At 32.6% G+C, this 72089-nt stretch overlaps 4 protein-coding genes across 12 annotated transcripts; 3 read left to right on the top strand and 1 right to left on the bottom strand.

The window, feature by feature from the left end:
• The first annotated feature begins 13437 nt into the window (after positions 1-13437).
• On the top strand, positions 13438-14340 carry LOC137817898 (uncharacterized). Its single transcript, XM_068621123.1, has one exon. It carries the CDS (start codon positions 13438-13440, stop codon positions 14338-14340), a length of 903 nt encoding a protein of 300 aa, XP_068477224.1.
• Positions 14341-16805: 2465 nt separating this feature from the next.
• Positions 16806-17156, top strand: LOC137817897 (uncharacterized). Its single transcript, XM_068621122.1, has one exon. The coding sequence runs from the start codon at positions 16806-16808 to the stop codon at positions 17154-17156; it is 351 nt and encodes a 116-aa protein (XP_068477223.1).
• A 22421-nt stretch (positions 17157-39577) lies between these two features.
• LOC137818533 (B3 domain-containing transcription repressor VAL2) lies at positions 39578-47704 on the top strand. 4 transcript variants are annotated; one of them, XM_068622017.1, is made up of 13 exons: positions 39578-39952; positions 40058-40193; positions 41206-41287; positions 41424-41525; positions 41916-42553; positions 42690-42786; positions 42908-43082; positions 43748-43824; positions 44005-44322; positions 45140-45189; positions 45381-45494; positions 45588-45655; positions 46677-47704. In XM_068622017.1, exons 2-13 carry the CDS (start codon positions 40081-40083, stop codon positions 47453-47455), a joined length of 2613 nt encoding a protein of 870 aa, XP_068478118.1. In that variant the 5' UTR covers positions 39578-39952; positions 40058-40080; the 3' UTR covers positions 47456-47704. The 4 variants fall into 4 exon arrangements, with proteins under 4 accessions (XP_068478118.1, XP_068478116.1, XP_068478117.1 ...); XM_068622015.1 differs by having other exon boundaries at positions 43897-44322; XM_068622016.1 differs by having other exon boundaries at positions 39585-39947; positions 43897-44322.
• Positions 47705-49474: 1770 nt separating this feature from the next.
• Positions 49475-53375, bottom strand: LOC137819029 (probable serine/threonine-protein kinase PBL11). 6 transcript variants are annotated; one of them, XM_068622736.1, is made up of 5 exons: positions 53130-53375; positions 51407-52292; positions 50648-50905; positions 50434-50553; positions 49475-50289 (listed from the first exon to the last, which is right to left on the bottom strand). In XM_068622736.1, the coding sequence occupies exons 2-5, from the start codon at positions 52235-52237 to the stop codon at positions 49666-49668; spliced, it is 1833 nt and encodes a 610-aa protein (XP_068478837.1). In that variant the 5' UTR covers positions 52238-52292; positions 53130-53375; the 3' UTR covers positions 49475-49665. The 6 variants fall into 6 exon arrangements, with proteins under 6 accessions (XP_068478837.1, XP_068478836.1, XP_068478831.1 ...); XM_068622735.1 differs by having other exon boundaries at positions 51407-52277; positions 53130-53345; XM_068622730.1 differs by having other exon boundaries at positions 50648-50908; positions 51407-52277; positions 53057-53337.
• Positions 53376-72089: the final 18714 nt, after the last annotated feature.

The following is a 72089-nucleotide window of genomic DNA, read 5'->3' as shown; positions in this document are numbered from 1 at the left end:
ATCTTGGATATAGAAAACTTGGGAAGCTTGATGTGCCATTATGAATGGTTCATCAACTTTGACACCAATCTTATTGTCAACCCACTTGCATTTGAAAATAGGTACAGTAAACTTGGTATAATTAACTTCCCAAATCTCTACTATGACACCATAATAAGGCATTAATCCCACAATAGGATTTTGATCCTTTGCAGTTGAAAACTGCATAGACTCTGCCTCCAAGGTGACTCCGCTATTTTGCACTGTACTCCTATCATCTCGAGACTTTGTGTAAAACAAACAACCATTTACTTCATAGCCAGAACAACATAAAACATCAAATTTGAGACTGTTTGCAAGCCATGTTAATGTTTCAGATGCTGATGGATCATTCATTATTTGTTGCTTAAACCATGACATGAAAGTTTTGTTATGCTCAATTAACACCCATTTTTCTTACTGTCTTGGATTTTTATATTTGACAATGTCTTTATGTGTATCTAAGTATGGTAACACCTCATCAGTGTTATTCAAGATATACAAGTGTGCTTGCAAAACCTCTTCTCTATATTTGCTTATGACATGTACACCTTTTGAAGATTTACTTATGAATCTACGAGAGTGCCAACCTTTTTCAGGAACTCGTATACATTTGGCTTTTGACATGTATTCAGAACAAAACTCAATAGATTCTTTTGAAATGTATCTTTCAATAATGGAAGCTTCTGGATAACATTGATTCTTCACATATCCCTTCAAAATATTCATGTATCGTTCAACTGGATACATCCATCGCATATAAACTGGCCCACACAATCTGATTTCTCTTACAAGATGAACAACCAAGTGTACCATAATATCAAAAAAAGATGGAGGAAAAAACATCTCGAGTTGACACAAGATAACAATTATTTCTTCTTCAAGTTCATCCAACTTCTGAGAGTCAATTTCTTTACTAAATATGAAATTGAAAAATGAACATAGCCGAGTGATTGTATGCCTAACATTTTTTGGAAGATTCCACAAATAGCCACCGGTAGTAATTGTTGCATTAGAACGTGACAATCATGTGACTTTAAGCCAATTAGTTTCAAATCATTCATAGATACAAGACTCTTCACATTTGAAAAGTAGCCTTGTGGTACCTTAACACCTTTAAGACATTCACAAAAACTTGTTTTCTCTTTCTTTGACAAACTGTAACACGCTGCAGGCAAGTATGTACGTTTACCAACTTCTTTCGGTGCCAATTCCTCTTGTATATTCACTCAATCAAATCCAGACGTGCATTCACACCATCCTTTGTTTTGCCTTTAATGTTCAGAAGTGTTCCTATTAGACTGGCACACACATTCTTTTCTACGTGCATTAGATCTAGATAGTGTCTGACATCTAACTTACACCAATACGGAAGATAAAAAAAGATTGATCTCTTCTTCCATATTTCACTCACAGTTTTCTTTTTCTTCATTTTTCCAAAAGTCACATTAACATTTTTTAGTTTTTCATAAATTTCAACACCACTTAAGGGAGTGAGACAAATGTCATGTTCTTGGTATCTGTTAAAAGGTTTTTTCAATCTATGATACGAATGATATTTCTTTAGAAATCTACGATGCCCAAGATACACGGTTTTTCTTCCATGTTTCAATTGCTCATAAGATGTCTTGTCTTGACATATTGGACATGCTCTATGGCCTTTCACACTATAACCTGACTAGTTCCCATATGCAGGGAAGTCATTGATAGTACAAAACAACATCGCATGCAATCGAAAAGATTCATTCTTAAACGCGTCAAACACATCAACCCTTTCATTCCACAATAACTTCAAATATTCAATCAATGGATTAAGATAAACATATATGTCATTTCCAGGTTGTTTTGGACAAGAGATCATCATAGATAACATCATGTATTTGTGCTTCATACACAAAGCAGGAGGTAAGTTGTAAATCACTAACAAAACGGGCCATGAACTATGATTACTACTTAAATTTCCAAAGGGATTCATTCCATCAGTTGCCAATCCAAGTCTTAAGTTTCTTGATTCTTTTCCAAATTCAGGAAATTCTTTATCAATATTCTTCCACTGCAAAGAATCAGCAGGATGACGAAGTAGTTCATCACATTTTCTATTATCTGCATGCCACCTAAGGTTTTTAGCATCATCTGCATTTGCAAACAAACGCTTAAGCCTTGGAATTATTGGAAGATACCAAACAACCTTAGTAGGAGGACCTTCCTTTGTGAATTCATCAATTTCATCATTCTGACCAACTTTAACCTTATAACGTGACAAACCACACCTGGGACATCTTCTTAAACCTTCATACTCATTTTTGTATAAAATACAATCGTTAGGACATGAATGTATTTTTCTATACTCCATACCCATTGGACAAAGTATTTTTTTTGCCTCATAATTTCGGTTGGGCAAGGCATGTCCTTAAGCAATTGAAGCAATTATGTAAAACTTTTGTCGGTCCATCCATTCATTACCTTCAAATTCATCAACCTTATCACTTCTGATAATCCTGTGAAGTTAGTTGAACCAGGATACAAAAGAGTCTCTGCATCATTAGACATATTTTTGAAGACTGCATTAGCAAAAGATTCTGCTCCCACATCACGAATCATGTCTTCTAATCTGTCATCCATTGAGAAATGAACTTCCTCCGAAGCTCCGTGCACACTTGGCAAGTTTAACAATTCACAATGTCACGTCCATGTTGTATAACTCTTCAAAAATCAATCGCACAAAAGATGTTCTCTAATTTCGGAAACACTCAATATACTTCCATTTAAACAATTGACACAAGGACACCTTATCCTTACTCCATTATTACAACTAACGACATTATGTTTTGGGAATTGTATGAATTCTTCCACCCCTTTTTTGTAAGTATCATTTATTCGTGGTGTATTAATCCAACTCCGAATCATAGAACTGCTAAACTAAGAACCAGTGGGGACTCATAACCAATGCGTTCAATATGTAATCATTAAAAAATAAATCAAAATTGTCGAAGGTCGGACACCTCCGGACTTAGAACCAGTGTGTTCAATATATCAAAACAATATATAATCATTGAAAATTAAATCAAAACTGCCAAAGGTCGGACACCTCCGGACTCAAAATCAGTTCGTTCAATATATAAAATCAATATCTAACTCAAAACAAACACTTTCAAAATATAGTTAATAATAAATAAAAATATATTAACCTCAAAAGGGGCGACGGTCGCGGTCGGAGGGCACAGTGGCGTGGCTCGAAGGACACGATGGCACGGCCCGGAGGGCACAGTGGCACGGCTCAGAGGTCACGGGTCGCAACTCACAAGTCGTCGAGAGCGGGATGACGGTCGCGGGGCGTGGGTACGCGGGTCGTGGTCGCGAGGCAAGCGGTCGCAGGTGTGGATACGAGGTTTGTAGAGGGTCGCGCGGGTCGGCGGGTCGGGCGACGACGGTCACGCGGGTCGGGCGACGGTGGTCACGCGGGCTCGTGGAGGCACGGTCGGGGGGGATGCTGGCAACGGAGCGGACGGTGCTGGAATGAGAAAGGGAGGCAAAGTGTGAGAATGAAGATGGGAGTGTGAGAAAGAAGTGGGATCCGTGTGAAAATGAGAAAGGGAGGCAAAGGGCGCGCTTAAAATATTTATTTTTAACGACAATTCTCTAAGAACTGTCATGGAATGTTTAGTTTTACCGACGGTTCTGGGCACGAACCGTTGTTGTATCCTCAACACCCATTTTTAACGACGATTCTGGGACGAACCGTCGTTAAAAGTGCAAAAAAAAAAAAAAAATTACAGAATTGCCACCGTCTTGTTTTTTACGATGGATGTCTCCAAACCGTCTTTGAAGGGTGTCGTTAATAAAGTATTTTGTACTAGTGCATCCACCTTATATTAGTAATGTTAGAATATATGGCCTTAAACAAGAGGGGGGTGAATTATTTAAGAGGGATTTTCGCAAACTTTGAAGGTATAATGAAAATCAATGCTGAATTACAGAGAAAAGAATCAAGGAAATAAATACCCAAAACTGTTTTAAGATGATATCAGAAAAACAATCGGTTGGTTTGTCGAAACAATCGGTTGTTTTTATCAGCAGTTTATAAAAACAACTTAAAACAGATATATGTGAGATCAGGGAAAGATAGAATCACACAAACAGATTTATACTGGTTCACTCTTACAGTCCCCAGAAACCACTAGGTAATCCACTATGCAATCAAAACCAAATTACAAACATCACACACCAAAGTAGTGACCTTGAACCACTCAAGAAACACACTACCTTTGGCAAACCACACCAAGAAACTTTATCTTGAACACCTCAAGAACACACAACATTCCTTGGCAACACAACTACATAAATACAATAATCAAGGAAAAAGGGAATAGAATACACCTGGGTATTACAAAGCTTAAAGTTCATAATTACAACCCAATCCTATTCCACACACTTAACAATGATCAAAAGCTCTTTCAAATCTTGGAAAAACTGTTTTGATAAACTCTTTCTCTTACTCAAAGATTAGGAGCGTAAAACCAAGTGGTCACCAAGTGGTCAAAAGCATTTAATAAAGGAACCAAGTTAGTTAGGATCATTTAAAACATATATATATATATATATATATATAATTCTTTTATAAAATAAAAATGTGAATATATGTATTTCCGCTAGTTGGTAGAATAGAATATGCTTTCATAAAAGACATTAGAGCGACGCTAGTTGGTTATTTTTCTAATTTTACTTTGCTTTGTATCCCAACTAACACAACTATTTACGGGAGTTTTAAACTGGACATACACTGCAAAAAAAACTAAGTATTATCTACAAATTTTTATCCACTGATCTGAGTCCGTAGGTAAATTCAGCATTACCTACGGATATTACCTACGAACAATATTACCTACGGACATTACTCACAGATTCTGAATCCGTAGGTAAATTCAGCATTACTTACCAACTATTAAACACGGATCTTATTACCTACCAACTTTTACCTACGGATCTTTATTACCTACCAACTATTACTCACGAATCTCTATTACCTACGAACTATCACCCACAGATTTCTATTTCCTACCAACTATTATCATAATACTTATATACATAATATTAAAAATAATAATATAATATGAAGAATTATAAAATCATAATTCACATTCATAAATAATAATAATCATAACTAATTTCTACATATTATTAATATTATAATATTAATATAATAATTTAAATAATATAATTAATATTATATTAATAATATTAATGATATTAGTAATATAAAAAAATTAATAATATCAGTAATAATAACATTAATAATATAAATACTATTAATAAAAATATATATACAACTAAGATTATTTATAATGTTTAATAATACTAACACTATTTATAATATTTATAATATTAATAATATTTAATAATATTAATAAATATTTAATAATATTAATAATATTTAATAATATTAAAAATATTTATAATATTAAAAATATTTATAATATTTATAATATTTATAATATTAATAATATTAATATTATTTGATAATATTAATAATATTTATTAATATTAAATAATATTAACAATATTTAATAATACTAATAATATTAAAAATATTTAATAATATTAATAATGTACCTGAGTGGGGAGATGGGGCCCAGGCACGGTCGGTTGATATAGTGTAGTTGCTGACGTGTCGGTCTTCTTCTCTTTCGGTCGGTCGCTCCTTCTTGGTGTCTCCTTCGGTCGGGCGGGGGAGGGTACCTGCGAAGGCACTCCAACGCTCAAGTAAGTGTGAGATTCTAAGTGGGGCTTGAGCACATATTTATAGGATTGCCTAATGGGCTTTCTATTCCTTGGGCTCAGGGTGGTTGTGGATAGGTGCTGTCAATCGTGCTCCGAAATGCCCGGGGAACATATCTTCTTTTAAACGCGCATTCCTTATTCTTCGGAGGTGTATCTTAACCACTTTTAGTTGTCATACATGCCTCACATTTATTGTGGCTTAGGTCGGTCGGCAAGGTTCGTCCGGTGCCTCACATTTATTGAGGATTTGATCGGTCGGCCAGGTTCGTCCGGTGCCTACCGATACAAATAATATTTAATAATATTTAATAATATTTAATAATATTTAATAATATTTAATAATATTTAATAATATTTAATAATTTTAATAATATTAATAATATTTAATAATATTAATAATATTAATAATATTAATAATATTAATAATATTTAATAATATTAATAATATTTAATAATCTTAATAATATTTAATAATCTTAATAATATTTAATAATCTTAATAATATTTAATAATCTTAATAATAATTAATAATATTCATAATAATTAATAATATTAATAATAATTAATAATCTTAATAATATTATTAATTATTTAATAATATTAGTAATTATTTAATAATATTAGTAATTATTTAATAATATTAGTAATTATTTAATAATATTAGTAATTATTTAATAATATTAGTAATTATTTAATAATATTAGTAATATTAGTAATATTAATAATATTATACCTATATATAAAGAGGATTCCCCTCTTAAGTGCTCTTAATTTTTTTTCCTATTTTATCCTTATATTAGTATTTAATTTTATTATTGTATTATGGTCATTGTGTCATTTCTTATTCTCCTCTTAACTGCTCTTAATTTTTTTTTCCATTTTATCTTTACTTAATAATTTATTGTATTAATTTATTTTGGTTATTTGGACATTTTATAATTTCAAAAATTAATAAAATAATTTTTTAATTTTAAAATTTCTTTTATTTGTTATTATTTAACTGGAGAGTGGAGAGATTGATTAGTTACTTTTCTGTTTTAAAGATCTTCTTCTCTATTAAATAAAAAATTAAAGATATTTGTAATATTTTGTGGACCACTTTAGCAGGAGAGTGGAGATTTGGTACGTTACTTTTCTGATTTAAACTGATATTCTTTTTTATTAAAATTGTAGAATTTTAAAATTGATTTAAGAAACAGATTTTATGATTCTCCACTACACATAACCCACGTATCCTACTTCCCACTTTCTCTCTCCTATATAGGTACCTACTTCCCACTTTCTCTCTCCTATATAGGTACCTACTTCCTTTCTCTCTCCACTACACATAACACATTCTTTTTTTACCATACTTCTCACTTTCTTTTCTCTTTCCTTTTCACTTTCATGTAAAATCATTCTTTCATTTCTTTGATTAATCTTTCTGAAACCCTAATTTGACATTTGTTTCATGAAATTGTAATTGAAGTTTGTGACTAGAGGGAACGAAAAGTAATTCTCTTTATATGCATTTCAATTTGTAAAACACTAATTTGTCTTCTGAAATTGTGATTGAAACATGTGACTAGAGGGATAAGAAGGACTCAACAAGAGGAGACAGAGGTACATGATGAAAGTCATCATAAGACCCTTTTTGGTAACAATTTTATGGATTTAAATGAAATCATATAGAGCATTAACTAAACTATATTCTCATTTTCTCATATTTTACGAAAAAGTTACTTCCAATTTGATTTTTAAGTTTTCTGTCATCACCATTTCTTTATCTTTGCTCTTCCTCTATATTTTCTTCTTTTAGGTTTTGATTTTTGAAATCATCTTAACTTTTCATAAAGTTATGATTTTAGAGACCACCTTCAAAATAGGTTCTCTCACCAAAGAGCATTATGTAGAGAAGGTATGTCATCGTGTTCTTAAATCTATGTTTTACATGTTATACTAATATTTTGTTTGTTTTTTATTTGTTAATTGTAGAGAGTTAATATTCATAGCAAAATAGAGGAATCAAAGAAGGAAAAACTGAGTTTCGTTGTCGCGCTCACTCCCCCAATCGTAAGGTTCTAACACGAAGGAACATTAGATTTGGGTGCGAAAGATGAGAACAATTTAAATGAGTCTCTATACAGGTCCAAGGGTCCAAGGTGAAGAAAAGAGAAGCAGATTTCATTGCATTTTCTTCTTTTGTATATAATATTTTTCAAACAAGGATGAATTTTTGGTTTATTGTTTAATGGTGTCATATGTATTGTAATGATTGTCATATATTATTGGTTGTTTATAAACCTAATGAAAAATATTGGTTTAATTCCTATAATTGATCAAATATTAAAAATTATTAAAAAAAATATGAAACTCAAATTCTATTTAATTATTTTTTCGGTTGAGTTTGTAGTTTTAAATAAATTTTAACTATTACCAAATACATATATTTTTACCCATAATTAATAAAATATTAAAAATTATAAAAAAAAATATGAAACTCAAATTCTATTTAATTATTTTCTATCTTAAGAGACGGTTTTGAATTCAAAATAGTAATTTTGAATTTTAAATTTTGAAAATTCATTCATTCTCTTTACCATATGTAACTTTTAATTACCGCTCTCCACTATTTTATTAACCTACTCTTTAATTGTATACTCTTTAACTTCTCATTTTAATGTTATTAAGAGAAATTGTTTTTGAAGAATAAAAAAATACTAAAGAAAGAGAAATAAAAAATGCGGATACACACTACTCTTTTAACTGTATACTCTTTAACTTCTCATTTTAATAATATTTTATAATATTAATAATATTTAATATTTTTAAGAATATTTATTAATATTTAATAATATTAAAAATATTTAATAATATTAAGAATATTTAACAATATTAAGAATATTTAACAATATTAACAATATTAATAATATTTAACAATATTAATAATAATGATGATATTAAATATATGAAGAATGTTATTAATTTTATTATTAATTATATTAATATTGATAGTCATACTCATAAGTATAATAATAATCATAACATGCTAACAAAACTTGACTGATGTAATGGTTAAAACTTTTATGGACATTTCTCAAGGGACTTGGCTTCGAGTCCCACCTGCTGCAATTTAGTTCTAACATTAATTAATAATTGAATAAAAAATTTCAAATAATCATTAAAATGTTAAAAATAAAGTATATTAACATTACCTACGGACTTGGAGTCATTGGTTAACTGTTGTTTTACCTACGGATTACAACGTAATTTAGAACTTGGGAGTTGAGTAAAAAATAGTCACTGATTACAACATTTTTTTCTTTTGGAAAATACATGTAAGATGAAATAAAATATAACGGGAGTGGTTAAAAGTTATACATATCCATAGTTAAGAGTAAACTTACTCAACCGGGTGCTGCTCAACGTAAGGATTTTAATCAGTTTGTTCTTTTGGTCTGAATGTAGATGAAGTGTTTGTAGGATCCACCCAGTTTCAACGCCTTCCAATGTGAGTAAACTGGTTCCTCAATGAATCGACTTATGATGGCAACACTTAATGAAAGATCTGGCCTCATGCATGTGAGATAACAAAGGCTTCCTACCAAACTTCGGTATCTACTTGCATCGACACGTTCTCCTCCATCGAAGTTTGAGAGTTTTGCACCTGGTTCCAATGGTATTGATACTGGGTTGCAATTTTCCATCTTGTACTTCTTCAAAATCTCCTTTGCATATGTCTCCCGTGATACAAAAAATACTCGTCTCTTTTTGTCTAACCTCCAAACCAAGAAAAAACTTCATCAATCCCAAATTTTTCATCTCAAATTCTCGTCTCATTGTGCCCTTAAACTGTTCTATCATCTCATTATTGTTACCCTTAAAAATGAGATTATCAACATAAAGAGCAACAAATATCATGTTACCTCCATTATTCTTTGTGTAAAGAGCATGCTCGTAAGGACATTGCTTGAACCCGTTCTCCCTGAAGTATGTATCGATACGAGTATTCCATGCCCGCGATGCTTGCTTCAACCCGTAAAGTGCCTTCTTCAATTTTAGCACCTTCTTCTCCTCTCCGATTTTCATGTACCCGGATGGTTGTTCGATGTAGACTTCTTCTTCAAGCACACCATTCAAGAATGCCGACTCGACATCCATTTGAAATATCGGCCATTTAAATTGAGCCGCTTGGGAAATGAGCAATTGAATTGCCTCCATTCTTACAACGGGAACAAACACCTCATTCTAGTCAATTCGCTCCTTTTGTTTGTATCCCTTCGTAACGAGTCGCGCCTTGTACCTCTCTATCTCGCCTTGAGCATTCATCTTTTTCTTGAATACCCATTTCACACCAATGGGCTGACTTCCCTCTGGCAATTCTGTTAGCTCTCATGTGTTGTTGCGGTTAATCGCTTTAATCTCCTCATCCATGGTAGTTTGCCACTTCTTGTCTCGCACCACCTCTTCAAAGCTGATATTTTCTGCATATGCCAAAAGACATACAAGGTGTACCTCATTTGTCGAATCATACAAATCATGCAAACTTTGAATTTTAGGTTGTCGTGGTTCATCTTCATCATTGGTTGTTTCGGAATTTATACTTGTCAGTGCAACAACTGATGATTCTCCAACTTCAATCATAACCTCTGAAGAATTGTTCCAATCCCACTCGCTTGTTTCATTTATTCGCACATCGCGACTCACCATTACCTTCTTGCTTATCGGGTCAAAGAGTTTGTATCCTTTTGTCTTCTCGTCAGACCCAATAAAAACATACCTTTTGCTTTTGTCTTCAAGCTTCGTTCTTCGTTGATCTGGTACGTGTGCATAAGCCACACTACCAAACACTTTGAGATGAGAAACTGTTGGCTTTTATCCACTTCGTGCCTCTTGTGGTGTTTGATCATCTAACTTCACATATGGACATCGATTTTGCATATAGATGGCGCATTGCACAGCTTCCACCCAAAATTCCTTTGGCATCTTTTTGCTCGTAAGCATTGATCGAACCATGTGGAGAATGGTCCGGTTCTTCCTCTTGGCCACACCATTTTGTTAAGGAGTGTATGGTGCAGTTAGAAATTGCCTTATGCCTTGCTCCTCGCAATACTTCATGAAAGTCGTTGAAGTATACTCGCCACCTCTATCAGATCGTACAACTCTGATCTGTCTATCAGTTGCCCTCTCCACCATCACCTTGAACTTTTTGAACACCTCAAATGCCTCGGATTTTTCCTTCAGAAAATAAACCCAAGTCTTTCGTGAGAAATCATTGATAAAGGTAATGAAATACCTTTTACCGCTGAAGGATTCTGGAGTAATTGGCCCACATATGTCTGTATGAATCAATTCGAGAAGTTGCTTAGCCCAATATTCAACCTTCTTTGGAAACGAGGTTCTCACATGCTTGCTGAGCACATAAAAAACATGAACTAAAACCCAACTCCCACTATTTAAAAAAAAGTTGAATTACCTTTTTCATCCCTACATTAGAGCCAATAGTCAATTTAGTACAGCGGTTTATAATAAAAATTAATTTGATCCCTAAATTGTTTTAAATATATTCGAAATGAACTTTTCTGTTAAATCGTAACTTACCGCATCAAATGCTACTTATGTGGCAAAGTGATGGATTGATAAATGTGACGTGGCGCTGACGTGGCAGTTTTATTAAAAATTCTCTCTTCACCATTCTCTCTGTTCCCCTTTTCTCTCATTTCTTCACCAATTCACTTTCTAGCATTGGCAAGTTATTTCCTGCAACCCGATAGAAAATCTTCTCCCAACCACTTTCCCACCCTTTGTGAGTGTCGTAGAGCTCAAGTGTACCGTTCTCCCACTCTGTCCAACACCACTCCCTCTCCATTGACTCCATCACGGTCTCCACGCACAAACCCTCGCACACGGCCGTGCACGGCCTGCACTTCGCGTCGCGGAGCGGTTCTGGGCTCGACAACGCCGCCACCTGCACGTTGAACAGCCCTGGAGGAAATTTGTAAACTCAATCATAATTAGCATTTAGTTTCTACGTTACCGTCACACTTTAACTCCACGCAACTCTGGTTGGTGTACCTTTTCTAAACGATGATGAATCATTGAGATGGGTATGGCCAGAGAGGAACTTCCCTCGCACTACCCTTTTCACCCTATCAAAATTACACCAACCTTCCAAAGTTTCCACTTTTCATCAAAATTTGTGCTACCAGATGGCTGGAAGGTCGACTTGCCAATAAGTATCACAGTTAAACAACGTGATTATACATGAATAAACCAACTTAAGCGCAAAGCATAGTTAAGGTGTAATTGGGCCTCCAACTGAACCTAAAAGCAGACCCATAACAGCAGAGCCCATCCATAACAGTATAAATAGAGGAAGAGGCACAACACTCGAGGTAACTATTCACTCCCTACTCCTCTGGTACCTAACTCTCGAACTGACTTGATCGTCAGAGTGTCTTCATAGGCACACCCCCCATCGTGTTCAGATCAAGGGAGATCCAACCAAGAAAAGCCCAATCGAGAGACCGGAAAGATGAGAAGATTGTAACAAGAAGAAGTGTTCTGCAGGGTTCTAGCTTTGTAGGAACATTTTGACGCCCACCGTGGGGCCGAGAAGGAAACCCCACGAAATATCCACATGGTAACTACGAGGAACATTACAGGCAACGACTGAAATGCGCAGCAAGAAACCAGTCACCCGGATCCTCTGAATTAATCTTGAAAATACAAAAGGAGATAGAGATGTTGAAAAAGAAAAGCGAGGAAGAGATAAGAGGGATAAAGCGCAGGGGGGAGGAGGAGATGGAAGCATTGAGAAAGGAGAATGCCCAAATGAAACAAAGGCTCGCTGAGAGATCCGACATCCCGGAAGCAGTGGCTGACATCCCCCTGGACAAGAACACGGATACGGATGTACATTAAGTCGGGAGTTCATATCAAGAAAATACCAGGCCAGCCTCAGCTAATGCTTTAGGCACAGCTCCTCGAAGAACCCCCTTTGTTGAAACCATCCTGGAGGTGCCTCTACCGGGAACTTGGAATAATCCAACGTTGGATAAGTATGATGGAACCACAGACCTGGATGAACATGTGAACGCTTTTTTTGACGCAAGTTAGCCTGCACACAGCAGAAGACGCACTATGGTGTCGAATATTTCCCACCTCTCTTAAAGGAGCAGGTTTACCTGACTACCGACTCAGTCCATAGACTGTTTTGACACGCTCACAATGAGATTCGGAGCTCAATTCACTACCAGCCGGCCACACCACCTCACTTTGATCGCCCTAGTGAATATTTATCAGGAAAAAGTTGAGTCCTTGAGAGCCTTCATGGACAGATTCGGCAAGACAACTTTGAACATATGAAACCTAAGTCGCAAAGTGGCAATGCACCATATGGTGACCGCACTAAAGTCGGGACCGTTTTCAGATAGCTTGTGCATGCAGCCGGCCACAACATTGGATGAGTTGCGCCAAAGAGCCACCAAATACATGCAGCTGGAGGAATTGAAAGAATTCTGAAACAAGGCTCGGACACCTGATGAACCCGAAAGGAGGGGTGACAGGAGAACACCAACACAATTCGGGAAGCCTAGAGACTTTCCCAAAGGGTCGCGTTTCACCCGTTACACCCCCATGACGCCCGAAAGGTCGAGAGTCATGGAAGAAGCCCTCAATGTCGATCTTCTTAAAGCACCAAGCATAACTCCCACTCCGCAGAGTGCGGATCAGACCAAGCATTGTCGGTACCACCGTAATTTTGGGCATACAACGGAAGACTGTTGGGCCCTAAAAGACAAGATTGAAGAACTCATACAAGTAGGACATTTGCGATGTTGCGTCCAAACAAGCCAAGATGGGAAAATCGAAGCAAATGCCGGAAAGAAGCAAGAGGTACGTAGGAACACCTCAAAGAGCGAGCGACGAGGCCGAGAAGGAAGAGACCGCCAACGAACCATGCTTGTACGAGGGGTGATAAACACGATTGCCAGAGGTTTCGTAGGAGGAAGTACAACATTATCCTCCTGGAAAAGGCACCTCCGAGCAGTCAGCTCTGTCTACTCCATTAGCAGGGGCAACAAGAGAGACCTGCCTCCTATGTTTTTCACAAACGCATACTTCAAAAACATAAACCCAAGACACGACGATCCCATGGTGGTCACTATTGAAGTAGCCAACTTTGTAATCATGAAAACATTGATAGACCAAGGAAGTTCAGTGGATATCTTGTATTGGAAAACCTTAAGGAAGATGGGGATATCAGACGACGACATCGTTCGTTATGATGAGGAAATCATTGGCTTCGCGGGACAGAGGGTCAACACCAAGGGGTACATTGACTTAGAAACTAAGTTCGGAGAAGGAAACCGGGACTGTAGAATAATCAAGATCTGGTACCTGCTAGTCGACGCTGAATCGTCCTACAATATCTTGATCGGACGGTCCTCTCTCAATAAATTGGGGGCTATAGTCTCAACTCCTCACCTGGCCATGAAGTTCCCGGCCGACAACCCAAGTCGGCCGATCAAAAAACTGCAAGAGAATGTTACGCAGCAAGCCTGAAAGTTCTCCCGCCTCCACCACCACCTAGCCGAAGGGCCAAGGTCCATCATATATCCCTAAATGATGACTTAGATCCCAGACCAAACGACGAACATCAGGTAGAGCCAAAGAAAGACATAATGCTATGTTAAATGGGTTGGGAAGATAGAATACACGACTGAGGTCAACCAAGGGAGTTGAAGAAAAGAGCATCGTCACAACTAGGTGGCTGGCAAATATAGTCTTGGTACAAAAGAGTAACGGAAAATGGCGAATGTGCACCGATTATACTCATCTTAACAAAGCCTGCCCTAAGGATTTGTACCCACTACCAATCATTGATCGACTGGTAGATGGGGCAGCCAGCCATAAAGTGTTGAGCTTTCTCAACGCATACTCTGGATACAACCAAATACGCATGAATTCGGCCGGGTCGACTTCTGCTATGAAGTCATGCCTTTCGGTCTAAAAAATGTTGGTGCAACCTATCAAAGGTTGATGGACCGAATGTTCCGAGAACAGATTGGGAAAACTATGGAGGTGTATGTTGATGACATAATCGTAAAGTCCGATAGCATTGAGCAACATGTGAATGACCTAGCTGAGATCTTCCAGCAGATAAGGAAGTATAATATGTGTCTCAACCCGGAGAAATGCGTGTTTGGAGTGGAAGGGGGCAAGTTCCTAGGCTTTATGTTGACAAGTCGGGGAATCGAGGCGAACCCTGACAAGTGTCGAGCCCTGAAAACTATGAGAAGTCCAGACAACCTGAAAGAGGTCCAACAGCTGGTAGGGAAATTAATATCGTTTTCCAGGTTTATGCCCAGATTAGCGGATAAAATCAGACCAATTTTGAAACTCATGAAGAAAGCAGAGAGGTTCTCGTGGAACGAGAATTGCGAAGAGGCTTTCCAAACCGTAAAGCGGATACTAGCGCAACCACCCATTCTAAGCAAACCTGTCCAGGGGACGCCTTTGCTGGTCTACCTAGTCGTTTCGCTAGAAGTCGTAAGTGTCGCCATTGTACAAGGCAAAACAGAGCATAAACCAATCTATTTCGTAAGCCGAGTACTACAAGATGTCGAGACCAGATATCAAGTAATTGAGAAGGTGGCTCTGGCCCTTGTTCACGCTTCCAGAAGACTTCGACTGTATTTTCAAAGCCACAAGATCGTTGTGCGAACTGACTTCCCAATCAATAAAATTTTGCAGAAGCCCGAGTTAGCCGGAAGGATGATAAGCTGGTCAGTCAAATTATCTGAGTTTAGCATCAGGTATGAACCACGAGGACCTATCAAATCCCAATGCTTAGCAGAATTTACATCAGAGTTGCAGCAATGCCGACAACCCGAAAGCACATAGACACTGCATGTCGACGGCTCTTCAAGTAAGAGAATAGGAGGAGCCGGAATTGTTCTAGAGGGACCGGAGAAGATACAAATTGAGCAGTCTTTACGCTTCGAATTCAAAACATCCAACAACCAAGCAGAATACGAAGCACTCATAGCCGAATTGCTATTGGCTAAAGACATGGGAGCCTGAAAGGTGGAATGTAAGACAAATTCACAACTTATGGTCGGACATATTAATGGGGACTACCAGATCAAAGATCCCCTGCTCTTAAAGTACTATCATAAAGTTGTTAACATTATCAGCCAGTTTCAAAGTTGTTAACATTCGGAGCAAGGAGAGGAAGACTGGGTGTCCGACATGAAAAAAGTAGTTAAAGACCGGGAAGAAGGGAAAGAAATTCGTGACTTGTCTCTCACAAAAAAAAACTTCCTTTTTTGTCATAATAGGGGAAGATTTATATAAAAGGGGGTTCTCTACCCCACTACTCAAGTGTGTTTCGAAAGCAAAGAAAGAATACGTTTTGCAAGAATTGCACCAAGGAGCATGCGGCTTACATTCCGGAGCACGAATGATGGAAACTAAAGTTCTAAGGGTCGGATACTACTGGGCGACACTAAGAACTGATTGCGCTGATTTTTGTGAAGAAATGCGTAAGTTGCCAAGAGCACGATCCACTAATCCACCTTCACCCCCACAATCTCCAAAAACATTAACTCTCCCTGGTCGTTTACTCTATGGGGAATGGATATAGTAGGCCCCTTCCCGCCAGCAACTGGACAAAGAAAGTTCTTGTTGGTAGCTGTCGATTATTTTACAAAGTGGATAGAAGCAGAACCCCTTGCAAGCATCACGGCTCAAGAAGTTCAGAGTTTTGTATGGAAAGACATCGTTTGCAGGTTTGGAATCCCATATACCATCATCACGAATAACGAAAGACAGTTCACGAATCGGAAGTTGGTCGAATTCTATGAAAGCTTGGGCATCAAGCACAAGACAAGCTCTGTGGAACAACCGCAAACTAACAGCCAAGCCGAATCCGCCAACAAAGTCATCTTGAATGAACTAAAGAAAAGACTCGGCAGTTCAAAAGGTAAGTGGGTAGAAGAACTCGTGGAAGTTCTATGGGCCTATCGATGTACCCCCATTTGGCAACTGGGGAAACCCCGTACAACCTCACTTACGGCACAGATGTCATGCAGCTAGTGGAAGTCGAAGAGTCGACAATCCGAAGAGGACTCCATGATCTGAAGATAAATGAAGAATGTCTAAGAACGGAGTTGGACTTACTCCAGGGGTCACGTGACAAGGCCAAGATAAGAGAAGAAGCTTGCAAACGGATAATCGCAAGAAGATACAATTCAAAGACTAAACCTAGAGTGTTCCAAGAGGGAGATCTGGTTTGGAGGATGAAGGGAAAAGCTCACAAGGTCCCGGCAGAAGGAAAGTTCAATGCAAATTGGGAAGGCCCCTTCAAAGTCAGATAAAATCTTCAAAACGCGTACCGCCTAGAACAATTGAATGGTCGGGAAGTTCCCAGGACTTGGAACGCCAGTCATTTTAAAATGTATTTTTGCTGATATGTATCATGGGTATACTCTTTCCTACCTTCAATCTTTTTTCCCAAGAGTTTTTTATTGAAGAAAGTTTTAACGAGGCACCACATTTAATGAAATCAGACTTACCAGCTATATATGAATTCCTACGAAAGAAAACCTCTCGGCCAAGGAAGAATTCACCAAAGTGAATCCCTGCCAAGAGTAAGAAAGAAAACCTCTTAGCCAAGGAAGAATTCACCAAAGTGAATCCCTTCCGAGAGTATGAAACAAAACCTCTCGACCAAGGAAGAATTCACCAAAGTGAATCCCTGCCGAGAGTACGAAACAAAACCTCTCGGCCAAGGAAGAATTCACCAAAGTGAATCCCTGCCAAGAGTAAGAAAGAAAACCTCTTAGCCAAGGAAGAATTCACCAAAGTGAATCCCTTCCGAGAGTATGAAACAAAACCTCTCGACCAAGGAAGAATTCACCAAAGTGAATCCCTGCCGAGAGTACGAAACAAAACCTCTCGGCCAAGGAAGAACTCACCAAAGTGAATCCCTGCCGAGAGTAAGAAAGAAAACCACTCCGCCAAGGAAGAATTGACCAAAGTGAATCCTTGTCGAGAGTAAGAAATAAAACCTCTTCGCCAAGAAAGAATTCACCAAAGTGAATCCCTGCCGAGAGTACGAAAGAAAACCTCTCGGCCAAGGAAGAATTCACCAAAGTGAATCCCCGCTGAGAGTAAGAAAGAAAACCTCTCGGCCAAGGAAGAATTCACCAAAGTGAATACCTGTCGAGAGTACGAAAGAAAACCTCTCGGCCAAGGAAGAATTCATCAAAGTGAATCCCTGCCGAGAGTAAGAAAGAAAAGCTCTCGGTCAGGGAAGAATTCACCAAAGTGAATCCTTGTCGAGAGTACAAAAGGAAACCTCTCGGCTGAGGAAGAATTCACCAAAGTGAATCCCTGCCGAGAGTACGAAAGAAAACCTCTCGGCTGAGGAAGAATTCAACAAAGTGAATCCCTGCCGAGAGTGCGAAAGAAAACCTCTCGGCCAAGGAAGGACTCACCAGAGTAAATTCATGCCGAGAGTACGAAACAAAACCTCTCGGCCCAAACACTACTGATAAAGCAATTAGGAAAATGTAAACATGCATATGCCACCGAGAGAGTAGGAGAAAGAAAGGACAAAAATGATATTGAAAAGAGAAATAACTTGTCATTTAATCATAGTCAAAAGAACCGGGAAGTCGTTATGTCTACACAAAAGGGGGTCAAATGTTTACAAAACAATCACATATAACCCATACATAGAGAACAAACCTAGCTATCAGACTCAATGTGCTCGACCTCAAAATCTTTCGGGGGAGCTGAGGCCACTACTTGAGTAAAACTTAGAATCTAGTCTATCGGCATGAGCTAACCCTCATAAAAGTCCTTATCAACATCAAATTTCCCTTCGTCTAGAGGAGCATTGTAGAAGAAAGCCGCTTGTTGGAGAGCCTTCTTGAAGCCAAGCTCGTGTTCTTCCATAACGCTATCTTCAGTCACTTCTAGCTCTTTCAACAGCTTCTCTGTCTTTTCTTCAGACCTATGATTGGTCAAGGCCATGTCCGAGAGACTCCCCTTCAGACCTCGGATCTCTTCATCTGCCTTTTCGGCAACCTCTCTCCCTGTCTTCTCAACCAACTCACACATTTCCTTCCACTTCTTCATCTCGACCTCCAGGCTTTGATTCCGAGCTGAAAGATTGGCATTCTCAGCCGACGCTGATTGCAACTTGGCAGCCAATTCGTCCAACTTGACGCGAAGACCTTCCACTTTGGCAGCATGCTTTTCCCTTTTCATTAAGTCTGAAGCCATACGCTTACTGAGGACTAGAGTCCTGGAGCACAACTCCATAAATGCATCGTGCATTTGGGAAGGACGCACCGAGAGGAATGCATCTTGCTGATAGGGGTTCAGCTTGACGTTGACCTTCTCGGCCACATTGAGCTCATTACCAAGGAAGTCGGGGTCACTTGAACTCGACCCTCCAGCCACTCGGCCTATTTTGGGAGACTTCCCCGAGGAAGAGCACTCTCCGTGACGCTGAGAAGACTTGCCACGGTCCTTCCCATGCTCCTCCTTCCTCTTCTTTGGATTAGAAGGAGGACGATTGACCTCAGTGGCAGGCACCGTAGTGAGGGGAATGGCCACTTCCGCAATCGGCGTAAATGAACCTCCCGGCACCTCTCCCCCCTCGGCCTGTCGTGCTTGCCTTTTCAAACGCAGCTCTTGAAAGTAATCTTTCTTCCCACTTGGCAGAACCAGACTTGCCATTATTCATAGTCGGATAAGCGCTAGGACGAGCAGAGTCACATACCGTCAATATCTACACATCTATGAGACGATAAGTAAGCACAGACGAGAGACCGGGTTGCAATCTTGCATGGAAGTTGGTCCAATACCGATAACACTTGTAGGTCATCATCGATCATCAAGGACCTCGGCCACACATTGAAGCGCGTTGGATCCTTCGTCCAATAGAAAGGGAACCTAGGAGTTTGGCCGTCAAAGAAAAACGACTGACCTTCCTCCTCAACGACAACCTTAAAGAAACCACCTTTAATGTTCTTATAAGAAGTCGTGTAAGGAGAAAATAAGCTATTTTTTGCTTGACCAACCAAAGACACCCAACCTATACGGTCACTCAGCCTCGTACCAAAGAAGTGTAAAAAAGACTTGGCGGTTGCCTTAACGCATAGCACCTCACACAACACCCGGAAAGCCTGGAGTGAAGCCCAACTATTCGGATGCAGTTGCATAGGTGCTACGTTTAAGATACGCAACACTTCCATGGTAAAATTATCAAAGGGAAAGTGGACATGAATATCCGAAATCAAACAAAAATAAAAGTAAAAGAAATCTTTTCGCTCTTTCCCTCTCCCCATTTGTGCATAGAATTTATTATCTGTTAGAAGGGAGTAACATGTGAGAATTTGGGTAATGTGTTTAACCATTGTAAGTCCTTCATTACCGGGAAGTATCCCTTGTGAGATTTCATTTTCTCTCTGAACAAGATTTTTTCTCATTGTATTCAGAAGTCTTGATCTTAGGAGAAGATTAGGACAATCGCTATAAGAAAATCTAGATTTACAGAGAGATTATTACATACGGATAAAAATTCGTATGTAAAGTCAATGTTACATACAAATATTTACATACGGATTCTAATACGTATGTAAAATTTAATTCAAAAAACAAAAGTTATTATATATAGATATAATCCGTATGTAATTTATTTTAAATCTAATTAAAATAATAATAAAAAGTGTTACATGCAGATTATATTCGTATGTAATGTATTAAAAATTTAATTAAAAAATATTGTTACATACGGATTTAATACGTATGTAACGTAAATTAAAAAAAAAAACTGTTACATACGAATTTATATGTATGTAATATTTTTTAATTAAATTTAAAATAATTTACATACAAATTTTATTAATATTTATAATATTAATAATATTTATAAAATTAATAATTTATAACATCAATAATATTTATAATATTTATAATATTAAAATAGTAAAAATATTAATATTTATAATATTTATAATTATATTATTATTAATATTTATAATAATAATAATAATTATATAGATATAGAATCTATATATAACTTATTTTAAATTTAATTAAAAATATTACATACGAATCAAATTGGTATATAATTTATTTCAAATTTAATTAAAAAATAACTAAACATATTATTAATATTTATCATATTAATAATACTTATAATATTTATAACAATTGTAATATTTATAATACTTATAATATTAATAATTTATATAATATTCATAATATTAATAATATTATAATGTTAATAATATTAAGAATATTTAATAATATTAACAATATTTAATAATATTTATAATATTAATAATATTTAATAATATTAGTAATATTTAATAATATTAACAATATTTAATGATATTATTAATATTTATTATATTTATAATATTAATATTAATAATATTTATAATATTAATAATGTTAATGATATTTATAATATTAAGAATATTTAATAATATTAACAATATTTAATAATATTAATAATAATTAATAATATTATAAATATTAATAATATTATAATGTTGAGGGGTGAACCAATACAAATTTAGTGGGCTCTATTATTTTTGGATTATGTTTGTTGTTTTTCATGTTAGCGATTAGAGCTTGGGCTCCATTAAACCCTCGTCCCTTGATGTGAGTTGAATTTAGGATTGTTCATTTTAAGGTGACACTTTTTAGATTTATGATTGAGATTTTTAGGCAATTAAGAGTGAAAACGTAAGGAAAATCCCCACTGCACATTAACTTAACCAAGTGGTTAAGTAGATGTGAAGACTCATTTCACAAAAGCAAAAGGAAAACACAATTATAAGGTGCAAATGATGACAAGATATGGTATTACAGCTCTGATTAGAGCTCTGGTTGCTACATTTATCTATGGGTGAAATTGTTGATCCCTCACAAGATCTTTGTTCACCTTACCATGTTAGTTCATCAGATAATTCATGTTTGAATAGAGTTTACTCTCTCATTACATAACAAGAGAGGCAAGTTTTTGGTGATCAATTCAAGGCAATGATTGCTACTAGTAAAGGAGGTTATAATAACAATGCTACGACTTATGGCATGGGTGGTGGATATGGAAGAGGAAGCTATGGAGGAGGATATACTTCAAAAATTTGCAGTTATTGCGGAAAGACAGGGCATACCATTGATACATGCTATAAAAAGCGTGGTTTTCCACCTCATTTCAAATTTAAAAATCAGAACCATCATCAGAGTCATGCAACCTTTCACAATACAAATTTTAACAATAATGAGCAGAATCATGAAGGTTCAAAGTCAGAAGTGGAGTCTCAACAAATTGGTTTTACTCATGAGCAGTATCAAACATTGTTAGCTCTTTTACAACAGGTCAAATCCAGTGACAATGTTTCTAGTCAAGTATTTGTTATTCCTTCCAACATGACAACACAAACTGGTAATAACTTTATTTCTTCTTTTAGTTCTTGGATTATTGATAGTGGTGCTACTAATCACATTTGTTCATTCTTAACTTACTTTACTTCGTATCATCAAATTGATCCTATTTATGTCAAATTACCAAATGGAAATCAAGTCATTGCCAATTATTCTGGAAGTGTTTTTCTCAATCAAAATCATGTCATAAACAATGTTTTGTATATTCTTTGCTTCGCTTTTAATCTTCTTTCAGTAGCAAAATTGATTGATAGTCTATCTTGTGTTCTTACCTTTGATTCTAATGGTTGTCACATTCAAGACAAAAACTCCTTGAAAATAATTGGTTCTGCTAAGATGCTAGATAGACTTTATATATCCCATCTTACCAGAAATTTCAAATTAAACCCCTTGAATCTACACACATCATCAATACTATTAATGTCAGTGCTAGTGATCTAGAAACCCTTTGGCATTTTCGATTAGGACATATTTCAAATAAATGTATTGATGTTATCAAGAATAAATTTCCTTATGTTAAATATAACAAATCTTTTGTTTGTGATGTTTGTCATTTTGCAAAGAAAAAAAGACTTTCTTTTCCTATTAGTACATCTAAATCAAAAAAATAATGTTTTGATTTGATTCATGTAGATATTTTGGGACCATACTCAATACCATCAATTCATGGTCATAAATATTTCTTGACCATAGTTGATGACTATTCGAGGTACAAATGGATTTTTCTTTTGAAACAAAAATCTGAAGTTGTTAAGGTTTTGGAACATTTTGTTATTTTTGTTCAAACACGGTTTGAGACAACAATAAAAATAATAAGAAGTGATAATGGAACTGAGTTTGTCATGACTAATTTTTTTGTTAGTAAAGGAATAATACATTAAACATCATGTGTCAATACTCCACAACAAAATAGTATAGTTGAAAGGAAACATGGTCATTTATTAGATGTAGCAAGAGCTCTTATGATACAATCTCATTTACCCAAAATTTATTGGTCATATTCTGTGATACATGTTGCGCATATTATAAACATGCTTCCCACACCTGTTTTAAACTATTCTTTTCCTCATGAAATGCTTTTCAAAACTGATGCAGATTTTAATGGATTAAAGGTGTTTGGTTCTTTATGTTGCTAGCACTTTGTCAACAAATAGAAGAAAATTTGATCCAAGAGCATCAAAATGTGTTTTTATTGGTTTTCAAAGGGGGACAAAAGGATATATTTTGTTGAATATTCAATCAAGAGAAATTTTTGTGTCTAGGGATGTTGTCTTTTATGAACATGTTTTTTCATACCAAAGGGTTCAAGATAATAGCAATGAAACTAACAGTTCTGACATTAATGATCAAATTTTGTTTGTTGAAGATCAATCTGTCTTAAGTCGGCCATCACAAGCCATTCTTGTACCTTGTGATAATACACCTTGTGATAATGTTGAAAATAATAGTGATAATAACTGTGAGTCAGAAATTGAGGTTTTAGAAGAAGATTGTTCCCATATAGATCAAAACTTCAATGAAAATCATGATATAGAACAAAGTTCTGAATCAGATCCATCTGTCCGAATGAGCACAAGAATAAAAAGACCATCTGAGTATTTAAAGGATTATCATTGTAATCTTAATGTTTCCAGTGTATCTTCAAGAGTTAAATACCTTTTTAATTTTGTTTTGTCTTATAACAATTTATCACCTTCTTACAAATCTTTTGTTATGTCTCTTTCTTCACATGTTAAGCCAAACACTTATTCTGAAGTTGTAAAACATGACTGTTGGAGAAAAGCTATACAATGTGAGATATCTGCTTTAGAGTCAAATCAAACTTGGGAGACTGCTCTTCTACCTAAGAACAAAGCTGCCATAGGTTGCAAATGGGTATTCAAAATAAAATATAAGGTTGATGGGACAATTGAAAGGTATAAAGCAAGGTTAGTGGCAAAGGGATATACACAAACAGAAGGTTTGACTACCTTGATACTTTCTCTCCAGTAGCAAAGATGACCACCATAAGGTTGCTTCTTTTTTTAGCTTCTATTTATAATTGGGAATTGAAACAATTAGACATAAACAATACCTTTTTACATGGAGATTTGAAAGAAGATGTATACATGGTTGCTCCTCCTGGATTGACTTCTATTCCACCAGGAAAAGTTTGTAAACTAAAAAGGGCTTTATATGGCCTTAAGCAAGCCAGCAGAGAATGGTTTGCCAAACTATCATCATTTTTGCTTTCTGTGGGATATACTCAATCTATGAATGATCATTCCTTGTTCATTAATTCTTCTGAAGGATCTTTTACAGCATTATTGGTATATGTGGATGATATAATATTGGCAGGAAATGATAAAGAAGAGATTGCTCGAATCAAACAAGCCTTGAATCAGACATTCAAGATTAAAGATCTTGGGAATTTAAGATATTTTCTTGGTCTAGAAGTAGCAAGAAGTAAGACAGGAATAATGGTAAATCAAATGAAATATGCATTGAAACCTGCACCCACTCCTATTGATAATCATGAGAAATTCTCTTCTACTAGAAGTGTTCCTTTCACAGATATTCAAACCTACAGAAGATTGATTGGAAGACTTAAGTATCTCACTAATACCCGACCTGACATAACATTTTTTTTACAACAACTTTCTCAGTTTCTTGTTAAGCCTACAATTGTTCACTATAATGCAACGATTAGAATTCTCAGATATATTAAAGGGGCTCCAAGTCTTGGTCTATTTTTCTCTTCCACTACCTCTGTTCATCTTAAAGTCTTTTGTGATAGTGATTGGGGCACCTATAGTGATTCAAGACAATCAGTGACTGGTTTTAATGTGTATCTTGGGAATTCTATCATATCTTGGAAATCAAAAAAGCAAGGAACAATATCAAAGAGTTCTTGTGAAGCTGAATACAGGGCAATGGCTAACTTATCTTCTTCAAGATTTCAAAGTTCATTTTGAGCAACCATCTCTTTTATATTGTGACAATGACTCAGCAAGATACATTGCAGCAAATCCAGTGTTTCACGAGCGTACAAAACATATATAAATAGATTGTCACGTGGTCCGGGAAAAATTAAAGAAGGATCTCATCCATTTGCTTCCCATTTCCACCACAGAGCAACTGGCTGATATTTATACCAAAGCTTTAAGTCCTCAATCTTTTAAGAATATTTGTTCCAAGCTGGGTCTCATCAATATTTGTTCCCTAGCTTGTGACGGGGTATTAGAAGGATCTTAATATTAATTGGGTGTCTTTTCTAATTATCAGTTGTTTCTCTTTATAGAGGTATAACCTTTATTTTATCTTTGTGTTATGATTCTACTATTTAATTGTTGATTCTTTTCCTCTTTAGTTAAACCTATAATGAGTGTACTAATTGTATATATTCAGATCATTTGTTTTGATTTCAATAGCAAGAAAAGAGAGATATTCATTCTCATATCTTTTACCTTCTTTTTACTCTTTTGTTCTCTTTTATTCATCTTTGTTCTATTTCGTAATAAAAACAATAACAAAAGGAAATGACCGAATAGAAACAAGGAAACAAAACGAGAACATATTTATGAATTGAATGGAATGATAATGGAAGGAAAAGATGAAGGATTAAGGATGCTTATAAGCAAGAATTGAAATGACGAGCACGCCACTTGGAGGATGAAATTACTCCAAGATAAGTGTTGGAAGCCGCCACTTGAGAGCTCTCAAATTCTCACAAGATAAGACTAAAAGACTAAGAGGACAAGCCTCACTAGCATCTCACACAAATTGTGCATAGTAACTTTTCTTCTATTTAATTCAACTTGTAAAATACATAGGCCTCCTATTTATAGGTGAAGGAGCCTTGGAGAACAATCTAAAGGGGTAGGATGGGAAAATGAAAAAAATGGGAAGTCATAGGGTTTGACTAAGTCAAACCCGCATCCTAAGTTTGTCCTTATAAAAACTAGGTTAAAATGTCTTCCAAAAAGGCTAGGAACAAGTTAAAATGCTACCTACACCCCCTATTATACTAAAGACACCTTATTCTAGCCTATCATTACTATTTGGACCCTAAATTGAGCCCAATTTATTTACATAACTTTTCTCTTGTGAAAAAGACCAGAAGGAAAATTTCTGATATTCTGGTTTATAGCTTCTTCTTCTGTTGATGCTTTCTCGAGGTTTGGTGGGGTCCAAATTTAAAATGTTTAAAAAATATATTATAATTAATATTTTTTTATATTAAAACTGAATCTTATAATTATAATATATATTTATAAAATTAATACAAATGTGAATATTTATTTATAAATATTAATTATAATGTTTATATATTAGTTATAATTATAAAATCCAGTTTAATATTACTTATTAATTGTAATAAATATAAAAATTAATTTTTATATTTATAATTAATGTTAATATTATAATTAATATTTATAATTATAACTAATACTCCCTTATCAGATCTCCTAGACGACGTCGTTGAAGCTCGATCCTTCCAACAAACTCTACTTCCCTTGTATGCATCTTTTTCCACTGTCCTATCTTTTCCCGTGTGTTGTTTTCATGTACTGGAACAAATAATAGTTTTGGTTGCCATCAAATTTTTGTATCCTGTTTTTAATGGCTATTCCACTCTAGGTGGGATTAAATTAGTTTGTTCCAAAATTTATTTTTGTTTTTGATAATGATAATCACTTGTTTTTAGTAAACCTTGTATCTCTCCCTAATGTATCCTTCTCTTAATTACTAATAATACTTAAATGAAAAAAAATGTAGATCCAGTATTTTAGATATTTTTTAATATCAACAATCAGCATAATCATTTAAAACAAATCTTATTCTATTATATACAATTCTATTTTAGATTGAAAAACAAGTGTTCTTCTTTTGTTTACATTGATACAATTCTATTGTTTACGGAGATACATAAAATATTTTTTTTAACATCAAAGAGGTTTAAATTATTTAAAAATTAAATTATAATTAATATTTTTTTATATTAAAACTGGATTTTATAATTATAATAAATATTTATTGTAACATCCTTATATTTTCCCATATCTAATAACCATAATCTGTATGAAATATTAAAATAAATATATAAACATAATACAAATATATCTACAATTTCATTATTATAATATTTCAAATTATCTCTCTCTTCATAAGACTTCAAACATTTACATAAAATTAAAAACAAAATTTCAAAAGAAAAAAGAAAAAAAAATTCCATCATCCATCTTTTCACCGAGAAACTTTATCACCTGTAACAACATTTGCTCACGTGTAAAATACACGATCATCACAGATCAAAGAAAAACAACCACAAAAGAAAACAAAGGGTAAGCTAGGTAATTTTAAAACTTATAACATAAATATAACTTTAAACATCCACATAAATCCATCATTTCTCATGCATTTCACATAATCATCAAGTGTTTATCAACAATTTCAATATTCATTTTTCTCATGTCAAACTTTTACTCACTCATAACACATAGACACTTGACTCTACTTCTGGAAGACTCGTGCGTTGACTTAGACTCAAGGATCTACACCTGACATACTACATCACTGTGAAATCCACACAACTATGCGCATAAATAATCTCAATATCATCTCTCTCCTAGTATGACAGGGTTAACTCATATAACAGGTCAAGTTAGTTATCTTTCAAACAACTTACCCATTCATATGAACCTCCTTCGACTTTCACTACCTGAATAACTTCATCTATATGATTCCATTATCTCAGTAGAGTCAAGATATCTCCTTCTAGACGAATCCCTAGTCAATACACATCCTCAACAATCTTAACACGGTATTTTCTTTCCTGAAAATACTATGTCTTGATTAAAATTCATACTCTGAACCTCACAAAAATCCAACATCAAAGAATCAAATCATACAAAATTTTAGAATTTCCAAAACATACCACAATTCATCTACTAATCATATAAATGTTTTATTAAAGAGATTTTCAATTAAATGTACATGAAATAAAAGTGTATATAATTTTTAATTATACAAAAAGAAATAAACCAACCTTTTAAAAACAAATATATATAGAAAACAAATTTCAGATTTTTTTTTAGATAGTCTAGCTTAAGCTAGAATTTGCTAGCTTGAGCTAAAATCAACCTGAGAGCACCCAGAATTTTAGCTTGAGCTAGAATTTGCTAGCTTAAGCTAAACTCAACCTGAGAGCACCCAGAATTTTAGCTTGAGCTAGAATTTCCTAGCTTAAGCTAAACTCAACCTGAGAGCACCCAGAATTTTAGCTTGAGCTACAATTTGCTAGCTTAAGCTAAACTCTACCCGAGAGCACCCATAATTTTAACTTAAGCTAGAATTTGCTAGCTTGAGCGAAACATGCTGAAAAATTCTGCATAACTTAATATACCTATTAGATTATAAATCAACATCTCATTCAATTCATAAATTTATAAATCTACACATTACATTGACAGTTCTTGTTCAGCATGATACAATCACTCTCATTGAATCATTGAGCTATTATGTCCATCTATACATATATATGATTTCTAATTCCAAAACCATTTAAATCAAACAACCAATTCTCAATCACAACACTTTCAATTTCAATCAAACTACAATCTACTCAAAACAAGAAATCTTGTAACAAAATTTGGAATTGGTGACCACGTCACACTCAATTCAAATCTCTAACTTAAGGTTCTATTGACAATTTTAAACTAGCTTCCCTTACCTGGACTTTAGCAGATGCTCACTAAGAGCTCCAAACCCACCAAAAGTTTAAGGATACCCTAACCTGCACCACATAGTCATGATCACAAATCTAACTATATCACTAGGATCCTCAGCTAACAAAGACTAATTCTAAAGATAAAAACCTCACATGCAAACTTAAACTAAAAGGCAACCTAACCAGATCAAAACTAACTCAAAGGAAAAGGAGCCAAGAATGATCTTACTTTATCTAAGATTTTGATCAGTAAATCTTGTAGAGTTCACTGCTAGGAGTCCAATGGCGGACTTCCATCGTTGATCTGATGAGCGAGGAGATCAGAATTTTAGAGAGAAGGCAAAGGAAAGGAAAAAATGTTTTTAGAGAGATGGTGGTTCTTTTAAAATGAAACTTGAATAACTAAATTTCTATTTATATAGCCTTTTCACTTTAATAATAAAATATTCAAGTGTCATTTTAATTGTACCATTTATACTCTAAGACTATTTTTCTAGATCCTTACATTCCCCCAACAAGAAAAAAAATTTGACCTCAAAAATTGACTTGCTATAAAAGGGACAGGGATAGGTTTCTCTCATGGTTTCATCTATTTCTTAAGATGAATCACCAAACCTATCAACCCACACTACCTTCACCATACTGACGGTCTTCAATATAAACTGATATTACTTTAAAAGACATGTTATTCTTGATTTGCACATTATGGATTATGAGAATCAAATAAATGAGGTTTTTATTAATGAAGGAAGAGGACATTCACCCTCACATTTGAAGTTCTTCCTTCTAGTCTTCTCAAAATTAAAAGAAGACATAAAATAAAGATGAGGCCCAAGCCCAAAGCCCAAGCCCAAGCCCAAGAAGGCCAAAGCCCAAAAAGCCCAAGTCCATCCTATGAGGGGCAAGGCCAAGCATTAAATAAAAGAGCATCATTTGAAGTACTCTTGTATAGTTGTAGGAGGTGTGAATATTAAATAAAGAAGTGTGAAAATGTAAAATAAAGTCACATTATCCATGTGACTTAGGAGAGTAGGTATAGGTGTAGTTTTTAGGAGGTGTCATAGTAGAAAAAGGGCACACCTCCCATGTGACTTGTTTTTTGTGGGAATTTCAAATAAGTTTCATTTGAATTTTCCCACCTATTTTTCAGCACCCTCACATTATAAATAGAGGTGTGAGCTCTTGTAAAATGCAAATTGGAAATTGGATATAGAGAAACTCTACTCAAATTGAGAGATAATTGTGAGAACTTTGTCTTCTCCTACACCTTTTCTTATCTTTAGTGCATTAGGTTCTCTCAAGTGGCGGCATTAGCTCACTTATCTTGGAGCCTTCACCATCCAAGTGGCGTGATCACCAAACCAAGTCCTTCATCTCCATAAGTTCTTCTCTCCTTCATCTTCCAATTCATTTCCTACGCTTTACGAAATGCTAAACATGTCTTAAGCTTCTTTCTTTTCGGTGTTAAGCTTCCTTTTCACTTTATGTTCGGTGCATTTTTGTTCTAGCTTGTTTGTTCGATTCAATTCTGTATTTGAAGCATTCTATTCAGTTCTTTTGCTTTTAATAGATGGATCTTCCATGTGAGTTTGGTGTTTGGTGCAAGTTTTGGTGAGTTCTTGAAACATAGAACATTGATCCAATTCTATTAAAAGTGCCTATTCAATCTCCAACTCAAGTTGATTCCATAAAATTTCAAAGAATCATCTCTATTTGGCTAGTGGAATCATATCAATGCATTTCCAATGCGTGACTAGATTCTTGAATATACTTTGCTTAGTTGAGACACATGAAAGACATTGTGTAGGTTTAGGATTTGATAGGGTCCAACAAACTTCAGGAATAACTTCTTCTTAATAGCTCTTCCTTATACTCTTGGTAAGTGATACTCTCAGAAACACATGGTCTCCAACCGTAAACTCCAAAGGTTTCTTCCTCTGATTTGCATATGATTCTGCCTATTATGAGAAATTTTCATTTTGTCTTGTATCTGTTCCACCTTCTCAGTGATCTGTTGAATTAAATTTAGCCCAACCAATATTGTCTCACCATTCTGATACCAACATAAAAGAGTTTTGCATTTCCTCCCATACAAACTCCACCAAAGGCAACATCTCATTCCAACTTCCTAGATGATCCAATACATATGTCCTCAACAAATCTTTTAAGGATTAGATCGTTCTCTCAGACTGCTCATTTGTTTGAGAATGATATGCAGAGCTCATTCTCAATCTAGACCCCAAAGAATCTTGTAGAATCTGCCAAAACTATGAAGTAAATCTGAAATCTCTATCAAAAACAATATTCGAAGGCACTCCATGAAATTTCACAATCCCTCTGATGTACAACTGTGCTAACTTGGCCATATTATTCTCAAATTAACTGGAAGAAAATGAACACTCTTCGTTAGTCAATCATCTATCACCTAGACTGCATCATGGTCTCTTACTATTCTCGGCACATAGGTAATAAAATCCATAACAATGTTATCCCATTTTTACTCGAGAATATCCTTATATTTTCCCATATCTAATAACCATAATCTGTATAAAATATTAAAATAAATATATAAACATAATACAAATATATCTACAATTTCATTATTATAATGTTTCAAATTATCTCTCTCTTTATAAGACTTCAAACATTTACATAAAATTAAAAACAAAATTTCAAAAGAAAAAAAAAACATTTTTCCATCATCCATCTTCTCACCGATAAACTTTATCACCTGTAATATCATTTGCTCCCGTGTAAAATACACGATCATCACAGATCAAAGAAAAACAACCACAAAAGAAAACAAAGGGTAAGCTAGGTCTTTTTAAAACTTATAACATAAATATAACTTTAAACATCCACATAAATCCATCATTTCTCATGTATTTCACATAACCATCAAGTGTCTATCAACAATTTCAATATTCATCTTTCTCATGTCAAACTTCTACTCACTCATAACACATAGACACTTGACTCTACTTCCGGAAGACTCGTACGTTGACTTAGACTCAAAGATCTGCACCTGTCATACTACATCACTGTGAAATCCACACAACTATGCGCATAAATAATCTCAATATCATCTCTCTCCTAGTATGACAAGGTTAACTCATATAACAGGTCAAGTTAGTTATCTTTCAAACAACTTACAAATTCATATGAACCTCCTTCGACTCTCACCACCTGAATAACTTCATCTATATGATTCCATTATCTCAGTAGAGTCAGGATATCTCCTTCTAGACAAATCCCTAGTCAATGCACATCCTAAACAATCTTAACACGATATTTTCTTTCCTAAAAATACTATGTCTTGATTAAAATTCATACTCTGAACCTCACAGAAATCCAACATCAAAGAATCAAATCATACAAAATTTTAGAATTTCCAAAACATACCACAATTCATCTACTGATCATATAAATGTTTAATTAAAGAGATTTTCAATTAAATATACATGAAATTAAAGTCTATATAATTTTTAATTATACAAAAAGAAATAAATCAACCTTTTAAAAACATATATATACAGAAAACAAATTTCAGATTTTTTTTTTAGAGAGTCTAGCTTGAGCTAGAATTTGCTAACTTAAGCTAAAATCAACCCGAGAGCACCCATAATTTTAGCTTGAGCTAGAATTTGCTAGCTTAAGCTAAACTCAACCTGAGAGCACCCAGAATTTTAACTTGAACTAGAATTTGCTAGCTTGAGCTAAACTCAACCCGAGAGCACCCAGAATTTTAACTTAAGCGAAATATGCTGAAAAATTCTGCATAACTTAATATACCTATTAGATTATAAATCAACATCTCATTCAATTCATAAATTTATAAATCTACACATTACATCGACAGTTCTTGTTCAGCATGATACAATCACTCTCATTGAATCATTGAGCTATTATGTCCATCTATACATATATATGATTTCTAATTCCAAAACCATTTAAATCAAACAACCAATTCTCAATCACAACACTTTCAATTTCAATTAAACTACAATCTACTCAAAACAAGAAATCTTGCAACAAAATTTGGAATTGGTGACCACGTCACACTCAATTCAAATCTTCTAACATAGGGTTCTATTGAAAATTTTAAACTAGTTTCCCGTACCTGGACTTTAGCAGATGCTCACTAAGAGCTCCAAACCCACCAAAAGTTTAAGGATACCCTAACCTGCACCACATAGTCCTGATCACAAATCTAACTATATCACTAGGACCCTCAGCTAACAAAGACTAATTCTAAAGATAAAAACCTCACATGCAAACTTAAACTAAAAGGCAACCTAACCAGATCAAAACTAACTCCAAGGAAAAGGAGCCAAGAATGAACTTACTTTATCTAAGATTTTGATAAGTAAATCTTGTAGAGTTCACTGCCAAGAGTCCAATGACGGACTTCGATCGTTGATCTGATGAGCGAGGAGGTCGAAATTTTAGACAGAAGGCAGAGGAAAAGAAAAAAAATGTTTTTACTCTTTTAAAATGAAACCTGAATAACTAAATTTATATTTATATAACCTTTCCACTTTAATAATACAATATTCAGGTGCCATTTTAATTGTACCATTTATACTTTAAGATTATTTTTCTCGGTCCTTACATTTATAATTAATATATAATTATAAATATTATATAATTAGTTATCATATTAATATATAATTAATTACATTGTACAATTGCAACTTTATTAATTACTACAATTACCTTATTCATCCCATCATATTAAAATTAATATTTATAATAAGTATTAAAATTAATATTTATAATAAGTATTATAATTAATATTTATAATAAGTATTATAATTAATATTTATAATAAATATTATAATTAATATTTATAATAAATATTATAATTAATATTATAATTAATATTTATAATAAATATTATAATTAATATTCATAATAAATATTATAATTATTATTCATAATAAATATTATAATTAATATTAAATATTATAATTAATATTAAATATTATAATTAATATTCATAATAAATATTATAATTATTATTCATAATAAATATTATAATTAATATTCATAATAAATATTATAATTATTATTCATAATAAATATTATAATTAATATTCATAATAAATATTATAATTATTATTCATAATAAATATTATAATTAATATTCATAATAAATATTATAATTAATATTCATAATAAATATTATAATTAATATTCATAATAAATATTATAATTAATATTCATAATAAATATTATAATTAATATTCATAATAAATATTATGATTATTATTCATAATAAATATTATAATTAATATTCATAATAAATATTATAATTAATAATCATAATAAATATTATAATTATTATTCATAATAAATATTATAATTAATATTCATAATAAATATTATAATTAATATTTATAACAAATATTATAATTAATATTCATAACAAATATTATATTTAATATTTATTATCAATATATAAGTATTATAATTAATATTTATAATATAATTTATTATAAATGTAAAAATATTACAATTAATATTTATTATAAATATATAAGTATTATAATTAATATTTATTATAAATATTATAATATTATAATTAATATTTATAATTTATATTTATTATAAATATTATAATTAGTATTTATAATTAATATTATAATTAATATTTGTAAATAAATATTCACATTTATATTAATATAAATTTTAATTATAATATAGTTTTTAAATATTTAAAATTTAAAAAAAAATATTTTATATAAATAAATAGTTAAAATTATATTTAGTCCATTAACATTAATATGAAATATAGTCATCATTATCATGGTTGTTGATGATAATTATTAATGAGAATGTTATAATATTATAATATATTATAACATATTATATTATAATATTTATTATTTTTCGTTTTGTTACATAAAAAAAATGAAATTAACGTGCTGTGAAGAATTATTTTAATATTTTTATATTACAGAAATGAAGGTTTAAAGTTTGTATAAGAAAGAAAAACTAATTTAACATTATAGGTATGAGAAGAGATTATTTAACTCATATAAATATTATTTTCTAATTAAAATAAAATAAGTTTGATATTAAAATAAAATAAGTTTGATTAGACTATATATGTAATGTGTTAGACGTAATATAACTTTGGTCACCATGAGTTAATTAAGTTTTTTTTATTTATGTTAAAGTTTCAGAATTTTTTAGTTTTATTAATTTTTTTTAAACATTTAAATTTTTTTCATATTTCAACTTAAAAAAAGGAAAATGAGTTTAAATAGAAAATAGTTTTTAAGTATACACACAACTTAGAAAATAAGAAGATAATAAAAGTATAAATTAAGCTAATAAAATTTTATTTAAAAAATCCGTAGATAAATCTAACTAACTCATCAATTATATATATATATATATATATATATATAATTTTAGGGATAATAACAAGTTATTTTACTCTAGGTATTCTAGTCACTATTTTATGAGTAATTCTATGAGTAGAAAGTTTTATTTACACATTTTATTTTTCAATAAAGGGACAAAGAATCATAAAGAATAATTTTTATTTTTGATGTATATCTTCAAGAAAAAAAAGTCTTACTCGAGATTTGAATCAGCGTTGAAATTAAGAAATACATTGTTTTTGGAAGAAATAAAAAATCTAAGAGCAATAAGAATTAAGTGGCAACTTTGTAAATTGTTGCTTTTTTATTATCATAAGGATGTTGAAGATAACAGTTCATGTTTCCTCACAAATATTCAACATTGACGGAAAAAATCTTTGAGATATTTTTGTTGCACATTACATGATCCATACGTAATGTTATAGCTAATGGGTAAAAAGTGCATAGTATTATATCTCTGTTGTATACTTTTAATTAATAATTTTTAAGTTTATGTTTTTTAGTGAAATAAGATAGTAGAAGAAGCAAAACAAAACTAGGTCCAATGGATTAAATAAAAATAATTTAAAAATGAAATAATTTTAAATTAAAAAAAAAAGTTAAAAAATATTTTTAAAATTTAATCTATCACGTGAAATAAATTCATTTTAACTTTTAGACATAGCAATTTTTTTTTTAATGAAAATTTTCATGTTAGGTATCACTATGCAACTTGACATCTCAGTTAGGCTGACATCTCAAGTAACAACATCATTTGCCATCACATGAAAAAAGTATTATTAAAAAAAGGAAAAAGAAAAAAAATACAAAAATATGGGGAACTAGACCAAAACCCACATGTTAACAAAAACGATACATAGGTAGACTATACCTATTCATAAAGAATTCTAAGAACCGACTAGATGGAAGTCTATTATACCAATGAAATGATTGTCTATGAATGAACCCTAAATTAGCCAACTTATCAGCACATGCATTTCCATTTTAATAAGCGTAAACTTTTTATTAATAAAATTATTATTTTTAATTTTCCTAAGATATATTTATTGTTTTAAAAATATCCAATATAATTTGTTTTCCATTCCCGAGTTATTGATTTCTATATTATTTATGCAATTAATCATGTTCCTAATGAAAATATTTTTGTTTAAAAGAAATTTAATCTAACTTTTAATATTTATCTTTTCACGAATCATTTTTATTTCATTAGTAATTTAGTTTCGTGCATTTCTCTTTAAATTTATTTATAAAAAATTCAAGATATGTGTAAGCTTTATTCTTAATGCCTTTTTTTTTTGGAAAATCAAACTTCTATGAACATGGACAGAATTTTTTATTCTATAATCTACTGGTTTCATTGAAATTGATTGCTTTCTTGTTATATCCAGTTTGATTTCCCTAAAATTGAAAATCTTTTGTTACATGACTGATTGATAACTTTTTGTCATTATATTAAAATTAACATTACCAAAATTTTATTGCATATAAAAATAATTGTCTCTTATTTATTTATTTATATGTGGGAATTAGAGAAAGGAAGAATTTGTTCTATAAAATAAATTTTAATTTTTATAAAATCAACTCATAATTTGATATTTGTATTTATTTATTTATTGTAAAATATTTTTATTTTTAAGATCTGATTCATATCATAAGATTTGTATGTTTTTATTTTTAATTTTATTATAAAATGTTATTATTTTGTATCAATGTGAACTTTAATATTTAAAAAATAGAATTAAAAACTTAATAACAATTTTGTTTATAGTAGTGGAGTGAAAGGAAGAAGGTGTGGGGAGGCATAGAGAGTGAGCAGAGCAGAGCGAACACGCGTGACAGATGGATGGAGATGACTCTGTCACTGTCCTTTACCTGTCCTCCTTCATTCCCCTTCGCATCACCCTCTGTTCCTTCCTCTTCGTCACACTGCACAATCATTTTCACTTCAAAGAAACTCCATTTACAAATTATTACATTTCAAAATTTGTTAACTTTTCCAATTTCACGTCCATTTTATGGTTTTCTTCTTAAACACTTTCGTTAACATAAACTTTAAATTACTCTATCCAACTTCACTTATTTTTTATACAATGAAATATTTTTATTGATGTGGGATCTCCCATCTAATCCATACAAATTTTTAACTTTGGTATTATTGTTTTTAACTTTGGTATTATTGTTAGGATTTTTCTTACAAAATACACTGATACAATTTATTACCAGAGAAAATCTATTTAAGAAATTATAGTATCACGTTAAAAAAAAAAAACCTTTAGACTATAGTTATCTTAATTATAATGAATTTGATATCAAAATATTAGTACTATGTATGAAAACAAAATTATAATAGAGTTACCAAATTTAAAAACAATACATTAAATATAATAATTGATTCTGGTATATTATTTCAATGAACTTAATTTCATAATTATAAAATTAAGTAGGATTTAAAATAATAAGATAGAAATATTACCAAACAAATTAGAAGTTTATTTTATATAGATATAGAAGAATTCTATGAAATTACATAAATAATTTAGAAACAAATACCAAGATAATCTAATGAGTATTAATACAAATAACTAGAAAAATAATCAAAATAATAATTAGTAAAATAAGACAAAAATAAATTTAATTAAAGACATAATTGCTGCAAAAAATATTACAAATAAAAAAAATCTTGCTTATAAATAAATATATAGAATATCTAAGTGGAAGAATGCCATATTTCTTTGATACAAGAATAAACCCAAAACCCTGGTTAAAATGATAATCAAGTCTAGCAAAGAATGTTAGTTTTTTTTTTTTTTTTATCAGCAGCAAAGAATTTTAGTATCATATAATTAAAATGATAAGAAAAAAATTGATGAAAAAAATTAATAAAAACATGTATATAAAGATTTCATACCATATAATATGATGCAGTTTATTATGTGATTTAAAGATATATATAGTACTGATATAAGATAAAAATAATAAATATTGTTTATTTTATACTGTAATGTCGGAATGTTAATCAATGTTAGACGGGTCCACATTGAAATTGAAATTAGACGAATGGACGAAAAAGGACAAACTTCGTTGACCAGTTAACTCTAATCCTATGTTTTGGGTGACAGAGGATAATATAGTAATTACAGCAAAAGCAACTGTATCTGAGTGGCGCATTTTGAGGTGCTCACGGTCGCATCTCCCCCATTATACGCTATATTTCTGCGCGTTTATCTGTTACTTTTCATATTTTAAGTTTGGGTACTCATAACGTATAACAAATATAAAAAAGAATTGAGAGAAAAATATATAATAACTGATATTAAGAAAATTATAATGAATAAAATATTAATTAAATAACTGTGACCATAATTATTATTTTTTAATTTAAAAAATTGTAGTATTAGTGTAATTAATAAAATGAAAGAGTCTCTCAATATTATCTCAAACAACACCAAATTTCTACTCATTCTGACGCCTAGAAGAAATGTCCTCTCAATAAGTCCTCTCAATAACAATGACAAACAAACGAAGCTTCATATGCCCTCTGGCCCATTTATCGAAAAATAAAATAAAATAACGAAACTTCATTTTATCCATAAGTTAAAGCCTATACATTATTATGCAAATTCCAATGATTCTGATTATGTTTTTGTGTGTTCTAAGTTATTTTGGAGAGTATAATGTTAGATTGATAGATATTATTTATGCAATGAAATATAATAATTAACATCATGGACTACGGGAATTCCTGAATTGAGATAGTAATGTAATTTTAAAAAATTAAAAAATATTAGAAAATAATAGTAGGTAAGATAACGAGAGTTTTAATTTATTAATTATTTGATTATTATAATTCAAAATAAATATAGAAGTGCCATGTAAGAAGAAAGAATCGATTTTATAGAGACTTTTTTTTTATCACGTTGATATATTTTAAGAATAAGAAAATTACGCATAAAAGAATAAATTTATATTTATATTTTAAGATAAAGAACCAATGAAAATGAAAGTGAGAAAAATAATCTAATCTTGGTGATGGTGAAATTATGAGTGAAAGTGGTATTCAAATTTTATATATATACTAAAGATTATCTGACAAAAAAAGATTGAGGAAAATAATGAATAACAGTAACCAACCAAGCACGATGATATTGATAATAATAAAAGTTAGAAAAAGAATAATAATTCTAATAATGATGATAAATTAAAAATTGTAAAAAAGAGGAAGCAAGTGGGGAGTTGGCCGAGTCTTGAAGTATAATCATCGTGCATGCATTTTGGTGCATTTTCCTTTCTTCTTTCTTATTCTGCATGCACACGCCTTCTCTCTCTCTTTCTCTCTGTTTCACCCTCTCTTATTCTCTCATATTCTCTCTCCGGTTACCGTCCATTCAAATCTCTCTCCGGTTCCTCTCCTCGGTTCAGATTCCAACAACCTTCCGATCACACTCGCCACCTCTCTCCCGCGCGAATGCCAATACTAAACCTCATCACTCGCCGCGCCTGCGCTTCGTAGAGACTTCCGGTGACTGGAACTTCTTCTTGCGAATTTCCGGCGACGCCGAGCGGCCACTCGAGCTTTGCTCTCAGGCTTAATTTCGGTACGGTACGTTTTCCGTAGCCGGATTTGGCGTCCGACGTCGAACGAGTTGGTAAGGTGACAGTTAGGGTTTTTCGTTTTGATTTTTCTGGTTTTTGTTGTGTGCTGCAGAGCGCGTGGAATTGGAGTTGAAAATGGAGTCAAAGAACTGCATGAACGTGGCGTGCGCCACCTTGACGACGATTCGGTGGCGCAAAGGCTGGGCCCTGCGATCCGGCGAATTCGCCGATCTCTGTGATAAATGCGGGTAATGATACTCTAGATTTTGAATCGATCTGTTCGCGTGAGTTGAAATTAACGCTTGAGTTGATACGTAGTTGTACGGAACACAACAGTGGATTAGAACTTTGGAGTAATTTGTGATTTGTGGCTTTTTTTGTTGTTAATTGTTTGTTGTTTTGAGGGGTTTTTTCTGTTTTTTTTTTTCATTATTTTTACTTTTAAATTTAGTTTGAAGTTGCTAATTAAATTTTTTCATAATCTAAGTTTTGACTCGTGATTACCTTTTTTCTTCTTGGGCCTCCCGATTTTCTAGTTAGTGTAGTGGCGTTTACACGCTTTTATGTTTTTATTTTATTTTTTTTACTTCAATTTTGTGATAAGTGGTTGAAGTTGTCGTAGCTAAAATTGGGTCTCCGAATCTTAGTTTCTGCTGCTGACCAGAGACTACAAGTTATGACGTCTTTATGGGATGTGTTTATGATTTACCGTGTTATATTTCTTACTTTCTTTTATTAAATGACCAAAGTTTTTTACTTTTAATAAATGCAAGGTAGCATAAGTTTCCCCAAAATGGGATCAAAAATTAAAATAAAGAAAAATATGGTAGTTGTATGAGTATAGAATGTCCGAATATATAGCTTGTGTGAGATACAGTGGAACAAAGATTTCATCTACCTGAATATTTATTGTAAAAAATCATTTTGAATTTGAACGGTGCCTAAAATAATTTTGCTTAGGAAACATGGAAAGAATATTAGATCACATCATAAATTTCATGATAAATTATTGAAATTAAGGCATTGCTTCCAACAATTTATTTCACCAACTTTTCATACAAAATTGCTCTTGCAATTTCATTTTCAAACTTGAATTTCATTAGGTGTAAACAACTGTCATCTTGATAACATGTTCCCTTTAGATTAAGTATTGACATGCATCAATAAGTCTGCAAACCTTCTTTCATTTGATTGAAATTGGATTCAACTGAGAGACAAATTCATACTCTGATTCCTACTCCTGATTTTTCTCTGATGTAGTTCTGCTTATGAGCAATCAACATATTGTGATATGTTCCACCCAAACGATTCTGGTTGGAGGAAATGCACGTCATGTGACAAGGTAGACTGCTTAAGAATTTGTATTTTGGTGCATAGTCACAGTATATATAAGACTGGGATAACTTTTTGCACTCTAATTCTGGTTCTTTCAGGTGCTATGTTAAGCTTAATGATCCTATATGTTCTTTTATCTGCAGCGTCTCCATTGTGGATGCATTGCTTCTATGTCTCAGCTTGAATTATTAGATACTGGTGGTGTAAGCTGTATAAGCTGTGCAAGGAATTCAGGACTTCAACCTGTAAAATAACTTCACCATTTTATTTAAATAACCATTTATGTTCACCACTATGCAAACACATGAAAATATTGTTCCTTTATTGATTTTCACAACTCCCTCAATTGTGTCAATGTATATAATGTTGGATAGAATAGAAGGCCTTAATTTTCAGGTTAATTTTGACTGAAACTTGTACCATCATGAGGTTGATAAATTAATTTATTGATTAGCCTTTAGAGGTAAATTGAGTTGTCAGTGATCTAGAGAACAAATAAAAGCTTTGTTATGCAAGCTCTGCAATTCAAATCTGTGTTTCCATAAATAGGTTTTGGTTCTTACATGTATGATTATTTTGTGTTGATAATTTTCAAGTCTAACTATATGTTCTCAAAATTGACATTTTTTTTACAGATTGCAAGCAATGAAAAGCCTAATGGATCTGGGACATCAAAGGTAATAGATGCCAGTGCGCAGCAGTGCACTACACTGGCTAACCAATTAAATGTGAGGGGTATGCAAGGAGGGCATTACGCAGAGAATGATGGTCTCCGATGCTGGTTCAAACCTCATAAAGTTGAAACAGATGGGCTTTCTACAGAAATGAAACCCGAAGTTTTGCCTTCTGTTGGAGAACTTGGAAGCACTTTGATATCACAATTTCATTTTGAGTCTAATGGATCATCCAAGGCTTCCAAAGCAGAGAGCTGTAAGGTAGACTCAGAAATGCGAGATATATATGATTCTCTGGCACAGACAAATTTAAGTATGACCCTTGCTACTCCCTTAGGAAATTCAAACCCCTTTCATAATTCTGTCGTTGATGAAAGGGAACAAAGTAAAGCATCTTCACTTTTGTTGGGGTCAAGGTCTCGCCATCTTTTACCTAAGCCCCCAAGGTCAACCAGTGGCACGGGCTTAGAAGTAAATGCTGGAATGATATCCCAGATTCGTGTGGCAAGGCCACCTGCTGAAGGACGTGGAAGGAATCAGTTGCTTCCGCGTTATTGGCCCAGGATTACTGATCAAGAGTTGCAACAAATATCAGGAGAGTATCCAACATTGTAATTAGTTCTAGAAAGTATTAATCACTGGAAAGAAAATTATGCAGGTTGATTAAATTATTATTGTTTTGATAGTTACTCTTTACCTTGGAATTCCTTAACCATGATTCATGATATATTGAAGTTCAAATTCCACTATCGTGCCACTCTTTGAAAAGATGCTGAGTGCTAGTGATGCTGGTCGAATTGGTCGCCTGGTTTTACCAAAAGCATGTGCTGAAGTAATTTATCCCAACCTATTTGTTGAACTGTCTAAGTTGTCATTTTATATTAATAAATAATCCACTAAAAGTTATTTTTGTTGACGAGTTTCGTAATTTATTGGAACTAATAATTGTGCAGGCATATTTTCCTCCAATTTCTCAACCAGAGGGCCTTCCTTTAAGAATCCAAGATGTGAAAGGAAAAGAATGGATGTTTCAATTTAGATTTTGGCCAAATAATAACAGCAGGATGTATGTTTTAGAAGGAGTAACCCCCTGCATTCAGTCTATGCAATTGCAAGCTGGAGATACTGGTATATTTTACTGAGAATCCCTTAATACTAAGAATAGATGAACCACATCGAAACTTTTATTTTCTAAGATCATACCCACTACATGTCGTTTATAAAAGTGGTGTGACTAATCAATATCATTTGCTAAGAATCTTTGCTAATTTTTCACTAAATGTGTTAACGAGTCAATAACCATACGTAAAAGACATTCCGTTTTAAGATACTAACCACAATGGTTTTCCTAATGTATTTTGTTTTGTTTACTTTATGTTCTGAGAAAGTTTATGAAGTTTGTGTAACTTCCACTCATTTTCTTTTCCTATTATAAAGTACCAGCACCACTTAATGAAATGTTGCTCCTGTTTTGGGGATTTATTTGATTGGCTCTCTTCATTGAAAAACAACTGATTTCTGTACCATTACTATGTTTTTTCTTTATGTTCTGAGAAGTTTTTGTAACTTACTGTGGGTTTTTTTCCTTGGACAAAGTACCATCACCACATAACAAAATGTTGCTCATGTTTTTGGGGATTTATTTCATTGGTTATCTTCATTGAAAAACAACTGATTTCAGTACATTTACTAAGTTTCAATGTCAACTTGTGGTTGCTTCTATTTTTATTTTAGTTTCATCTTGATATTTGGATACAAAAAATTTTGAACTTTTTTTTCTAAAATTTGTGCAGTAACATTTAGCCGTATGGACCCTGAGGGGAAGCTTATAATGGGGTTTAGAAAGGCAACAAATTCTACAGCAGTACAGGTAACAGTCACTTTTAGTTCATATAACAAACTCAAAACTTTCAGAATTGGTATTTAATCACCTATTAAGCAGGAAACACTACCATCTAATATGCCCAATGGTTCTCATTCAAGTGAAACTTCCTATTCTGGTGTTTATGAGAATCTACCTGTATTAAGTGGTTACTCTGGCCTTCTTCAGTCACAAAAGGGATGTTCAGAAACCCACCTAAATGTGCTGTCTAAAAAATGGAACTCTGCTGGTGGTGACATGAACTGGCATAACATTGACATGCCCGAAAGCAGGAAAAGAGAGGGGTTGCCTTTGCCGCCTTTGCTTGTTCCTGAGAAGAAAAGAACTAGGAATATTGGGTCAAAAAGTAAAAGGATGCTTATTGATAGCCAGGATGCAATGGAGCTGAAACTTACCTGGGAAGAGGCTCAGGATTTGCTCCGACCACCTCCTACTGTTAAGCCAAGCATTGTCATGATTGAGGATCAGGTTTTTGAAGCGTATGAAGTAAGTAAACAATTTAGGAGAAGCTTTCATTTTTTATGAAATTCACCCACACTATTAGTGTGCGTGAGAGGTTAAATTATTGTGTCTGCTATGTTAACTCAGCACCAAATTTAACCCAAATAAATGTGTATGAGCTTTTCATTGTAATGAGTTTCTTAATGCATTCATCTTATCCTAAACTTCTTCTCTCCAAGTGAGTCTAAATCTAAAGAAGAAAATATGATTTCTAAACTGTCAGAACTTCTCAAATATGGGTAGTTCAGCATACATTAGTAGTTACTCTCCTTATTGCAATTTATGGAATTTGTTTAAATAGCCTGCTAGTTTGTACTTGTTAAAATGCCTCTATAGTTTCTTATTTATAATGTCTTTGCTTTGAGGGAATGTATGTGTATATGAAAAATACTAGTAAATTAGGGGATGGCCAACAAGAGGGATGAAGACATGGGTTTCTCAAACCTCAGCCTAGGTCAGTGATGTAATTAATGTTTATCAATTTGCTGACAAGTGTCTTAAAGACGCTAATTAAGAAAATTTAATATACTTTATTAAATGTAAAATATTTTTTTTCTATCTTTAATATAATAAGTATTTTCTTTTCATTGAATGTGCTTTCGTTTTTATTTCCTAAGGTCACTCTTTAACACTCTCCTTTTATTGGACAAATTGACTTTTCTTGTATTAATTATGTCATGATACTAACCAATTATTAGGGCTAGCGTCTCAGATTCGCTAATACCTTAATTAGTATACTTAGTAAATAACAATAAATTTTATTATGTAACCAGTTTAAGATATCGCTTTTCAATTCATGTAGGAACCTCCTGTCTTTGGAAAGAGGAGTATCTTTGTAGTTCGATCAGCTGGGTAAGATGAATATGCCTGTTAGAGTTTTTTTCTATTTTATTTGCATGTGTCAGGTTTTTCCTCTCGTACCCCGTCCCTCCTATTTTCATTTTTTTCTATGGAACTTTATGATTTCTTTTTCAAGTTATGCCAAAGCATAAACTTGTATTATTTTTATGGAGTATTTCAATTTGGAGTGTGATTGAACTTAGGGTGAATGAGCAGTGGACGCAGTGTGATAGTTGCTCAAAATGGCGGAAGTTGCCAGTTGATGTGCTAATTCCCCCCAAGTGGACATGTGTGGAGAATTTATGGGATCAGAGCAGGTGAGCAGAAGACCATATAGTGCAATACTGCTATGATATTAATACCAATACTCATTAGTTAAGACCTTCATGCTTCTGCATTGCTGTCAACAGGTCTTCATGTGCTGCTCCTAATGAATTGAACCCAAGGGAACTGGATAATCTTCTAAGGTTGAATAAAGGTATTTATCCATTTGTTGTGTTTTTTATGCTTCCTAGTTACTGCTGACCAATGCATACTACTAGAAAGGGTTTCTTGTGCAAAATTTTGCAATATGAAGCAATGCTTTTCTAGCAGTATTTTCTTATTCATGTTTACCAATTGTACTGAAATATGGCTAATGACTTCCCAGGATATTACTTAGACTTTCTTTTTGATCCACAAACTTGTATTTGTGATTTAATATAGATGAATGCCTTTTGTAATAGATTTTGTTAGGTATATATGTATAGATTGGGCGTCTCACAAGGTTTTCCCATTTAAATTGGGATCTGATCAGATGCTGCTGTTGATGTGTAGTTTAAGTATCTCTAATTAATAAGCCATTATTTATATTCCTAACATAACTCATCCATACTCAGTTATAGAAGAAGGCACACGGTTATCTGCATAATCAGTTTAAAGCTATCTGGAAATGAATTTTAGAATGGGAATAGAAGACAATTAGGCGTTGAGCATAGAAGACTTGGGATGTTTGAAGATCCCTTCAATTTGTATGGCCATTAAAATTAACTTAAAAATTAAAACATGTATACAATGTTTGAAAGTATTGAATTCTCGTGCATTTTATTTTTCTATTTTTCAATGGTCGGCATACCAATCCTAACTTACAATGCTAAGGATTTGCATAATGACTTTAAAATGTCAGGCAGTACCTTTTCAAACATTCTTATCTAATCCTGAGTTTTCATTTCAAAAAACTGCTTTATGACCAGTAACGCAACAAAGAGGAGCTGGACAACAAGGATTAGTCATGAGTGGTTACCACGTAGTGTTGCTTGTATTAACCGGTTCCATTTTGCTATTTGTCTTTTATGCTTGCTCTTTTTTAGTTAAATTATCTTCGTTCAAGAAACTGGCAAATTTGTAATCCCAAAATGTGCTGCGTGGACTCGGATGGTGATTCTGTGACTATTATGAATACATCGTAGCATATTTTTCCTGTGAACAACTTGTTGATGATATCATTTATTGTGGAACAGAATTCAAGAAACAAAGATTGGCAGCAAGCCAGAGACCAGCCCTGGACAAAGAATCTTCAGGACTGGATGCCTTGGCAAATGCAGCAATACTTGGAGATGATGCAAGTGACTCTGGCAGGACACCAGTGGTTACCACCACAAAACATCCCCGGCATAGACCTGGGTGTTCCTGCATTGTCTGTATCCAGCCTCCAAGTGGAAAGGGCAAACACAAACCTACTTGCACCTGCAATGTGTGCATGACAGTTAAACGTCGGTTTAAAACCCTGATGATGCGAAAGAAGAAGCGTCAATCGGAACGTGAAGCTGAGATTGCTCAGAGAAATCAGTTAGCGTGGGGAACGAAGGAAGAATCAGAAGTGGACAGCACCTCACGACATTTAACTCCAGTTGATGGTTTGGAGAACGAAGTAAGGGCGCCAATTGAGTTGGAGCCAAGGACTGAAGACCATGTTGCGGAAGCTGGCAAGGGACAATTAGACTTGAATTGTCAACCTGATCGAGAAGAAGCGCAAGCTGGGCCAAATAATGTGAGCATGACAACTCTTCTTGAAGAGGCAAATCTCCCGCTGGAGACCTACCTGAAGCAAAATGGCCTTACTAGTTTGATCTCAGAGCAGCAAACAAATTCAGCTTCAAATGTGCAGGCACAGACAACCAACGAAAGTGAGGGAAGACACAACGAGGATTGTGGTACGCCTTCAGTTATTCATGAGCAGGATAGCAGTCATGAAGAGAACAGTGGGCAAGATAAAGACCAAAACAATTCACTCTCATGAAATCTTAGTTACTTTTTTTTCCTTCTTTTTACTCCAAAATTATTTTACAAGAATCGTTCTTGCGTGAGTTATAAAATTATACAAGGTTCTTTTGTATACAGCCACCAAGTGGAAAAGCTTGTGTTTTAGGGTTGTAAACTAGTGAGGCAAGGAGTGGAATGTTATCCATGTTGTTACAGCACCTTGTTTTTTGTATTTTTGGTCTGTGTGGTAAGTCTGAATAAGCATTGTTCGTCTTCTTTTTTGTTATATACACGCAACGCCTATTTTCGTTTCCTAATATGGCTGCTTACTTTGAATACCACTTGCTTTTTTAACAGGGAAATGCCCTTTTGCGGGAAAACTATTTCACCCTAATACTTTTAAAGTAACTTTCTTTCAATACAATAATTATAGCTTTGTCTAATATTATTCTAAATAAATACTTAATCTAATTTAAATTCTTCTATTATTAACTATGAATCAGTTGGATGAGAAAAATATAAAACATGTACATTTAGATGTGTTTCAAAAAAGTTTAATTATTGTTAAATTAAATGTACAATAATTACAAAAAATGGAACAGAAAAAAAAAGGAAACGATGTTTTAATAAATTTTGGTTTATTAATTTTCTTAATATGTGAAAAATAGATTAATTAATTAATAAAATGAAATGGAAAGACTATTTTTTTTATTATTATTATACTATATTGTTGCCACCTTACATTTTCGGCATTTCTCTAAGCGTTGTAGCACATACATTACATGAGATACGCAAAAATTTTAAAATATAAGATACGGGCACATACATTACATGAGATACGCAAAAATTTTAAAATATAAGATACGGGACATAAATATGTAAATTATATAAATTAATAATAAAGATTTATCTGTACAAGTATATTTAAATTTTTTTTTTGAATAAAAATATATTTTTCATGACTGGTCATAATAAAAATTTATATAATAAATATAAATTTTTAAAAAATTAATGTATTTTTAAAAAAAATGTTAAAATCGTATTAGAATTGTGATAAATTCAACAAATATTTTTTAAATTTGATATTTCACTAATACGTGTCTTACTAATGTCGCACGAGTATCGGTGTTCAATACGTGTGTCCCATACGGATACACCATTTGAGAAGATACAAAAATAATTTAAGAATCTCAACCAAAAGTGAAAAAAACTAAAAAATCAAATCATATCATAAATGGTTTAAGAGAAATGTAAATTAACATTTACAATTTAACTACGGTTGTAGTTTAATTAATATTGGAATATAGTTCAATTTCATCTTCAAGACAGCTATACCGGTGGGGAGGTTCTTCCTGCACCTCTATCTATCTATCATTTCTCCTAGTAACTCCATATTTTAGGTGAAAAATAACTCCTAAATTCCTGTACCCTATAAGCTTTTTGTTGAATAGGAAAAATTGTGAACTCCTTTATAGAAGAATCTGCACATTTTAACGAATTTCAAATTGTATAAAATTTGAAAATTATTTCTGAATTCAGAAAATAATTTTTGAATTATAAAATTGAGAAGCCAATTTTGTATTTTAAATTTAAAATACAAATTTAGCTTCTAAATTTTACAATAGGAGTTATTAGGACTTTTAAATTCTAGAATTGAGAATATAAATTTAATTTTCAAATTATATAATTTAAAATATAAAATTAACTTTCAAATTCTAATTTAAAAAACTACTTTTTACATTCAGAAATAACTTTTGGATTGTGAAAAAACCAACTTTATATTTTAAATTTTACAATTCGAAAGTTATTTATGAATCCAAAAAATAATTTTTGAATTATAAAATTTGAAATACAAATATTTTTAGAATTACAATAATTATGAGGGTGCACAAATTCCCTGAAGGGTGTAAATGCATCCCACCCTTGAACCCAATCAGATCATTTTTTTTTTTGCAGAATAAGTATAGGCAGAGCTTTCTTTTTTAGTTTTTTGGCATGTTTAGAGTTGAGTGGAAAGGTGTTTGAGGAGATAAAAAAAATGTGTAGAGAGGAGAAATGAGTAGAAACAAAGAAAAATTTCATATCAATATCACCAGTATAACCAACCTTTGCACTATCTACAAAAGAACAACGTCTCATGATAACTTTCGTCTCATGATAACTTTATCTCCTATACAATTGTGTTGAGGCATCCCAAAATGATAATAGCAACAAACAAAATAAAATAAAAATGAGCATCATTGGCAGTCAATATCCTTCAACACTGGCTCTCCTACACAATGAGGATGATGACTTCCGGGTTTCCGGCCTACCAAGCTCGTCGATGGAGAAAGTGGAGGAACAAGCGCCAAGAGGAAGATGCAATGTGGGCACAGCACACCATCTTGGAGATGAAACTGATGGTCTGGCTACTAGTGCTGCTGCGGGAGAGAAACTCAATGTAGGTGTGAGACATTTGATACCATTAAGACTTGGCGATCTTGACATTTGTTTTGCTGGTTCTTGCAGTGGGAACCAACATGAGTACTTCATATCTTGAACCACTTTGAGATGTTCAACAATGGTTCTCATGGGGGGTCTTTCTGACGGCTCCTTTTGGAGGCATCTTTGTGCAATGTCAGCTACTGCTCTTGCTGCCTTGGGAGGATACCGACCTTTAAGTTGATGATCCATAATCAGCGACAGCCGAAAATCATCCGCCAGGAAAGGCCGGCTCCACTTGACCAAGTTTCTCTCTTCCTTGGGGTGATGACTATCAACATTCTTTCTGCCAGTAAGTAGCTCCAAAAGAATAATTCCAAAGCCCCAAACATAGCTCTTTGGAGTAAGAATTCCTCTTTCCAATGTCTCCACTGACAGGTTTCCTACAGCCTGTAACAACCGAATGAATGAGAACAAAACTTATGGAAAACTTTTTACATGTCAAATAAGAAGGTTCAAAGCTAGAAAATATCATTTCAATAGTTCATGATTTATAATAATACACACACTGCATTTTAGAGTAAATGAACTTACACATGAACTGCTGGAAATCTCTTCCTCGGGAATTCGTCCAACACAACCATACCCAGAAAGCTTTGCACTGAAATCTTTGTCAATCTGAATGTTGGCTGCTGAAAATTCATTATACATTGCCTACAATTAATTGATAGAGGTCCGTCAGCAAAGATATAAATATATGACATATAGTTTACAGCAAATTTAAGCTAAAACACAGAAAATTTATTACCTGGAAAGGCCCTTCTTCATGCAAGAAAGTAAGACCTTGTGCAGCACATATGGCAACTTTCATTCGTGAGTTCCAATCAATTGAAGGGCCATCAGATCTCCCAAACAACTGGTGGTCCAAGCTTCCATAGTATAGCCTCTCATAAACCAACATTCTTGGTTCAGAACCATCACGCGCATGAAATCCTAGCAATTTACATAGGTTTGGATGTTGCAACGATGCAAGGGTATTAACATCATTTATGAATTCCTTCAGTCCCTGCTAGATACATTACATACACTTAGACCATGTCAGAAAGTTCTCAGCTGCTTTCAAACTTTTGTCTTGGCACAAAAATCATAAACCTCTCAATGCAAGGCTAACAAAAATTCATATTTACGTTTGAATCAGTAACAACGAAATTTTTAACAACTTTCCTCATTTGATTTAAAAATGGTTTAAAAACATTCAAATATGCTGTGAGAAGTAAAAGAGGAAGGACAGCAAGAAGAACAAGGTTTAGAAGCTTCTGTTAAATAGTACATCACCAGTTGACAAACCCAAACTCCTTGATACGTCTCTTCAAATGGTTTTCAAAATGCATAACAATCTTCTATTAAAAAAGTACATGAAACATTGACTTCTAGCCATTTTAAGATAAGACGGTACTTCTCTATATTTGGCAACAGAAGCCTCATATATTAGGGTGAGCAATCATCATTCTACTAGGCATGAGGATACCAAGAGATGAAAGTAAAAATTCAGAATGAAGAAAAGTACCTGAGTTGACAAATGAAGGCGGGTGACAGTGGCTTCAAACTTCTTTGCATTTGAAGCATCATCACCAAATGAAGCGCTATATATGGTAGAAGAAAGACATTCAGACATGCATCGATCTGAAGAGAAGTTGTGACAAGCAGCAGCAATCTCCTCAAACGTTAAGTTTCTAAGCAACCCAGTAGGTGGAAGAGGCAAAGGTCCGCAAGCATGTATAGGAGCAGTAGCCATTCCCGACTTAAAGCTGACATTAGCCTTCAATGCAGCAGCACCACCCTGACGAGATGGAAGAGGCAAAGGTTGTGAATTAGTTGAACAATGATCCTTCACCAATCCAACTCGGTGTTTTGACTCTTCTTGATCCTCATACTCAAATGAGGCCAAAGCATCCTGTTCTGCTGCATCAGGAGCATGCAGAGAACCACTAGCTATTCCTGACTTAAAGTTGCTAGTAGCTTTCAATTCACCACCACCCTGGAGTGATGGAAGTGGTAAAGGTTGTGGTTTAGATAAATGCTGCCCCTTCAGTGATCCCACACTGTATCTTGATTCCTCTTGATCCTTGAACTCGACTATGGTAAGTGTATCTTGTCTGGCCACATCAAGAGCTGATGGAGCAGATAATGCCCGCGTTCTGTAATTGGTAACTTTATTAATGGGATGAATGGATTTCACTCTATTCCTAAAACTAGAAGGTGCAGATTGCAGGGAACGAGTATGAGTTTGAGGTTCAGGTAGTACTGTAGGAACATGTTTACTATGGCTGACACATTTTGTGTATCGGATTTTATTGCTCTTTTCCTTCTTGTATTTCAGGACAGTGAAACACCCCATCTTCTGTACAGAACTCAGTTGTTGAATAAAATTGCTTTTGCTGCAAAAAAAATGCCTAAACAAAGTTATTAAGACCTCAGTGGTATCAAGGAATTTCCACTTAAAAAGCTACCTAAAATTCCAAAAATTTTCCCTGACCCACTTTAGATTATTTTATTTTTTTAATTAGATTCTCTAGTGATCACAACTTGAAACAATAACATGAATACAGATAACAATCTCCCATTTCCCCTCATTTTCATTTCCATGTCTCTTTTCACTCATCTCAATTCTCATCACTCTCATTCCTTGCCCTCAGACTGCAAATAAAATGTAAAAGTACAACAGTAGACATTATAATCAACTGGTCCCTAATAAATCTCCTGAGCTGTACGTGCTTGTGTTGTGTCAATCACACTCCCAAAATAGAAAACAAAAATCACTTCATCTTTCCTATGTCATTGGTCAATCTTCACAATAAATATCACAAAGGCTTTGTTGCTAATAAACCAAATTACTCCATTCTATGGAATTATAAACTCCATGCACCCAATTATTCTCAGAAAATAACAAGACACCAACAAATGCTCACTCATTCTACTATATGAAAATCAATCCAGATCCATAGCATGAAAGAAATCACACAAAACCTGGTAAATTCATTTTCACAGATTTCAAAACAATTTTCCAGGCCCTGAAATTTCAAACCCACTAGAATTAGCCAAAACAACCCCAGAAAAAAAATGGCAAAGGTTCTATGACTCAATTAAAAAACTAAAGATGAATCAAAACACAATCAAGCCAATGTTTTTAAGATTAAAAGGGGAAAAAGTGACCTACCAATAAACTTTGAATCACAAGAGGGTTCAAATCATGAGAATATAATAAACCAAAAGGAGGGAACTTTACAGACCTATGAGATAGAAGGTCATGCAACTCAGAGTGAAACTAAAAATGGGTATAACAAGTGGTTGTGCTTCTACCACGGAGAAGGCCTTATGAAGTCAAAGAATGTGAGCAGAATGAAAAAGCTGAGTGGTGGGAAGTGATGCTTCTTTGAAAATGAAGAGTATGTCTGTGGAAATTTGGAATGGTAAAAAACAGAGAATTGGTCTCAAACTTGTGGGGAAATCAATGAGTGGTCAAAATGAAGTGATTTAATTCTATGACCCTTTTTCTTATGGAATTAATTTCACATCACACTTTGTAATATATTCTTAAGACACTTCTTTTCCTGTTTATTAAAATTTACAATCTTGATGGATTTCCCTAATGATTACTATTTTTTTTCAATAGTTTTAACTAAGGATAATGATATCTCATATATATATAAAAAATTATCTTTTTTTAGCACATCATACATCCTATAAATTTATTACTTTTATGTTTTCTTTAACTAATAATAGAATTTGTATAAGAAAGAATGTGTTGAGAAAGTAAAAATAGTTTACTTCAATAATACTTTATTATTCTTACAGTTTCCATAATTTTTAAGAAATTCATATGTAATTTTTGTTTAAAAGATTTTCAGAAATGTAAAAAAAATCTATTTTTTATTTTGACTTAATTATATTTTAAATAAAATTTTATTTAAGAATTTGCTTAATTCTACTAGTAAATTTATGTTTTTTACCCTAAAAAACTCTTTTTTATACATGAAATCTTTTTGAATTGAAGATATCAATCCCGTCGGATAGAATTTTTTTACCGATATATCTATTCAAGATTTGGATTTTTCAAAAGAAATCATTAAAAAACTACAACTATTTATGCTCGAATATATATTTAATTTTAATGAAAAAAATGGACATAAAAAGAAATTCTCTTACTGGATCATATGTTAGATCAAAATTATTTTATTCCAAATGAATAAAAAATAAATAAAAAATTATAAATTTTAAAAACTTTTAAATAATGCTTATTTTTAAAAGTTTAAATCACATAAATCAATTTAATTTTAATATTTATATTATTGCGTAATTACAATATTGTTTTATTTGTTGTGATACGTCTTCAATTTTTCAAGGAAGAAACGATTTGAAAGAAAAAATTGCATAAAAATGACTTATCAATATATTGAATATGAAAAAGTAAAATTAACTATACATGTCACATCACATCAGAAAAATCAAACAATAATTTTCTTAAATAAAAAATGAAATACTTAATAATAGTTAAATTTATGAAATTCTAGAAACTAAATTAATTAAAAAGAGTAAAAGTTCTTGATACAGTAAATAAATATATTTTTGATGTAGTGGTAATGGTGGCGTTCTATAGTATATATTATATATATGATAAAAAAATGTAGCTACCAAATTGGTTGCATGAATGAGAAATGTATTTGAATGGCCGTGACCTTTCGTCAAAGCCGTTTTAAACATTCCACAATTTTGACTCATTCCTTTCTTTCAGTTACCTTTGAACGTGACCAATCACTTCAAATTAATTCAATTTATCTTAGATTCTCTTCCACTTTTTTCACTAAATACCACATTTCTAATCTTCATTTTTTTTAATTTGTTCTCGTCTTTTAATAAATTTAGACTATAATTTATATTAAATAATAAGTTAATAATTTTAAAATTAAAATTACTTGTAAGATGCAAATATCATCTCATAAATCACTTTTATAAATTTGAATTAGATTTTAAGTTTATATATATTTTTTTAATTTTACTTCTAGTATTTGTGATCTAACATTGAGACTCTAACTTGGACCATTTTAGGGATACCTATATTTATTTCAATTATTATACCTTAAATCCTAAACAAGCCAAAAAAATAATAATATTAAAGATTTGGATGGTGAAATAAGTGAAACATTTTCTTATCAATTTCATTTAATAATAATCTCCATGAAAATAATTAATTATTTTTATTGTTTTCCTTTTTTAAATGTATTTACATAATTCAAACTAGACCCTTTATTTAAATTTTTGAATGACAAATTATTTTAAAGTTATTTTTTACAAAAAAAAACTTTACAGCAAAAAGAAAATGAATAAAAAGGGTAAAATATGAAAGTATTTTTTGTATATAATAAGCTGTGTTGTTATTTACACAATGCACTATTTCCGATGAAGTGCGTGCACCAGCACAGTCAAAGTTTGAAATTTGATTTGATTTGATTAAATAATTTAAATAAAATAATAAATCATAATTCCAACAAGACCCGTGAAGAAAAAGCATGATCTTTGACTCAAACCACGTGAGAGTTGTGAGTTTTTGTAAAATTTTGTTGGTAGAGAAAGTTTTCAATTCTAATTGTTGAATAAGAAAAATATTAATTTATAACTTTTGTCTCTTTTAGATTGTATTCCTAATTTTGGACCTTCTTCTATTATTTTAATTCCATATTTTAGAAACTTTATAATTTAAATTTTGGAAGTGTTAGTCAAGATTATTCGGTCTCTAACTCTGATAAGTTAAATTTGTGATGAATTAATGGATAAATACTCCTTAAAAACGTGATTAGGAGAATGTACCTAGAAAAATCTCTTCCATAGAAAAAGGATCCATGGTAAAAATATAAATAAATGAATATTTTTAAGATAAAAAATAATGAATATTTGAATCTTTAATTCGTAACTTGAACCTAACTACATTTAATTTGAGTAATTTGAATACCAAAATGTCTTTACAAATATTGAGATCGAAGATATGGTCTTCTAACAAATTGATCACCTATTTTGCTTCATAATTTTACATTTTTATACATTTTGTTTTGAAAAATCATAAAGTGCTTTATTAGTATTCATAAATTGTTTTCTTTTACATGATTCGTTTTTTTAATTCTTTTTTATATTTTCTTTTTATAAAAGCTTTCATGTTAAGCATCACCATACAACTTCACATCTCAGTTACGCTGACACCTTAAGTAACAAGAATCATCTGTTATCACATGAAAAAAGTATTATTAAAAAAAAATAAAAAAGAAATAAAATACAAAAATATGGAAGGACTAGATCAAAACTCATGTTAACAAAAACGATACATATGTAGACTATACATATTCATAAAGAATTCTAAGAATAGACTAGATGGAAGTCTATTATACCAATAAAATGATTCTCTATGAATAAATCCTAAATTAGACAACTAATCCGCACACACATTCCCTTCACGAAAAATATGAGTAACCCTAAACCTGGTTTTCCTACAGTAATTAAGACAAGTATTCCATCGATTACAAAACATCCACAAAACATTAGTCCTAGTAGTAAATGCAGCACAAACCAAGGCAGAATCACATTCAAGCCAAACATTATCTTTTGAGCTTCCTCCATAGCATGTATAACTCCATAAAACTCAACAACCATAGTCATCTGAACTTCAAGAAACGAGAAAACACCAATAAATTCCCCCATACTCCTACGAAAAATATCTCCACAAGTAGCAAGACCAAGATACCCCCTAGCAGTCTCGTCAGTATTAATTTTAACCCAACCTGGTGAAGGAAACTCTCATCTAACAGAAAGAGGACGAATAACTTTACCACTACGAGTATTAATACTAATAAACTTAATCTCATTGAAATCCAACATATATCATTCTTCCTTGAAGCTTTAGACAAATTTTTCCACTAGACAAATTAATTTTTTAATTACCGAAATAGCCCTAAGCACCTCAATCTTATCCTAAAATCTAACATAATTCCTCATACGCCATATCATCCAAAGAGAAAAAGTTATCACAACAAGCTTAATCAATTTAACCAAAGGACTATCATCAATCTTAATAAAAGAAAGAAGATCATCCTTATTAGAGAAATGAGAAGTAAGAAAGATTTGTCGAACCCAACTCCAAATATGCAAAGCATTAGAACATTCAAAAAATAAATGTTGAATATATTTCTCATGTTTTTTACCAAGTGTACACATATAACATATATGCAAACCTTTATTCTGAATATGTTGATCTGTATTAGAGTTTTGGAAGGCAAAATAGATGAAGAACAAATGAATTTACCCTAACCACAGGGAACTTCTGATTCCAAGAAAAATTTCCTAGCCGATTTAAGAGTGAAACGACTAGACTCATCTAGAATCCAATTAGGAATATCTTGTTCCTCTCTAACCATGATATGATTAAAAAATGAGGCATCTGCTGTAAGGATAAAGGAATATTCCAATCACAATCTGTCCAAAATTGAGAGACTGTATCCGGAATGCTAACACCATAGATAACCCTGCAATATTTGCTAAAGAAGTAGTAGAACACCATTTATCATTTCATAAAATAATAAAAGAACTTGTACCAACAGTCTAAGAAGTATTATCAAGTATAGTAGAATAAAGCTGCTTAATTCTAGGCCAAAGAGATGATGATCTATAAACCATTCTAAACTCGTATTTTGATTTAAGAACTCTGACTTTCAAAAGCAAAGACCAAGGCTTGTTGCTATAAGAAAAATTTCAAGCAAGCTTAAGAATATATGCATTATTTTCATGACGAAGATTAATAATCTTCAAACCTCCATTCTCAAGAGTAGAAAAAATCGTATTTCAATTCATAGTGACTATGCCTTTTTTCAAAATATCCTCAGTCCAAATAAAATTTTGACACCACTGCTTAACTTGGTTAAGAAGTGAAATAGACCATTTATACATATTAAAGTTATAAGCTAGAAATCCAGTAATCATCGTATTGACCAAATGAATTCGACCCATCTTGCTTAGAGATTTACCTTTCCAAGATGCTAGCTTCAATTTGAGTCTATCAGCCAAAGGTTGAAGAAATCAACACTTTGGAGCACCAACAAAGATAGACACTCTTAAATAATTGAAAGGCAAACAACCATGACTACAAGAAAGAATATGTTGAATTTTGGTGACAAATCTTACAAAATTATCCATGGTGAAAAAACTACTTTTAGAGTTATTAACATATTGACCAGAAAAATCACCACGTGTTTTAAGAAAAATACTCAAAATTCTAATAGACTAATATCCCCACTACAAAAAACAAATATGTCATCAGCATATAAAATATAAGTGGAAGTGAGATAACCTTGCAGACTAGCCATATGTAAACTTTTCTTATCATTCACAAGCTTAGAGATACCTCTACTAAGAACTTCCTCTGAAAGACAAAAAAGTAAAGGAGATAAAGGATCACCTTGTCTGACACTTCTACTGTAAGGAAAAAAAACCTGCCAAACTACCATTTATTTTGATAGAAAGCATAGCTGAACGAAGAATTGTACTAATCAAACCAACAAACGAGGGGTGAAAACCAAAGCGTGTTAAAACTAATAATAAAAACTTCCAACTCAAAGTGTCAAAGGCTTTATGAATATCAACTTTGTAAGCCACATTACCTCCTCTAACCTTTTTAGAAAGCATGATAATAGCTTCAGAAGCAATACCAATGCAATCCTTAATCTGTCTACCCTGCACAAACCCATATTTATTAGGAGAAATGATGCTAGCAACCACAAGTGCAAGCCTTTTCGTCAATATCTTGGAAATAATCTTAAATTTGAAATTAGCAACAGTAATTAGTATGTAATCTTTAATTGAGTCAACACCCTGAATCTTAAGAATAAGAGATACCATATTACTGTTCAATCCAGGGAGAACCCAATTTTGTTTAAAAAACTGTTGAACAACATTGCAAACATCTCTCCTAATAATGTCCTTGCAAGAATGATAGAAACACCACCAAAACCATCAGGATATGGAGCACTACCATTAAGATTAAAAACAATAGTCTTGATTTCCAAAAAATCAGAACATTTAATCAACATCATATTTTCCTCAGAGGAAACTAGCTCAGGAATATAAGAACCAATAAAACCCTCTATATTACTTGTATCCAGAACATTAAAAAGAGACTGAACATAAAGATTTTTATGAAAGTCCAAAATATGATCCTAAATGGGTTTAGGATCCTTAGTAACCTCATTATCAATCCGTAGACGATGAATCCTACTAGAATTATTTCCTTTTGACAACAACATGGAAAAAAGTCGTATTTCGATCTTCATCTTTGAACCATAATATCGTAGCCCTTTCTTTTCAAAACAAATATTGACAGTGAAGAGCATGATCAAGCTCTTCTTTAGCAATCTTTTCTTGACAGAGAAGCCTATCAATACCAGACAAACTAACAGTCTCTAAGTTTTGTTTAATACCAAGGATTAGACCTTACTTAAGAAGAACTGCATTGTGAACATTACCAAAAGAATTTTTATTTCAGTCTTGGAGCTCAATTTTCAACCTTTTTAACTAATGTTGCAAAATAAACATAGGACAACCAACAACCTTATTAGCCTAAGAATCATGAATAAGATTCAAACATGAAGTGTCCTTAAGCCACATAAAAAAGAAACGAAAAATGCTAACCTTCCTAAAAGAATTACTAGCAAGACTAGCAAGAATAGGGGAATGATTAAAATAATTTTTAACAAGAACCTGGTAAGTACAATAATCTCATTCATCCATATACACTCCATTACATAAAGTCGTATCTAGTCTTCTATGAATTCTATGCAACCATTTCCTTCCATTACACCAAGTATAACAAGATCCAGTAAAAGGCATACAAGAATGATCATTAGTATTAATCCAATCAAGGAATTCATTACTAGAAACCTGATTAGGAGCCACCCCCTATAATCATCTTCCAAGAGCACAACATTAAAATCTCCCATAATACACCAAGGCCCTTTGAAGGAACTAAGATCCCTCCACAAAGACCGTTTAGCCAAGTATGTGTTAACACCTTAAACACCTGCAAAGCTAAAATATTTATCATACAAAAGACAAGTTACAGAAATAAACTTATCATTGACCAAGAAATTTTGGACAAGATTAGGAATCGACAAACACCAAAGCTTAGCAGTTTTATTAACAATAGGATACGTAGCCACCCAATGCATATTAACAGATTTGAAAAGGACGTCGAAAGCATCAGTGTACGACATCATAGGTTCAACAAGAAAAATCAGGAGGGATTTATATAGTTTAAGTAAACTAATCAACATCTCCACATTTTTTTGGTTTCCTAGTCCTCTAACCTTCTAGAAAAAATGAGGAGACCTTCATTCTGACGTTGTAGAGAGAACTACATTTGCAGTTTTTTTGGATTTACCAGTCCCCTTAGGTGGTCTCCCTAATTTTCTTTTAGTGCAAACTATTTCCTCCCCAGTATCACTAGCATCCTCCTCCATCTCATTAGGATCAACCCAAAATTTTGAAACAACATCTGTAGTTTCCAAACCATCAAGAGAGGAAAAATGATTTTGCAGGACCAACGATAGTGCTTTAACATCCCCAAGAGATTCAGCCTTCTGAGGAAACTTCCACATGATGACTATCAATTGGAATTGTGCTTTAGAATCTGTACGTGATTTAGCCCTCTGAGGAGAGAGAAAACTAAGGTTTTTGGGTTCAGAGGAGTGAACAACTTTATCCAGAGATATTAATGATTAATACTTATATATATATATATATATATATATATATATATAATTTTAAAAATTAAATATTAAATGTGAATTTCGAAAATAAGTATTAACTTTAGGTATATAAAGAAAAAAAATTAGGTATTCCATGAAGAAAATTTGGTTTATCTTTTACATTTTTTTTAGTTTTTTGTTTTTCAGTTCCGTGTCTCTATTACCCTTCCAAAAACAATGATGATTTTTAATTTTAAAATAATTTTAAACCATTTTTAAAAAATTCAAAGACATGAAATTTGTTTCAGTAAATTCTCTTACATAAAAGTCAGGAAATTTAACTAATATTTGAATAAAAATGGTCATAAACAAAATAAAAATCATATAAAAACTTAATTTGGCAACCAACCAAAAAATTGTAAAATATAATATCATTTTTTTTGCTATCCTTTTTAAGTGACTTTCACCTTATTATGATCCATTTTGGATTTATCATTTGTTAGGATTCATGGTTATCATGCACTGGATTTTTAATAAGACCATTTTCATTCTTAAATCAATGGAAACAGTGTTCAAAATCCTATCTAAACAAATAAGTAAAGCTAAAACAAATTGTGTTAAAAAAAATAACAAAGTCATCAGTGTCTAAAGCTAAAGGATGACCTATAAACAGAAAATGTGTTAACAAAATAAACATCTAATTTATATAGCATATTCATTCACCAAAACTTTCAAAGCTAAAACTATAAGTTAAGCAATGATAGATTCACCTATTCATCCTTAACTTCCTTATCGATGGATTTAGGAAAAAATTTCTTTCTCTTCTAAATAAAGGGTTCTATTAATAGAAGCATCTTGAGAAAATGTTTGATTATATATGTGGACAATAGCTATAAAGAAAACCATTTATAAGACCATGTTGTGCAAAATAATGAGTGAATTGTTCTCTTAAAATTTTCTTGAAATACTAATAGATTTTTAAAAACCTTTTCTTGAAACTATCAATTTAGAAGAATATGGTTTAACCAAAATCAAGAAATATAACATGAATGTAAATATAAGCAATAAGGGATACAAAGATGATACGAGATTTTAGATTAGTTCAAAATTTTGAAAAAAATTGTTTTCACTATCTTAATAAATTCATATTAAAATCACACTTTACATGTAAATGATGTAGTAACACAATATATGAACTAAACATTTCGAAAATCTCTCAAAGAGATACAATTTAATGAAGAAATCTATTTCATGAGAAAACCAAACTTAAGTGTAAAAGAATCACAATAAAGTTTGGAAAGAGATGATATTGCTAATATTCAAAAAAAATTATAATAAAAAGAATTACAATAAAGTTACCAAATTGTCTTAAGATAATAACTTTAAAAAAAGATTTCATAATAGATGTTATAAAGTGTTTGATAGCACTTACAATTGTTAAACTTAAGAAAACAATAAAAACAATTTATAAAATATTTGTGATAAGACTAATTGATTAAATATAATGATAATCAATTATGTTATTGTTGTTTGTATTTGGAAATACAATAAAACCATTTAATTGATTATTTCAGGAGTGTTATAAGCACTTCTGTAAAAAATGCTTTTATACAACAATTTGTAAAGTTCTTAGGCAACGATTTTAGAACTGTAGTTTATAGTTTTGAATTATAGATGACGATCAAACAACTTTAAGCGAACGTTAGTAACAGAATGGTCATCTATATTGTACATGAAATAAAAATATATAAGACCCAAAGAAGGGTATGCGTCATATATACCCTCCTATGGGTCTTCTACTATTTGTTACATGGACCCATTATAGACTGCGATAATAGCCAAAATCGTAGTTTATGAGTGACGACGGTTATGGACAGTAATTGAGAAGGACTTGATTAGAAGATAATCAATCCATGCCCAAGATTACATCTAGATGTGACAAAGATAGAAAAATTAAATTTACAAGGAATTTTCTATTTCCTATTTCCAACTAACAGAGGACAATATAGATAGACTTTATTAGTAGTTACTAATTTACTCATGAAAACTAGTATGTAGAAAGGAGACTAAAAATTCAAGGTATTGAACACAATCACTAGAAATAAGTGATTTAGTAGCAGCTAAACCATGTAGTATATTTTTACCTTTAATGAAACACATACCTTAGATTAAATCATTATTTTTAGAGGCTTTAGCTCACTAGTGCAAAAAGCGCATTTACGATAATACATTCACAACGCTTTTACTGCCAAACACTTTGGTCTAAAACGATGAATTTACCTCAGAGCCGCTATTTTACACTCATTTAATTACCCTAATTCATAGCGCACTAGTTACACTTTCGTATTTCCTTTGTCTTCTCCTGCTTCGTCTTCCTTCTTTGTTTCTCTCTGCTTCTTCTTCATCTTCAAGCTCTCTGTCATTCACTCACCATTGCTTATTTGTTTCTTTTTTTTTGTTTCTGTTATTCATTTCTGTTCTCCATTGTTGGTAAAGGTTTTCATTGCCTACTATTTCATTGCCTTCCACCATCGTTGTCTTCATTGGTTGTTTTCAGTGCCTCCTTTGGTTCTTCGCTGCTGCTAGCCGTTGTTGCTGCTCTTCACCACCACCGTTGCCTTCACGCACAAGGTTGGTGGTGTTTTAATTTTTTTTTTAATATTTTTTTAGTGTTATTAATTTGTATATTTTGTATTTATTTTTATTTTTAATTTAAATTTATATTATGTTACTTTTTAGGTTAGAATAGAATTATTAAATTATTAGATTGTAAATATATTTATATTATTTAGTATTTATAATTAATTTAATGATTTTTAATTTTTATATTTAGTATTTATTATAATTTGTATTTATTATTAATTTATATTATGTTAGTTGTTAGGTTATAATAGAATTATCGTTTTGGTATTGAGTTTGAGGGTGTTCAACCCTTAGCAATTGATACATGTTGGTATTGATTATGAGGGTGTTCGACCCTCGACAATTGATACATGCTGGTATTGAGTTCGGAGGTGTTAGACCCTCGACAAACATGAGATTTCACGCTCATTAGTAAACACCTGAATGACCATCACAAAACATATTGGATCAAAATTGGATTAACTCTGTTCGCATAAATGATGACTACGAAAGAGGAGTAGAAAAATTTATACAATTTGTGCAATGTAACGTCAATAATAATGGTCGTGATGGAGTAAAGTTTAGGTGTTTGTGCGTTAATTGTTTGAATGGAAGGAGATTGGATGTTAAGAAAATTAGGGAACACCTTCTATGTGATGGATTTCTTCGATCTTATACAACTTGGACATGACATGGTAAATTATTAAATTTACCACGTGTTTTCGTATCTGGAGAATATGTGGGGTGCACTATAGATGATGTAGTACATGGCAAAGTACATGATGATCGATTAGAGGACATGATTCGGGATGTGAGATCTTAGTCTTTAGCAGAAGCGCATGGATATGGAAGTATGTTAAGCGATGCAGAGACTCCATTGTATTATGGATTAACTAACTTCACATGGTTGTCAACGGTGTTAACATTGATGAATTTGAAGGCAATAAATGGATGGACTGATAAAAGCTTCACAGAATTGCTTCAGTTGTTGAAGGATATGCTTCCAAAGAGAAATACTCTTCCTAATTCTAATTATGAGGCCAAAAGGAATCTCTGTCCGATGGGTATGGAGTATAAAAAGATACATGCATGTCCTAATGATTGTATATTATACAGGAAAGATTTTGAATTGTTGAAAAGTTGTCTAAGGTGTGGGTTATCACGTTATAAGTTGAAACACAAAGATGATGATACTATTGAAGAGATAAAAAAGAATGGACCCCTAATGAAGGTTATGTGGTATCTTCCCATCATTCCAAGGATGAAGCATTTGTTTGCAAACGCAATGTTGCTAAGAATCTTAGATGGCATGTAAATGAGAGGAAATGTGATGGCATGTGCCGATATCCAGCCGATTCTATTCAATGGAAGAAATTTGATGACGAGTTTCCAGAGTTTGGTAAAGAATCAAGAAATATCCTACTTGGTTTAGCTACAAACGGAATGAATCAATTTGGTAATATGAGTACGAATAACAGTTCATTGTCTGTTTTACTAGTTATTTATAACTTACGTCCTGGATTGTGCATGAAGCGAAAATACATGATGTTGTCTATGATGATATCCGGTACAAGACAACCAGGAAATGACATAGATGTTTATCTAAGTCCCCTAATTGATGATTTGAAATTAATGTGGGATCAGGGTGTTGAAGTATTTGACGGATTTGCTAATGAAACTTTCGTGATGCATGTCATGTTATTTTGCAGCATCAATGACTTTTCGGCATATGGTAACTTATCAGGGTATAGTGTTAAGGGTCATAAAGCATGTCCAATAGAAGAAAGATAATATATATTCAACATTGGAGGTTTCTTAAAAGTCATCATCCTTATCGGAGGTTGAAAACAACCTTTAATGGACATCAAGAGACTAGTAGTCCACCAACTCCATTAATGGGTGTTGAGGTTTACAAAAAGATAAATAACATAGACCACACCTTTGGTAAGTCGAAAAATAAGTCATTTGTGACAAACATATGGAAGAAAAGATTAATCTTCTTTCATTTTCCGTACTAGTCGATGTTAGAAGTTAAACATTGTATAGATGTAATGCATGTTGAGAAGAATTTGTGTGATAGTTTAATTGGTACACTTCTTAACATTAACGGGAAGACAAAGGATGGTCTAAATGCTCGTTTAGATTTGATTGAGATGAATATACGAGGCGAGTTGACACCGATACAAATGGGTAAGCGCACATATTTTCTTCCAGCTTGTTACATCATGTCAAAAGATGAAAAAAAAAGTTTTTGTCAATGTTTAAAGGGTGTGAAAGTGCCACAAGGACATTCCTCAAATGTGAAGAGCCTAGTGTCAATGCAAGATTTGAAGTTAATTGGGTTGAATTCTCATGGTTGTCACATCTTGATGCAACAATTGTTGTCGGTAGGTATTCGTGGGATCTTACCAAAAAATGTTAGGCATACCATAACTTGTTTGTGCCCATTCTTCTCTTCCATATGTTGTAAAGTCATTGATCCATTAAAATTTGATGAACTTGAAGATGAAATTGTTGTTATCTTATGTGAATTGGAGATGTTTTTTCCTCCATCTTTTTTTGACATAATGGTTCATTTAGTTGTGCATCCACTACAAAAAAAAAATGGTGTATACAGTGGCGGTTATTTTCGTATAAACTGGCATTTATAAACGCCACAATATATGCATGTGACGGTTTCTCAAACTGCCATAGAACTGGCCGCCACAAAGTTTAATGTGGTGGTTTTACGGTACTCGCCGCAACACTCGCCGCAACACTCGCCACTTTAACACTTTGTTTAAGGTGACATATTTTATATGTAAGTAGTGTCAGTCATAACTGTCGCAATTTAATTCATTGAAAAAGATTTCAATGCCATTATATAGGGTATAATATGACATTTTTAATTGTCAGTATTATATAAAATTGTAAAAATAATATGTCGGTTTTAACTAACGTAATTTTAATTCTAAATAAATGGAATTTAGCCACCATTTTTTTTTATAATCTGGTTTGCATAATTAAACTAAACATAATACATTTTCATAATAAAAATATAAAATACTAATAAAATGAAATACTATATAAAGTTATAAGCATCCATTCATTGCATTGAAAATTAAAACACACATAATTGTTCAAAAGTTTATACATAATTTAAAATTAAAACACACATAATTGTTTAAAAGTTTATACATAATTTAAAATTAAAACAAACATAATTGTTCATCCCTAATCAGTTTTGCTTCATGCAATTGATCTTATTACTTGATTAGGTGATGGAGTACCATTTCCATCATTTAGTGCCTGAAATAAATAATACATAATTTGAAGTTAAGAATTTTCAATGTTTATAATTATAAAATAAAAGAAGACACCAACAAAGATTTAAGTCTACTAATACCTCATTGATGGATGCATGTACCAAATTAGCTTCCATTGCATCAAAATGTTCCAAAATATCTTTTCTGGAAGCAATATATACAACAAAGTTTGCATTTAATTTTTCACAGTTGCAAGCTCACTTTCCATTTGAACTATCGTGTGCTCCACATTTGATGAAGTTGATACAGAGGAAGTATATGAAAAGTGAGAAATAATAGTAGTTTAGGTTGATCATAGTTAAACTGGAAATAATATTTGTATTTATTGATGCAACTAAATGGATTTAGAAAATAGAACGAATAGGTATGTATGTACAGAGGAGGCTATTTTTTCCTAATTTCCCTTTGTATAGTTGGGAAGAAAACGAAAGGAGTAGCTGGCATGGGAATATATATGAGTAGCATATATGGATAGAAATTAACAGCAGACAAGTGTATCCATTCATGCATGCTTTGATTTCCTATTCACATACCCGTGTTAAATTCCTTTACTAGAGTAAAAAAATAATATAAAACTAGGTTAATGAAACTAAAATAAGAGAAATAATATCTTAATATTTAATAGAATAAATATATCAATATATAGTTTTTAAATTAACAAACATTGTTAGTATATGATTGAATAATTTTAATTCTTAACCTTTTTTTTTTTTTGGCAAGTTTCAATTTCTTCTAAAGCTATTAAAATACTTTTAATTGCGGTCCGTAGAGCAATGTTATACCTTTTGCTCCATTCAAGTGCATTTGAACCCCATGAAAGGTTCTAAGCTAAAGAACCGTTCTCTATGTACTCATAAACCAACGCTTTCCCTATGCACTATATACCCGAACATGTATATTAAGGTCATGTAGTTAAAATTTCCAATGATGCTTACCTCACTCAGAAACTCATTTTCTCCTTGGTTTGCTATGCAGATGCAATTATCTATCAAGACACCCTTATACATTGTACCTCCAACGCCCCTTTCAATCTCTTCACCGAAATCTTTGGTAACTTGTTTCAATTTAGAGTAATTGAATTTCCTGAACCCGTAACTAGTAACATACCCTCGTTCCTTAGCACCTGAGGGTATAACATAAATTAACAACCTAATATGGTTAAACTACACTTCTAATTAAATAACACTAAAAAGTTACGTCAACCCTGACCATAAAGTATTACATGAGTAGATAATTTACTCTCAATTCAAAGAATAGCAATACCACTTACCCATGTGATAGTTGTTATCCTAGTAAATTCATCCAGAGAACCAACGTTTTGTACCAGGATTTCAGCCATGCGACCATAATCTATAGACTTCAAAAGTATTACTGCTCGAGTTAGAAAATGATAAATGAACAAAAACTTTGCTTTGTGTCAAAAGTAGTAGTTGAAAATGAGGCACAACTCAGGAAATCAACATAACTGCTAGCTAGCTAATAGGTTTATCAACACTAAACGATGGATTATAAGAAAGATATAAAAGTGGATGATGGCTGCAATAAATTTACGCATATAGAAAATTGTTTCAATTTTCTTCTTTAAATATGTACATTACTTCAATTTAATAAGAATCATTAAGCATGCTCTTCTTTCAAAATGTGATGGACTGAAGTTTAGATCATTTTTCTCAATATTAATTACATAAACTTTCTTCTTTTATAATTCTAAATTTGTACCTCAGCCACAACTTGAACCTATATTAACTACATAATAGTAAGCTTCAAAAAGCATATACGCATACATAACAGAAAATATAACTTTTATTATTTCATTGCTTCTTTTCAAATGAGAATACAATCTCTCTAAATTGTCTTACAATAGACTTCTCAACTTCTACCTTCTCTCTCATAAAACCTATACTATAAATTACATTTAAAATCATAGTATAAATGACATTCAAAACTATAATTAAAGGTAATAATTTTTTACCTATTCAAATTTCTAAATAAAACTGATGACGACTTTGAGTTTAATTCTAACAAATTCCCCCCTTAAACTCAAACCTTTCATATTTTTCATTCATATTGCTTTTCTGATTGTCATCGCTCAAACTTCCAATTTTATATTTTTCCTTACGCCAACTGGCTCCAATATTTTCCTAGTAGTCACCATATTGTTCTGGAATAGAAGCAACTTTAGTTTTCTTCACTACACCAATCCATGCAAAATTTTGAATTGAATTACTTTTAATTTCCCAAACAAAATCTTCTCCACTTTCACCCTTTGAATTAAAAGGATTTAAGAAAGACTTTGGCTTCAATGAACTTGGAACATAATGATTAGAACATATACCCTTGGTAGATAATGTCTCAACACTATTCCATTTACTGTCTTCTCCCAAATCAAAACCATTATTTTCAAGTAAATTTGAAAACTTATAAGGGGCTTCTAATTTGGACAAGAATTCATTCACCTTTTCTTTTTGTGCCAAAAGCAACAAATGTAGTTCTTCTACTGGATTGACTTTACTTTATTTTTCTTTCTCCATATCAACATATTTTTCTTCCAATTTTGTAAATCTTTTTTCCAGGTTATCAAATTTTGCTTCAACACTCTCCAATTTAGATACCAGGACATTCCTTTCATTCAGAAGATTATGGCTTTCATTATTCAGTAAATTGCACAATTCTTCCAAGCTACATGATTTTTCCCTTAAACCTTCAAGCTCAATTTTGTCATCACAAAGGGACTTCTCCGACAATGTACTCTTTCAGTTGATTCTGAACATCCGATTCTTCGTCATCTCCACGTTTGCAAGAACCCGTCCACTTTTGTCTTTCAAGTGCAAAATCTGGTCTTTCATGAAAACCGAATAACCTTTCTCCAGTAATTGTCCCATACTAAGAATATTATTCTTCAATTCAGGTACATAATAAACATCCTCCATAGTGCCTTGTTTTCCATCCTTTTGAGAAAAACATATTTTTCCCCGACCTTTGATGGGAACTTTTGTGGACTCTTCAAAAGACACATGTTCATCTTCTATCTCTTGTATATCAAGAAAGAGATGTTTGTGCCCACACATACCATCTCACTATCCAAAATGACGACTTCATTGGCCATAATTAGAATTCCTTCATCTTTTGTCTCATCTTCCTCCACTAAATTTGCGTTTTCTTCCACTTTCTTCTTGGCATTGCATTACTTTGCATAGTGTCCATATTTGCCGCAATTGTAACATTCAACATTTGAACGATGTGAACGACCACCATAATCACGACCTTGTCCACGTCAGTTTTGTTGGTTCATTTGTCTCCTCTCTTCATTGTTCTTTCCATGACCACGACCTCCGTTGTGATCAAAATAGTGACCTTCGCGTCCATGTCCTCTTCCTCCATTATGTTGCACGTACATCACCTTATCTTCTTTGATGGTCATCTTTGTTTGTAAGGCTTCCTCCAAGACTTCTTATTTCTTTTTCTTCTTTCGTTGTTCATGTGCTTCAAGAGAACCCGAGAGATCATCAATGGTCATCTCTTCCAAGTGTCTAGACTCCTCGATTGCACATACAACATTTTCAAAGTCACCGGTCAATGACCGAAGAATCTTCTCCACGACCCTTGCATCCATGAGAGTTTCTCCATTGCATTTTAGTTTATTGGCTACCGTTTGCACATGAGTGATGTAACTAGATACATCTTCTGAATCCTTCATCTTCAAGGCCTCCAACTCACCTCATAAACTTTGAAGACACATTTTTTTAACTCGGACTGCACCCTTGAACACCTTTTCTAAGATGTTCCATGCTTCCTTTGAAGTGGATGCACCAACAATCTTCTCAAAGATTGCCTCATCAATAGCTCGATACATCATGTACAAAGCTACCTTATCTTTCGACCGTGTCTCTTTCAACACTTTGTTATGGACCGTCAAGTAACCAGTTGTATTTTCTAGTTCTTCAAAACCTTCTTGAACTACCTCCCAACAATCTTGAGACTCCAAAAGGGCTTTCATTTGGATGCTCCAATTGTCATAATTGGCCATCATTGTTAGTCGAGGCAGGGACATATTACTTCTTTTCAAATGAAAATATAATCTCTCTAAATAGTCTTACAATAGACTTCTCAACTTCTACCTTCTCTCTCATAAAACCTATACTGTAAATTACATTTAAAATCATAGTATAAATGACATTCAAAACTAGAATTAAAGATAATAATTTTTTACCTATTCATATTTCTAAATAAAACTGTTGATGACTTTGAGTTTAATGCTAACAACCACAAGTTTACTTATTTCTAATGAAGCACATGGGAAAAAACTGTTAGGATATATTCCAATGTAGGATACGAACATCATGTTCTTAGACCCCAATATTGTATTGATGGTTTGGACATGAATAATGATAAAAACAACAACGCCGTAATAGAAACTTTAAATATCTATGACAATAACCTCAATGCAGCAAGAACAAGAATCTTGCTCCCAACAAGCAAAGCCTCTAGCTCTTTCTCTTTTGCATCTCATCTTATGTTAAGCAACAATTTTAATGATTCCTGAAAAGGGAAATACTCAATGCATGATTATATAAATCTGCATGTACTAGTAAGAAATGATCAATCTAACTCTTCTCTACAAACGTTGAAAGAGAACGAACAAGTGTTTAACATCAATATATGTTTCCTAAAAATTAGATCTACCACATAATAAGTTGAGCACTATAGAATTTCAAACATTGCAATATGATGTTAAAAAAATATTGTGTCTACTTAAATTTTCTTTCTTGTGACAATAAATTACCAAGTCCTCACCGGCTTAAATTTTTAGTTGTCTTATTCTTCTCATCTTCACTCTACTTTAAACACCAAATCAAAGGAATATACGGGTCAGATTATTAAGCATCACACCCTTTTGTATGCAAGTCTATAAAAAAAGGCAAATACATGCCTAGGATATATAAGATGAAGCGAGTCCCCACCGATTCCACAATATGCTCAAGTAACTCTTGTTCCAATGCATTTACTTCTTTTATTTTTCCTAGGAGTGAACCATGCTTTTGACTTATTTTACCTGCCCGCACAGAGTCATCCCAAAGTTCTTCCTCACCTAGCTTGATACATATCCAACCTCACCTTCAATTTTTCAATTTTTGCCACTGCCACTACAACACACAGGATCATGCTCTAACAAACCCAAGATAAAAATTTGAAAATTAGAATAGTTACACTAATCTCACTAAAACAAAGAACAAGCAGTACCTAGTAACTAACTACTTAATAAGTTAGTAAGCAATGATAGAAAAAAACACGTTTAATTCAAGAGAAAATAGGATATTTACTTGTAAACGGCGTTTAATCACATTAATAGATTGAGCTACAACGGTGACATGACTCTTCCAACTATCATCCTTTTCGTCCAGAATGTTCCAATTATTGGCCAGAAATTTTTGGATTGTAAGACCATCAGAGGTTGAGGGCTCGGTGGCGACGATCTCAGAGACCTAAAGGCGAATTTGAAGAAGCGTCGTTAAAGAAGAGAGAACTTGAGATCGAATTTTAA

Source organism: Phaseolus vulgaris, chromosome 10 (assembly GCF_000499845.2).
Source record: "Phaseolus vulgaris cultivar G19833 chromosome 10, P. vulgaris v2.0, whole genome shotgun sequence".
NCBI lineage: Eukaryota > Viridiplantae > Streptophyta > Magnoliopsida > Fabales > Fabaceae > Phaseolus > Phaseolus vulgaris.
This window is presented reverse-complemented; position numbering and strand designations above follow the sequence as displayed.

What these genes read in the sequence shown, in the direction of transcription:
- LOC137817898 (XM_068621123.1), top strand. Translation starts at nt 13,438, where the DNA reads ATGGAAGAAGCCCTCAATGTCGATCTTCTTAAAGCACCAAGCATAACT.
- LOC137817897 (XM_068621122.1), top strand. Translation starts at nt 16,806, where the DNA reads ATGTACCCCCATTTGGCAACTGGGGAAACCCCGTACAACCTCACTTAC.
- LOC137818533 (XM_068622015.1), top strand. Translation starts at nt 40,081, where the DNA reads ATGGAGTCAAAGAACTGCATGAACGTGGCGTGCGCCACCTTGACGACG. An exon ending in AATGCACGTCATGTGACAAG is followed by an intron (nt 41,288 to 41,423) that starts GTAGACTGCTTA and finishes TTTTATCTGCAG; the next exon opens with CGTCTCCATTGTGGATGCAT. An exon ending in AATTTATGGGATCAGAGCAG is followed by an intron (nt 45,495 to 45,587) that starts GTGAGCAGAAGA and finishes TGCTGTCAACAG; the next exon opens with GTCTTCATGTGCTGCTCCTA.
- LOC137819029 (XM_068622730.1), bottom strand. Translation starts at nt 52,237, where the DNA reads ATGGGGTGTTTCACTGTCCTGAAATACAAGAAGGAAAAGAGCAATAAA. An exon ending in GCCTTCATTTGTCAACTCAG is followed by an intron (nt 50,909 to 51,406) that starts GTACTTTTCTTC and finishes TAATGTATCTAG; the next exon opens with CAGGGACTGAAGGAATTCAT. An exon ending in AGATTTCCAGCAGTTCATGT is followed by an intron (nt 50,290 to 50,433) that starts GTAAGTTCATTT and finishes CGGTTGTTACAG; the next exon opens with GCTGTAGGAAACCTGTCAGT.